Source organism: Tachyglossus aculeatus, unplaced genomic scaffold (genome assembly GCF_015852505.1).
Source record: "Tachyglossus aculeatus isolate mTacAcu1 unplaced genomic scaffold, mTacAcu1.pri SUPER_34, whole genome shotgun sequence".
NCBI classification, from domain to species: domain Eukaryota; kingdom Metazoa; phylum Chordata; class Mammalia; order Monotremata; family Tachyglossidae; genus Tachyglossus; species Tachyglossus aculeatus.
The window spans coordinates 773126-824688 of record NW_024044839.1 but is presented as its reverse complement, the minus strand read 5'-3'; the positions used below and the strand labels follow the sequence as shown (position 1 = coordinate 824688).

Below are 51563 nucleotides of genomic sequence, written 5' to 3'. Positions count from 1 at the left end.
TGACGTGGGCCGGGGGTCGATGGCGGGACAGGCGAGAGCGAGGTACAGTGAGGAGATTAGTGGTGGAGGAGCGGAGGGTGCGGGCTGGGCTGGAGAAGGAGAGAAGGGAGGTGAGGTAGGAGGGGGCGAGGTGATGGAGAGCCTTGAAGCCCAGGGTGAGGAGTTTCTGCCTGATGCGCAGATTGATCGGTAGCCATTGGAGGTTTTTGAGGAGGGGAGTGGTATGTCCAGAGCGTTTCTGGACAAAGATAATCCGGGCAGCAGCATGAAGTATGGATTGAAGTGGAGAGAGACACGAGGATGGGAGATCAGAGAGAAGGCTAGTGCAGTAGTCCAGACGGGATAGGATGAGAGCTTAAATTAGCAGGGTAGCGGTTTGGATGGAGAGGAAAGGGCGGATCTTGGCAATGTTGCGGAGCGACATTGTTAAGCGCTTACTATGTGCCAAGCACTGTTCTAAGCGCTGGGGGGGCAATACAAAGAAATCAGGTTGTCCCACGTGGGGCTCACATCTTCATCCCCATTTTCTAGATGAGATAATAATAATAGTTATTATTATTATGGTATTTGTTAAGCGCTTACTATGTGCCAAGCACTGTTCTAAGCGCTGGGGGGGGGGGGGCAATGCAAAGAAGTCAGATTGCCCTACGTGGGGCTCACAGTCTTCATCCCCATTTTCTAGATGAGATAATAATAATAGTTATTATTACTCTGTCTCCCCCTTCTAGACTGTGAGCCCGTTGTTGGGTAGGGACCGTCTCTCTTTGTTGCCAACTTGTACCTCCCAAGCGCTTAATACAGTGCTCTGCACACAGTAAACGCTCAATAAATGCGATTGATTGATTGATTGATTGATTGATTGATTCCAGGCCAGGGGGAGGACGTGGGCCGGGGGTCGATGGCGGGACAGGCGAGAACGAGGCCCAGTGAGGAGGTTAGAGGCGGCAGAGGAGCGGAGGGTGCGGGCTGGGCTGGAGAAGGAGAGAAGGGCAGCGTGGCTCAGTGGAAAGAGCAGGGGCTTGGGAGTCAAAGGTCATGGGTTCTAATTCCAGCTCCGCCACATGTCTGATGTGTGACCTCGGGCAAGTCACTTCACCTCTCTGAGCCTCAGTGACCTCATCTGTCAAATGGGGATTAATCAATCAATCAATCAATTGTATTTATTGAGCGCTTACTGTGTGCAGAGCACTGCACTAGGCGCTTGGGAAGTCCAAGTTGGCAACACAGAGAGACGGTCCCTACCCAACAGCAGGCTCACAGTCTAGAAGGGGGAGACAGAGAGTGTGTGAGACAGAGAGATTAATCAATCAATCAATCAATCGTATTTATTGAGCGCTTACTGTGTGCAGAGCACTGTACTAAGCGCTTGGGAAGTACAAGTTGGCAACATATAGAGACAGTCTCTACCCAACAGTGGGCTCACAGTCTAAAAGGGGGAGACAGAGAACAAAACCAAACATACTAACAAAATAAAATAAATAGAATAGATATGTACAAGTAAAATAAATAAATAAATAGAGTAATAAATATGTACAAACATATATACATATATACAGGTGCTGTGGGGAAGGGAAGGAGGTAAGATGGAGGGGATGGAGAGGGGGACGAGGGGGAGAGGAAGGAAGGGCCTCAGTCTGGGAAGGCCTCCTGGAGGAGGTGATTAAGAGTGTGAGCCCCACGTGGGACAACCTGATCACCTTGTATCCCCCCCACCGCTTGGAACAGTGCTTGGCACATAGTAAGCGCTTAGCAAATCAATCAATCAATCGTATTTATTGAGCACTTACTGTGTGCAGAGCACTGTACTAAGCCCTTGGGAAGTACAAGTCGGCAACACAGAGACAGTCCCTACCCAACAGGGGGCTCACGGTCTAAAAGGGGGAGACAGAGAACAAAACCAAACATACTAACAAAATAAAATAAATAGAATAGATAGGTACAAGTAAAATAAATAGAGTAATAAATATGTACAAACATATATACAGGTGCTGTGGGGAAGGGAAGGAGGTAAGATGGGGGGATGGAGAGGGGGACGAGGGGGAGAGGAAGGAAGGGGCTCAGTCTGGGAAGGCCTCCTGGAGGAGGTGATTAAGACGTGGGACAACCTGATCACCTTGTATCCCCACCAGCACTTGGAACAGTGCTTGGCACATAGTAAGCGCTTAACAAATGCCATCATCATCATGATTATTATTATTAGAAGGGAGGTGAGGTAGGAGGGGGCGAGGGGATGGCGAGCCTTGAAGCCCAGGGTGAGGAGTTTTTGCCTGATGCGTAGGCAGCGTGACTCAGTAGGAAAAAGCCCGGGCTTTGGAGTCAGAGGTCATGGGTTCAAATCCCGCCTCCGCCAATTGTCACCTGGGTGACTTTGGGCAAGTCACTTCACTTCTCTGGGCCTCAGTTCCCTCATCTGGAAAATGGGGATTAAATCTGTGAGCCCCACGAGGGACAACCTGATCACCTTGTAACCTCCCCAGCGCACATAGTAAGCGCCTAATAAATGCCATCATTATTACTATTATGATGATGATCGGTAGCCACTGGAGATTTTTGAGGAGGGGAGGCTGAGTGGCGGGCGGGGCGGGGCGGGCTCCCGGCTTCCCAATCCGGCGGGATTGATGGGGGGAAGGGCGGGATTTCCTGCGGGAGGCTCCAGCCCGTCCCATCTCGTCCCGGCCCGTCCCCACCCCCTAGGCAGAGCCGAAGGACACCCACTGGGAGGGAGGAGGAGGAGGCGGGAGCCGGACGAGGTGAGGTGCGGGGCGGTGCGGGGCTGGGATGGGGGGCCACAAGCTAACTTTGTTTGCGGGATCCCTCTCCCCCTTTTCCCCCTTTTCCCCCTTCCCTTTCCCTCCCCTTTCCCTTCCCTTCCCGCCGGTCCGGTCCTTGTTTCCCGCGGCTCTGCCCTGGGCCCCGGGCGGCCCGCTTTGTTCCCCGGGCCGGGGAACTGGGGAACTGTACTTCCCAAGCGCTTAGTACAGTGCCCTGCACACAGTAAGCGCTCAATAAATACGATTGATTGATTGATTGATTGGCAGGGAGTGGTGGGCCGTCCGGGGTCCGGGTCCCTCCCTCCTCCGTCCCCGCGCTTCGTTGGGGGGCGAGGTGGGCCAAGCACGGGGAGGGCGAGCTGGGGCTCCAATCAATCAATCAATCGTATTTATTGAGCGCTCACCGTGTGTACTGAGCGCTTGGGAAGTCCAAGTTGGCAGCGTCTAGAAACGGTCCCTACCCAACAGCGGGCTCACAGTCTAGAAGGGGGAGACAGAGAACAAAACCAAACATAGTAACAAAATAAAATAAATAGAGTAGCTATGTACCAGTAAAATAAATAGAGGAAATCAATCAATCGAATTTACTGAGCGCTTACCGTGTGCAGAGCACTGGACTAAGCGCTTGGGAAGTCCAAGTTGGCAACGTCTAGGGACGGTCCCTACCCAACAGTGGGCTCACAGTCTAGAAGGGGAGACAGACGACAAAACATATAAACCAAATAAAATAAATAGAATAGTTATGTACAAGTAAAATAGAGGAAATTAATCAATCGTATTTATTGAGCGCTTACCGTGTGCAGAGCACTGGACTAAGCGCTTGGGAAGTCCAAGTTGGCAACATAGAGAGACGGTCCCTACCCAACAGTGGGCTCACAGTCTAGAAGGGGGAGACAGAGAACAAAACCAAACATATTCACAAAATAAAATAAATAGAATAGCTCTGTACAAGTAAAATAAATAGAATATTAAAAACGTACTCTCTTGCCAGGGGAGGAGGAGGTTGAGGGGGGCAGAGTCCAGTCCAGCGACAGGTGTCCACCGCTCGCCAAGTCCCGGGGCTTCCGCGGGCCGGGGGCGGACAGGCCCCCGCCGTGCCCCCCGTCCGTCCGTGGGTGCCCGTGGGCCGCTGCCAGCAGGGCCAACCCCTGACCCCGTCCGTGGCGCCGCCAGATGCCCCGTGGGCACGCGTGACTCAACCTCCCCTTCCCAGAACAACACCGCCCCGTGCCTCCTCCTGCAGGCCCCAAAGCCTCCGGACCGGCCTCCATCCCCCACCCCCCAATTCCCGCAGGCCCCCCCGGACCCTTCCAGCAGACCCCCATCCTCCAATTCCCCCTTCAAGACTGTGAGCCCCTTGTTGGGCTCTGTAGGTTGCCAACTTGTACTACCCAAGTCCGTAATACAGTGCTCTGCACTCAGTAAGCGGTCAATAATAAGAATAATAATTATGGCATTTATTAAGCGCTTACTACGTGCAATGCACTGTTCTGATCAATCAATCAATCGTATTTATTGAGCGCTTACTGTGTGCAGAGCACTGAACTAAGCGCCTGAGCACTGGGGAGGTTACAAGGTGATCGGGTTGTCCCATGGCGGGCTCACAGTCTTAATCCCCATTTTACAGATGAGATCACTGGGGCATAGAGAAGTTAAGTGCCCAGAGTCACACTGCTGACAATTGGCAGAGCCGGGATTTGAACCCATGACCTCTGACTCCAAAGCCCGGGCTCTTTCCACCGAGCCACGCTGCTTCTCTTCAATAAGTACAATTGAATGAATCATCAATTGTATTTATTGAGCGCTTACTATGTGCAGAGCACTGTACTAAGCGCTTGAATGAATGAATGAATGAATGAACTCCCTCACGGGCCAGAGCCGGATGGCTGGGCCTCCAACCGCCGCCCCCGGCTGTCCCTCCATGCCCCCCGGCCGTGCCCACCTCCACCCCCCAATTCCCACAGGTCCCGCACCCCCAGACCCGGCCGGCCGGACCTCCTTGGCCTCTCATCCCTCTGTCCCACTGTGACCTTGCAGGGGCTGCAGCTGCTGCGGCGACCCCGGCCTCCGCTGGCCTCCGGAGGAGCTGAGGACCGGGATTGCTCCCTGCGCCCATGTGAAGGGGAATTGCCTGGCCTGCCCGGCAGGAGCCAGCGAGACCTCTCCTCCCCCCAACCACCACCACACGCCTGTGGCCTGGGCAGCGTCCAGCGCGGAGCAGGGTGGGCGTCCCAACCCGGAGCCGTTTAATACTTCCAAACTGATTCCCACCCCGGCGTCCCGCCACCTCTGAGAGGTTGGTGCCACGGCGGCCGAACCCCGGGCACCCGGGCCGAGAGCCGGGCCGCCTACGGGAGTCAGGCCCCTTCCTCATCATCATCAATCGTATTTATTGAGCGCTTACTGTGTGCAGAGCACTGTACTAAGCGCTTGGGAAGTACAAGTTGGCAACATATAGAGACCCTTCCTCCTCGCCGGCCTGCCCCGGGCCCAGGCTCTCTGTGGCCTCCGGACCGACGCCTCGAGGCTGACCCGACGATCATGGCTCCGTGACACCTGGGACTCCCTGGCCGCCCCCACCCCTGTTCTCCACCCACCAGTCCACTGACTTCCGACTCCGCGGCCGGGATGGGGCGGGAGCAGGATCTGATCCTGGCTGTGAAGAACGGGGATGTAGCCGGCGTGCAGAAACTGGTGGCCAAGATCAAGGCGGCCAAAAGCAGTGAGTGTGACTACCTGTCCTGGGAAGAGGTGGCCCTCGGAGGGCTGAGGGAGGGAGGGTGGGAAGGTGAGCTGGGGGCAGGAGCAGCAGTGGCATTTACTAAGTGCAGGGCACTGTACTAAGCCCCTGGGAAAATACAAGGGAAGCAGCATTCATTCATTCAATCGTATTTATTGAGTGCTTACTCTGTGCAGAGCACTGAACTAAGCGCTTGGGAAGTACAAGTTGGCAACATTCAGAGACGGTCCCTACCCAACAACGGGCTCACAGTCTAGAAGACTGGTGGATAGAGCCCGGGCCTGTGAGTCAGAAGGACTTGGGTTCTAATCCCAGCTCCGCCACTTGTCTGCTGTGTGACCTTGGGCAAATCACTTCACTTCCCTGTGTCTCAGTTTCCTCACCTGCAAATTGGGGATTGAGACTGTGAGCCCCGTGCAGGGTAGGGACTGCGCCCAACCCGATTTGCTAAGTGCTAAGCGCTTAGTACAGTGCTCTGCACATAGTAAGCGCTCAATAAATACGATTGATTGATTTGCTTGTATCCACCCAAGCGTTTAGTACAGTGCCTGCCACACAGTAAGTACCTTACAGATGCCAGAATTATTATTATCATCGCCATTACAACAGAAGCACACAGAGCTACTTAAATAGCCTTTCACGTGGGGAAGGATATGTGTCTTGCCTTTCTCCCCTCAAACCGGGATGTTCTTATTCTTTAGTCACGCTGTAGGCTATCCTTAAAGGGGGCTCCCTGACTGGGCAGGGAAACTGAGGCCTTATGGGAGGTTGAAGCTAGTCTGTGTCTGGGCCTCGCACTCAGATCCCCCTACCTCGTTTTATGGGGGCCAAAAGCTCTGAGCCCCGCCACCCCTCCACTTCATTGTGTCCTTGGCTCCCTTCAATACTCTGAGGTCACTTCCCACCTGAGCTGTGAGGTCATTTCCTATCTGAGTTGTGAGGTTCCTTCTGGTCAGGATGTGAGGGCACTTCCTAAGAGGATGGGTGGGGGAGGGAAGGACTGAGTGTTCCTCGGCTTGCACGCGTGTGCACATGCCCATCCGTTCCCGCGCTCCTTGGGTGACTTGGGGTGGTGGGTGAGGAGCCCCCCTGGGTCCAGGTTGGGCTGTGATGGGCGGGACCCCCGGGGAGGTAGGGGGGTGTGAGTGTGTGTGCATCGGGCCTGGCCCAGGACCCCCTCCCCATCCGTCCGTCTGTCCTTCCCCTCCCTGCTTCCCCCTGGGGTGGTTCTCGGCCCCGTGCCTGGCCCCGCTTGGCTGGCCGCTGCCACCTGCCCTCTGCCCGAATCCCCCGGGGGCAAGAATTGGGACACCCCCCGGGGAAGCAGGAGGTGGAGAGCTGAGGTCCTCACCTCATCCCCATCATCGCTCAGCCCCGGGGCCGGTGGATCTGAGCATCCCGGGACAAGGGGCCTTTTAGACTGTGAGCCCACTGTTGGGTAGGGACCGTCTCTATATGTTGCCAACTTGTACTTCCCAAGCGCTTAGTACAGTGCTCTGCACACGGTAAGCGCTCAATAAATACGATTGATGATTGATGATGATGATGAAGGGGCCGTTAGGCGGGGAGAAGGCTGACCGCCCCGACCACTCTGGGTGGCCGGAGTGGTGTTCCTTCTTAGCCACCCCGCCCAGCGTGGCTCCCTCCTTGATGGGAGCGGGCAAGGCTGGCTGCCTGTGCCCCGTTCCTTTTCCCGGCCCACACTGAACCACCCTTCCGCCGTCCCAGCCGTGCGCGGTGGGGTCAGTCCGGGAGCAAGTGGCCTCCGTCTCCCTCCCTGGCCCGCAGCCTTTCCTGCCATTGTTCTGGCCCCGGCCGGGCCCTCCCTGGTCCCCCGCCCCCCCACCGCCACTTCCACCCTTCCCCAGAGTAAACCGCTTTTGAACATGGCTGGAGCCCGGGGCAGACCCTTTCTCCCCATCAGATGTGCGGCAAGGAGCCCCGTCTTATGCCTGGCCGGAACGGCAGAGAAACCGAGGCCTGGAGTAATAATAATAATCATAATGATGGCATTTGTTACATATCTATCCTATTTATTTACATATCTATCCTATTTATTTTATTTTGTTAGTATGTTTGGTTTTGTTCTCTGTCTCCCCCTTTTAGACTGTGAGCCCACTGTTGGGTAGGGACTGTCTCTATATGTTGCCAACTTGTACTTCCCAAGCGCTTAGTACAGTGCTCTGCACATAGTAAGCGCTCAATAAGTACGATTGATGATGATGCTTACTATGTGCAAAGCACCGTTCTAAGCGCTGGGGAGGATACAAGTTGATCAGGTTGTCCCACGGGGGGCTCACAGTTTTAGTCCCCATTTTACAGATGGGATAGCTGAGGCCCAGAGAGGTTAAGTGACTTGCCCAGAGTCACACAGCAGACAAGTGTCGGAGCCAGGATTTGAACCCGTGACCTCTGACTCCAAAGCCCAGGCTCCTTCCAGTGAGCCACGCTGCTTCTCTAAGTAGTGACCTTGATGTCCAGCCCAGACCGGTCCCTGGCCTCCCCGCCCGGGCTTACTCTGGTGGTTCCTTAATTCCGACTTCAAGGGTCAGATCTCTCTCTGGGAAGGGAGGAGGCGGGTGTAAGTGGTAAGAGCCCCCCCTTTCCCCCCCGCCCTTCAGTGTCCCCGTAGCGTACACCCTGCCCGCCCAGCATGTTCTGTGGGCCGGGGAGAGGAACGCCTCTTGAGGGGAGGGAGCCAAGTGGTCTTGCCCCTTCCCAGGATACCATCTTGGCTGTGCTTGGGCCCGGGCCCAGCCTGGTCCTGTCAGAATTGCCAAGCATTTGGTGTGTGTGTGAGCGGGGGCGGGGAGCGTTCGGGGCTGTGGGCAGGCCTGGGCCAACTAGCCTGGCACCCTGCCCAGCCTGGAGCGGGCCGGGCCTCCTTCCCAGCAGAGGCGGGCCCAGAGCGAGGAAAGAAGCCTGGCGTTGGACACCCCCTACGGGCCCCACGCTCATTCCCTTGGGTCGTCCCCCCTTCCCGTCCCCTCAACTGCACTCAGGCCAAGGCCGGGGGTCGGCCCTCTCTTGGGTACTCACACTGAGCCACTGTCCGGCCGCCATCAGCGAGCTGGCACAGGCCCTGCCCCTTGCGTATGTCGAGTTGCCCGGTGACCAGCTCTCTGCCCTCCCTGTTGCCATGCCTGGCTTTGAACGGGAGGTATTCTGAGGGTTGGGGTGTGTCCTTTGACACCCACCCGCCCCCCATGGTTTCTGGTCTCTTCTGAGGCTGTGGACCGAGGGGGCTTTGGGTCTCTGGAGGTGGGCTTGGGAATGCCATCCATGTGCTCCGTCTGCCCTGTGGGCAGCGGTTCCCTGACCCTAGAAACCGAAGCCAAGCCGGGCGGCAGTGAGGAAGCCAGATGGAAGGGAGGGGTTCTCTGCTCCCGGGAGTGGGCTGCGGGCCCCAGGTGGGCTTGCAGGCAGGGGATGAAGCTGATGCCGTCTGGCACCGAGGGTGGTCGGGGACAGGCTCTTGGGGACAAGGTTCTGACCCTCAGCTCCTCAACCAACCCACCCACCCACCCCGTCTCTTCCCAGAACTGCTCGGCTCCTCCAAGAGGCTCAACGTGAACTACCAGGATGCCGACGGGTGAGCGGCACCTCTTGGACCCCCGGCCTCCTCCCCTGTCCCTGGCATCCCGATGGCTGAGACGGGGAGACTGAGGGGTTCAGCTGCAATGGGCAGAGCCAGGCCCCCTCCCCCAGGCTCCTGCCCTGGGCTGACACTCAGTCTGTCCCCTGGGCGGGTCTTGGAATAGGGGAGACGTGGGGTCCCGTCTTCAGTGCTGAGGGCAGGGCAGGGTGTCTGCTGCTTAGTGGGAGAATGTTGCTCTCTGTACCGTTCCCCCCCGCCCCACCAACCCCAGAGGCAGCGCCCTGATTCTGTCGCGCCCGAGACCCACGGGGTAAGGGATGGCAAACAAAAGGGTCTCTGATCGCAGACACTGGGCACTTTCATGGCCACAGCCCACATCATGCTCCCATGGGGCGGCGGTGGGGTGGGGAGGAGGCAGAAGGAGGGGTGAGGGGAAGGGGCCGGGGGCGGGGGGGGGCACTCGGTCAGGGCAGGGGTCCTGAGACCAGGCCGCCCCGCCCCAGGTTCTCGGCCCTGCACCACGCGGCCCTGGGGGGCAGCCTGGACTTGCTGGCGCTGCTGCTAGAAGCACAGGCCACTGTTGACATCAAGGACAGCAACGGTGAGTGTCTCCATCGGATCGAGGGGTTCACCCTCTTCTCCCCTTACACTTGACCTAGGGGGTCATGCTCCCCTCCCCCACTGGACCTAGGAGCTCACTCTCCTCCCTGGACCTAGAGGTCGCAGGGGCTCACCTCCCCCCCCCCACCACCCAGTGGGCCCGCCTCGTGCCCCCCGAGCGGACCGGCCGCTCACCATCCCCTGCGCTCCCAGGGATGCGGCCCCTGCACTACGCGGCCTGGCAGGGCCGGCTGGAGCCGGTGCGGCTGCTGCTGCGGGCGGCCGCGGCCGTGAACGCCGCCTCGCTGGACGGGCAGATCCCCCTGCACCTGGCCGCCCAGTACGGGCACTACGAGGTGGTGAGTGGGCGGGGCCTCGGAGGGAGCAGGCCGCCGGGGGCGGGTCCGGGGCCACCGGAACGGGCGGCCAAGGGGGCCCTCGCTGCCCCCCCGGCGGGTCTGAGACCCCTCCTCTCGGCCCTGCCCGCCCTCCAGTCCGAGATGCTGCTGCAACACCAGTCCAATCCCTGCCTGCTGAACAAGGCCAAGAAGACCCCTCTGGACCTGGCCTGTGAGTTTGGGAGGCTCCAGGTGAGGCTGCCCACCGCCTCCACGGACTCCCGGATCCCTCCCAAGTCTTCCCCTGAGGCTGGGGGGGCCTTCCGGGCACTAGGAAGCAAGGGGATCCCCAGTCCCCCCGGCACTGGGGAGCTAGCCAGCCCAGGTGTCCATTAAATTGTCGCGTCGTACTCTTTCAAGCGCTCAGTACGGTGTTCTGCGCGCAGTAAGTGTTTGATAAATATGATTGACGGGTCCGGGCCCACACCCCCAGGTGGCCCAGCTGCTCCTGAACAGCCACCTGTGCGTGGCCCTGTTGGAGGGAGAGGCCAAGGACGCCAACGACCCCAGCTACACAACCCCCCTGCACCTGGCCGCCAAGAACGGCCATAAGGAGGTCATCAGGTACACGCTGCCCGCTCCCTCCTCCGCGTCGGCATTCTCCCACACCAGCCCCTTCTCCCCCGCGCCCCAGCCCAGTCCCGCCTGCCCCCACCCCGGGGTCACAGGCCCTGCCCCTGCAGGCAGCTGCTGAGAGCCGGGATTGAGGTCAACCGCCAGTCCAAGACGGGCACGGCCCTGCACGAGGCGGCGCTGTACGGGAAGACCGAGGTGGTGCGACTGCTGCTGCAGGTGGGCGTGGGGTGGGTGGGGGTCCCTGCCCGAGCTGGCGCTGTACGGGGAGACCGAGGGAGTGCGGGGCGGGAGCGGGCGTCTAGCCACCCGGGCCGGGCGGGGCGGCGCTGACCTGCAGGTGCCCACAGAGCGGAGTGGACGTGGCCATCCGGAACACGTACAACCAGACGGCCCTGGACATCGTGAACCAGTTCACCACGTCTCAGGCCAGCCGTGAGATTAAACAGATGCTGCGGGGTGAGCGGTCGGGGCCGGGGATTGGGGGGTGGGGCGCGGGATGGCCGGGGTGGGGGCCGGCTGCCAGCTACCTCTGCTCTTGCTCTCTTCCCCTGCCAGAAGCCTCAGGGATCCTGCAGGTGCGAGCGCTGAAGGATTTCTGGAACCTCCACGACCCCACGGCCCTAAATGTCCGGGCCGGGGCCGTCATCACGGTGAGGAGCCACGGGGCTGGGCACCGCGGGTGGGTGAGGGGCCTCGGGGCTGAGCACCGCGGGCTGCTGGGGGGCGTGGAGTGGACCTCCTCCGTCCCGCCGGACTCCCCACAGCTGGCCCCGCTCCCTCCCGTCTCTCCACCTGGTTCCCTAGACTGTGAGCCCACTGTTGGGTAGGGACCGTCTCTATATGTTGCCGACTTGGACTTCCCAAGCGCTTAGTACGGTGCTCTGCACACAGTAAGCGCTCAATAAATACGATTGATTGCCCCTCCACCCTGCCCCGCCCCCTGAGCTAGCCGGCACCGCCCACAGGTGCTGGAGCAGCACCCTGACGGGCGCTGGAAAGGGCACATACACGAGGGCCAGCGGGGCACGGACCGGGTGGGCTACTTCCCACCGGGAATCGTCGAGGTGGTCAGCAAGCGGGCGGCGGGGGCTTCCCCTCTGCCCCGCCCACCAGCCGGACCCTCCCCCCTGGCCCCGGGCCTCCCTCGGACCCTGCAGCTCCCGGCCGACGACCCCCAGCGCCCGCGGGTGGGCGTCGGTCCTGACAGCCCAGGTGAGCCACCCCCCCACCCCTGCCTGCCCTCCTTCCTCTCTTCCTCCTGAAATGCCCCCCTCCCGCAGCATAAGGGTCAACAGGACCCACCATCCCGTCCCCCCCCGCCCCTCGCCCGTCCCCCCACTGCACCGTCCTTCGCCCCCCCACAAACCCACACTTCCGCATCCCTTGTCCCCTTGCAGCCGGTGACAGGAACAGCGTGGGCAGCGAGGGCAGCTTGGGCAGCGTCCGGAGCGCGGGCAGCGGCCAGAGCTCAGAGGGCACCAATGGGCACATCCCGGGTCTCCTAATTGAGAACGCCCAGGTACCGCGGCCGGCATAGGCGGGTGGGCAGGGGGCTACAGCCCCCAACCGTAGGTACCTTCCCCTCCATACCCGCCTATGAACTCTGCCTCTCCCCGCAGCCGCTGTCCCCCGCCGGAGAGGATCCGCAACCCTCAGGGCTTCACTCCTCACCCCTGCCAGGTGAATGGAAGCGGGCAGGGTGATGCCAGGGTCGGGGGTGCGAAGGCGGGAGCGAGCATGCCCCCCTCACCCCACCTCCCCGCCCCCTGTGCCCCCCGCAGTGAGCTCGAGCCCCGCCCCCTCGGCCGTCGGCCGCCTCGGGGAGCCCGTCTTCATCCGGGACGTGAGGCCCGAGCAGCTGCTGGAGGGGAAGGTGGGTCCGGCCGGGGGCGGGGGTCTCCGGGGGCCGGGCTGGTGTGGGGGGCGGGGTATGTCTGGTTTTGTTCTCTGTCTCCCCCTTTTAGACTGTGAGCCCACTGTTGGGTAGGGACCTTCTCTATACGTTGCCAATTTGTAATTCCCAAGCGCTTAGTACAGTGCTCTGCACATAGTAAGCGCTCAGTAAATACGATTGATGATGATGATGATGAGGCTGCCTTCTCAGGACGCTCAGGCCATCTACAACTGGCTGAGGGAGTTCCAGCTGGAGAGCTACACGGCCCACTTCCTGCAGGCCGGCTACGACGTGCCGACCATCAGCCGGATGACGCCCGAGGTGGGGGCCGGGTGGGGCACGGGGGCCGGGGACCTGGGCCGGGTGGGGCCGGGGCCGTGGGACCCGACGGGCACCGCCCTGTGTGCCCAGGACCTGACGGCCATCGGAGTGACCAAGCCCGGGCACCGGAAGAAGATCGCCATGGAGATCGCCCAGCTCCACATTGCCGAGTGGCTCCCCGGCTACATTCCGGTGAGGGCTCCCCTGGTCTCCCCCGGCCTCCACGGGGCCGTGCTGGGCTCCTGCCACGGGCGAGGCGCTTACAGTCCACCCGGGGTGGTCGGGGTACCGTACTGAGGTTGGGAGAGCACGGTGCGGTTGGTAGCCACGATCCCTGCCCTCCCAGAGTCTGGAGCCTAACCATCAGTCTTGCCCTTGGCACCCCGGGCCTCACCGCCGGTGGCCCAGTCTGGACACCGGATCCCTTCCCCTCCAGGTCTCAGAGCTGGGGTCCCGCCCGGGGAGGGGATGGGCGGGGAGGTGACGCATCCGCGACACCCCATCCCGCAGGCCGACCTCCTGGAGTGGCTGGGTGCCCTGGGCCTGCCGCAGTACCACAAGCAGCTGGTGAACAGCGGCTACGACTCGATGGGGCTGGTGGCCAACCTCACCTGGGAGGAGCTGCAGGAGATCGGGGTCAACAAGCTCGGTGAGGGGCCGGCCCGGGGCCGCCGCCGCCGCGGGGGCCGGGCCGGGCCGGGGGCGGCCCCCTGCCCCGGACCACCCCCAGCCCACGCCCCCTCCTTCCCTCCGTCCCCGCAGGCCACCAGAAGAAGCTGATGCTGGGCGTCCGGCGGTTGGTGGAGCTGAACCGGAGCCTGCTGCAGGCCGAGGGGCCCGCGGGGGGCGGCCGGCGCCCAGCGGGGCGACCGGAGCTGATGGCCATCGAGGCCCTGGAGAACGGGGACGGCCCGGCCGGACCGCGGCTCGTCACCTTCCGGGCCAGCGAGCTGAGCCCCGAGCTGCAGGCGGCCTTGGTAGGGGGCCCGGCCCCCCTGCTGCTGCCGCCGCCGCCCCCGACCCGCTCGCCCAGCCTCGAGAGCATCGGTGCCCGCTCCCGGGGCTCCGGACGCTCCCAGGAGGCGCTGCCGGTCCGGCCCAGCGGCGGGCCCGGGAGGCAGCCCAGCCCCCCGCGGGAGCGAAACCTGCCCGAGGGCACCGAGCGCCCCCCCGGCTCGCCCCCCACCCCCTCCCCGGCCTCCTCCTACGGGCCCGGCCCTGCGCCCCCCGACCCCCCGCGCCCCAAGCGACGCTCCCACAGCCTGAGCCGGCCGGGCCCCGCCGAGGGGGAGGCCGAGGCGCCGGTGGCCAGCGCCCTGGGCAGCTACGCCACCCTGACCCGGCGGCCGGGCCGCAGCGCCCTGCCTCGGCCCGCCCCCGTCCGGGGGACCCCCCGCAGCCAGTCCTTCGCCCTGCGGACCCGGCGCAAGGGACCGCCCCCGCCGCCCCCCAAGCGCCTCAGCTCCGTCCCCGGCCCTGAGGGGTCCCTCCCCTCCCCCGAGCCCCCAGCCCCCGGGGCGGGAGCCGGGGGGCCCCGGAGACGCACGCTGAGTGAGCCCGCCGGCCCGTCCGGGCCCCCGAGCCCCCCCCGCCCCCCTGGGCCCTTCCTCCGACACGGAGGGGGAGGAGGAGCCGGGGCGAGGGGTGGAGGGCACGGCCCCCTCCCGGGGCAGCTCCGGAGAGGGCCTGCCCTTCGCCGAGGAGGGGAACCTGACCATCAAGCAGCGGCCCAAGCCGGCCGCTCCCCCGGCCCCCGTTCTCGACTTCAACCTGACCGAGTCGGACACGGTCAAGCGACGGCCCCGGTGGCGGGAGCGGGAGCCTCTGCAGACGGCGCTGCTGGCGTTCGGGGCTGCCGGCGCGCCCCCGGAGCCCCACGGGCCCCCGGCCTCTCCCCCGCAGAGTCCCGCCCACGGCCCACCTGGCTCGGAGGAGCGGGGAGCGGGTCGGTGGGCCACGGAGACGGGCGGCCCCGGGACCACCCTCAAGGTGCCGGCGGCAGGTATGAGGCGCTGGGGTGGAGTGGGGGGCGTGGGGCCGGGTGTAGGGGGCCTGCCCGCGATCGCTGACGCCCCCCATTCCCGGCCTCTCAGGCGCAGCCCCCCAGCCCGTGTCGGTGGCCTGCACCCAGCTGGTGTTCTCGGGCCCCCGCCCCACCCCGGCCCCCAAGCCCCAGGGCCTCTCGAAGCCCGCTAACGCCCAGGCCCGGCCCAGGCCCGAACCGGGGCCGAGGCCGGAGCGGAGGCCGGGATCGGGACCGGAGCCAAGCCTGGAGCAGAGGCTGGAGCTGACCAGTTCGGCCCTGGTGGCCACCCTGAAGGCGGCTGAGCAGAGCGTCGGCACCGCCCGGGGAGACGGGTGAGGGGGCCGCCGGGCTGTCCTGGACAGCGAGGAAGGAGCGGGCAGGGGCAGGACTCCGGGTGGCCTGGGGGACACGGGGGGTGGGCGGAGAGAGGGATGGGGGTGAAGCCCTGCTTTCCTACATCTTCTCCTGGTAGGGTCCCCGAGACAGGAAACAGGCAGGAAAGCCACCTCGCCCCATCCTGTTGCTGCAGGCCGAGTGGGGCTGAAGGAACCGAGCGCCGCTTCCTGGCCCGTCCCCCGCCCCCTCCCCCTCAGCCCCGGCCGGGCCTCCTCTCCTTGACCTCCCCCTTCCCTCCCGCCAGCTCCGGCCCGCCCGCCGCCTCCGCCACGCACATCCTGGCCGACATCAGCACCATGTTCGACGCGCTGGCCGATCAGCTGGATGCCATGCTGGACTGAGCCCTGGTACCCACCTGACCACCAGCATCATCGTCCCGACAGCAGAGGGGTCCGACCCCGCCCCGCCCCCAGCACGGCCTGGCCCTGAGAGAGCGGCTGGAGGAGCTGGGCCCTGGCCCTGGTAGAACCGGGCCGGGCTCCCATGCTAGCGGGGGGCATGCTCTTTCCCCAGCTCTCCCCATCCCCCGGGCACTGCCAACAGCTGCCCCGGAGCTGCTGTGGGGAGGAGACCGAGGGGCTTGGTATCCCTTTACCCTCCCCCCCAACCCTTCCACCTCCGAGTCCAGTTCCTTTCAACTGTAAATGTTATTTTTTAAGCAGAGAGAATTGTATATATTTTAAATGGAATTTATTCTATATTAACTAACCTGGGGGGGCAGGGGGAGCAGCCCCGCCCCCGCCCCCCCATAAACCCTCCCCCACCGAGGCCCATCTGGGCCGCCTCCCACCTATGAGACCGTTCATGCCAGCGTCAGTTGCGTCTGTCCGCCTGGGCAGGGGTCACTGGCACTTCCCCCGCCCCCCAACCCTTAACTTCCTCACAGCAGCCACTGCCAATAGGCAACTTTAAGGAGATTTAATACAAATCAGTCTTTACATTCTGCCCTGAGAGGCTTGTGTCTGGTATAAAATCTAGAGTGGTAAAAACCCCGCTGAACCCTGCTCTCCTGCCGCGTGCGTGCACTCTTGTGTGTCGGGGGGGGGGGGGGGGTGTTGGGGTTCGTGGGCAGTGGGGTGGGCAAGGCCAGGGTTGTGGCGTTTGCCCAGCCAGGCTGAAGTTTACCGCTCCGGTCCCAGCCCGAAGCCTGCGGAGGAGGCAGGGGTCGGGGCTGGAGGCCACACAACAGACCAGGGGTAGGGCCCACGCCCAGGGCCCCGCTCGGGTAACTGGACGGAAAGGCCAGGGCCGTGCCCCTCAGCGGGGCCAGCGCGGCGGCTCAGAAAGGAGAGTTCATGCCCAGCTTGGTTTCAAACTGCAGCTTCTGCCTCTTCTGATAGCGGACGCGCACTCTGTGGGAGGGGGGAGGGCGGGGGTCAGGACGGCCAGCGCGCAAGGGAGGGGATGAGGCTGGGCCCAGGGGCCCCCCCGCTCACCGAATCTCGTGCAGCTTGACGATCTCGTTGGCGACGACCACGAGGAGGAGGGAGAGGGAGCCCAGCAGCCAGGTGAGGGGCGGCACGTCGCCCAGGCCGAAGGTGGCCCCGCCGTCCTGCCCTCTGTGTGTCCACAGCTGCAGGTCCACGGCCGTCTGGGCCACCTGTCCCAGCAGACTGGCCGCCCCAACCGGGCCGGGCCCGTGAGGCGGGACTCGGCCGGGACCCTCCCGGCTCTGACCCCGACGGCCCCCCGCCTCCGCCCAGACCCCGGCTCTCCCCCTTACACCACGGGCAGGGTCAGGGTCCACCACACGTTGGAGAAGGGGCTCTTCCTCCACAGGGGCTGGGTGCGGTGCACGTGGGTGATGGAGATGAACACTGGGGGGGGGGGCAGAAGGGGAGCCTGTCAGCGGAGGAGGGGAGGAGTGAAGATCCCCCAGGGGTCAGGGTCTAGGGGGGCTTACAAGCTTACCCGTGTGCAGGACGATGAGGGCTGCTGTGAGCTTCTGTGCCAGGAGCAGCCCGTTGGGGAAGCCACGAACCCAGTCGGGGGCACCGGATGCGTTACTGTGGGCGGATGGGAGAGGGAACGGGATTAGCGGGCCAGGCCGGGCCGAGGAGGGGGCAGCCTCATCGGTGGGGATCGGCGCACCTGGGCAGCAGGATGGAGGTGCAGTTGGAGGCGCCGCGGCTGTGAGCGACGTCACAGAAATTCTGCAGCGTGAAGCCGAAGCAGATGAGGACGGAGCCGATGGTCAGGCTGAACTTGAGCAGGAAGCAGAGCAGGAAGTAGTGCTGGGTCTGGGGAGGAGGAACAGGAGGGCACAGGGCACTCCGGAGGACGCCCCGGCCCTCACCCGGCTGCTCTACGGGGTCTGTCCCCATCCCTCGTCCGCTGGGGCTGGACACCTGTGCTGCCGGCAGGCGTTGTTTGGGGTCCCCGCCCCCACCACGGGCCCTATTCTTACCTTCTTGGGGATGGACAAGAGGTTCTTGCCCGTGGCCACAGACATGATGGAGCTGTGGGGGGGCTTCCCAAGCAGAGAGATGCTGGAAGGCAGAGGAAGAGGGGGGCGGTGGCAGCCACCGAGGCAGTAGAGAAGCGGGGGGACACGGCCGGAGTGGGATGCTCACCTCAGCAAGGGGTAGCAGAAGCAGGAGAGCCACAGGATGTCAGTGGTGCTCAGGACTGCAGGCAACTGTACTAGGCAAGACAAGAACTGCACCCACGGGGCGGGGAAAGGTTGGGGTTGGCCGGGGGCAGGACGCCCACGAGGTGCCCGAGGGCTCCCCTCCTCTCCCGGTGCCCACGGGGCTCCTTCCCGGGGGCAGAGACCCAGCCGGGCCTCTGCCCATCCCCACCGTCTCCTACCCACCCCACAACTCGGCTTCCCCATCGGGGAAGCCCGCGTTTCCCCCGACCTGTATGACCACGAGAGCCAGCTGGCACTGCAACAGGAACAGGAAGCATTTCCGGATGCCATAGGTGGCGTGGCGAGCCTGGGGAGACGAGGTCGGCGTGAGGGAGACCCAGAGGCCCAGCCCATAGCCCGGCCCCCGGTCCGGTGCCCGTCCGCCTCCCACCTGCTCGATGAGCCGGATGATGCTACAGCTCTCCTCCTGGCTGAGGGCCATGGAGCAGGCCAGGCTGTTGAGCTGCCCAGACAGCTGCAGGGGCGAGAGGCCGTCGGAGGCCTGGGCCATGCTGGTGCTGGTGGCGTAGCCAAAAGTCTCCCAGGAGCAGCGGGACGGGTACAGGGGGTCCAGGGCGATGCTGCGGAGGAGGGGAGAGACGCCGCCTCAGGGCCACTTCCCTTCTGGCCGCGCTCCCTTCCCCGAAGGCCCTCGCCCCCAGCGAGTCTGACCGCCCCCAAAGGAACCTGATTCCGGGCCACCCCACCCAATTCGTCTCCCCGGCCTGTCGAGGCCGGGACCTTCACCCCCACCTGATGTCGCTCTGCAGGAAGAGGCAGCTGTTGTGCAGGCTGGCCGAGCTGCCCAGGCAGCACGTCACCTCGCCGAACTCCTGCATGATCTTGATCATCTCACACATGGCTGGCCAAGGCGGGGCGGGGGAAGAGACGAAAAATAAGAAAAGGGGGGGAAGGGGGCACGCCGAGGGGGCAGAGGTTCCAGGGACGCTGTCCCTCCCACGGCGCCCATCCCCGCGGGACTCACTCGCGGGGGTGCAGTCGGTGAAGAGGGGCACCAGCAGGGGCACGTTGTCAATGTTCTGCAGGTGTGGCCGGACCTGGTGGATGCCCCGGGGTAGTTTGGCCTGCAGGGATGGGGCGGGGGCAGCGAGATGAGCCCCCACCTCGGCTCGAGCCCCAGCCCGGATCCCCCGCCCCCCAGCCCCGCTGCCCCGCACCCGGTTGCAGTCCTCCAGGAAGCTGGGGATGTCGCTGTCGGTGGGCTGGAAGCTGACGAGGTCCGAGTGTCCCTCCTCCTCGGCGAGCAGCAGCCCCTCGGCGTCGTCCCGGGACACTGCGCGGCGTGAGGGGGAGACGCCCCGTGGGGTCGGCCCCTGCTCCTGCGGCTCGGGGCCCCTCCTCCCCACCCCCCGAGATCCGTCCGCACCCCCGGCTCCCGGCCCACCTCTCCCCGCCGCCCCCCTGGGGTGGGCCTGACCCTGGTTGAGGTCATCGTGCAGGGAGCCCGCCTGGCTGGGGCTGGAGGGGGGGACGTCAGAGCCGGGGAGCGCCCCGTTGGGCGTCAGCGAGATGTGGCAATTCCAGCCCGTCTCCAGGCCCATCTTCTCCGCGAACACCTGCAAGAGGGAGGGCGGGCGGGCCCCCTGAGCGCAGGGGGTCTCCGGGGAGCGGGGTGGGAGCAGGGCCTGGAGCCCGGGGCGGGGGTATGCGGTGAGGGGGTGGAGCTGAGGCCGCTGAGCACGGTTGCCCTGGCCCCGGACGGAGCAGGGAGTGGGAGTGGGGGTCTGGGGCCTGGAGGTGGGAAGCGCAGGCAGGGACGGGGATCCCGGAGGCGGGGAGCGGGGGCCGGGATGCGGGGAGTGGGGCCTGGCGGCACGGCCACCTTGCTCTTGAGCTCGTCCTCCAGGGAGAAGTAGACGAAGCGGATGCAGGCGTTGACGAGCGCATCGATGAGACGCACGATGTCCAGCCTGGCCTGGTACTGGGACGACACCAGCCCCATGAAGATCTGGCCGCTCAGCGCCTGCACGCAGTCCTCCGGCTCCAGAGTCTCCCCGATCCCTTCTTCACGCCGCAACGCACGTAGCCCCAGCGCACGCGGGCCCAGATGTACACAAGCACACAGAGATCCCGAATGGATGGCGGGGGGTGCACACGCACACACACAAACACACCCCAGTCACCCGTGTGGGAGGACAGAGTCACACAAAAACCCCACACATGCGCAGGCCAGACCGGACAGGCGGATGGACAGACATACAGGAGAGAAGAAACAAGGCCAGCATCAGCTGGGAACGGGTCATGCAGGAATAAAGTGAGGACGGGCAGGTCGGGCACCTGATTCCTTGGAGACGGCCCCCTGGAGCTGGGGGACAGGCCGGGTCCAAGCCCGGAGGCCCGCCCCACTGGGCGGGCAGGACCCCATCCCCTCTCCCGGCCCACGGCCTGACCCGCCCGGCGGCCCCCCGGCGTACCATCTGAGCTGCAGCTGCTGCGGCGGGAGCTGTGCTTGATGGGGGTGGTGCCGGGCAGCTCACAGGAAGTGAAGATGGCACTGTGCCCGGGCACCTGGGTCAGCTCGACGCATTTGCCATTCAGCTGGGTGGACAGAGCACAGTGCATGGGCTTGTAGGCGAAGGCGGAGCAGTAGCCGGACAGGCAGGTCCGCTGGTAGAAGTCCAGAACCTTCTTCCTACCGGGTGGGGGGCGGGGGGCAGGCTGAGCAGGTCCGAGGGAGCCGCCCGTCCCACCGTCCACGCCCGCCTCGCATCCCTCTCCCCCCCCCCGACCCACCTGTCTGAGCCGGAGAGCGGATAGATGTCGGTGCCGTCCCAGAAGTCCGTGCAGGCCTCCAGGACCACGTCAGCCGTGCCGTGAGACAGCATCTGCTCTGTGCCTGGCGTGCAACGGGGGAAGGGCGGGTGGATCCCCGGGCCTGTGACCCCCGCAAACCCGCTCTGCACCATGGGCTGGGGGATCTGGGGCTCTGGGCCTAGCTGGGGCCAAGTGAGCCACCCCGGGGGCCAGGTCCGAGGAGAGAATACACGGGCCGGCTGCAGCCTGGTCTGGCCCCGTAACTGAACCCCGGGGACCGCCGAGCCTGGGGAGGGTGAAGGAGGTCGGGAAATGGGGGGGCTCACTGGTGCCGGTATCCTTGATGAAGAGGCTGATCATGTGACTGAGCGGGGGGCGCCGCTTGGTGACACAGGTCAGCTTCCCCAGAGCCGTCTCCTTGACCATCTCGGCACTGGGCAGCCGGTACAGGGCCAGATGCTTCTCCTGCCGGAACAGCTCCTTGGCCCCAGGGGTGAACCCTGCGGCAAGACCGGGGGGAAAGGGGGATGTCACGGGGTCAGGGACCACCCACCCCCCTTCCCACTCCCGAGACCCAAGACCATCAGACTAAGAGGTTGCTCCCACCCCCCTGGCCGCCGCTGCTCCAGGTCTGACACGGCCCCAGAGGGGCGGTGGCCCGGGATGCCGAAGTCGGGGAGGGCCCCTGGCGTTTATGACAAAAGTACAATTAGGCCAGCTGGCGTCTCATTCAGAGCCGAGGGGCAAGTGCCTCTTTTGTCCTTCTTTTTTTTAAAGATACAGGTTGGCACCGGCGGTGTGACCCTCCCATCCCGCCGGAGACGGACCGGTCCCAGGCGTACCGATGAGGCGGGCCAGCTCGCAGAGCCCCCAGGGCACGTGGACGGGCAGCACGGCGCCGTGGCTGTCCTGGAGCGCGATGCCGCAGAGGTGATCGGAGAAGCGGCACAGGCGGTCGGTGCCGCTGGCGTCGCACAGGGTGAGCAGCACGCTGAGCCCCAGGGGTTTGAGCGAGGCCAGGTGCAGCTGCCAGTTGGAGTCGTCGAACTGGATGCAGGAGGGGTTCTGCTGGTCCTGCGACAGGCTGAGCATCTCCAGGTGGTAGTCGCACACCAGGTCCTCGGCCTCCACCTCCACGGCGCCGCTCTCCCCGGGACCGACGGCCTGGCCGCAGTGGTGGTGGGGGGGTTGCCGGGGAGAGGTCACCGGGGGCCACTGAGGACCAGACACTGAGGTCCCGCCCGCCCCCCGAGCTGGCCCCGTTCCGGTCCGGGGCGGGGAGCGGGCGGAGGTCTGGCCCTGCTCTCCCCGCCGCCGGACTCACCTTTCTAGACTCCTCATCCTCGCCGTCCCTGCCGAAGCTCACATTGGAGCCGGAGGGGTGCTTGCTGCGCCCCGGGGGCCTGCGGTGGCTGGGAGGCTCGGGGGGCTTGGGCCCGTCCCCCAGCCAGCCGCCACGCTCCTGCTCGCTGACCAGCTGCAGGGTGTCGCCAAGGGGGCCGGAGAGCAGGGCGTCGCGCTCGTGGGGCTGGGGAGGCCGGGGGAGGGTGCCGTCAGGCCGGGGGCTGGGGCCGGGGTGGGGTCCCGCTCCCGGCTCCCAGGCCCCTCCCGGGCCGAGCCGTGGGAGCCGGCCGTACCTCCTCCTCCTCCTCCTCTACCTCAGGGTGGCCGAAGGGGCGGGCGGACAGGGCCTCGTCGTCCTCCTCGGCCAGGTCTTCGTGGCTCCCTGCCGGCAGCTCCACCTTCCCGCTGAAGAAGAGGACGGTCTCAGGGCTGGGGTTGGGCCAGGATAGAACTCCCTGCTTGTCCACGCAGCACAGCACCTGGGTGGAGGCAGGGGCCGGAGCGAGAGGTGAGGGCCGGCCTGTCCCCCGAGGGTCACCTAAATCCGGTCGGGAGAGGGGCTGGGCGCCTCGCCGACGGAGAGCGGGCGGTCTGTCTGCTGGATCCCAGCACCGGAAGCTTCTGCCACCCAGAAAGTGGAAGGGGCCCCCGGGGCCCACCCGTCATCATCATCATCATCATCAATCGTATTTATTGAGCGCTTACTATGTGCAGAGCACTGTACTAGCGCTTGGGAAGTACAAATTGGCAACATGTAGAGACAGTCCCGACCCAACAGTGGGCTCACAGTCTAAAAGAGTCCGTCCCGGGGAGTCGGCCAGGTTCTCTCCCCGCCGTGGGTGGGAGTTCTCCCTCTCTCCCAGGGAGGCGGCGGGGCCGGGCTCTCACCGTGACGGAGCCCAGGCTATGCAGCAGGCTGGAGGTGTAACTCAGGGTGGGCGACTTGCCCTGGATGACCAGCAGGAAGTGACCCCAGATGCAGCGCAGCATTTCCTGTGGGGCGAGGGGAGAGAGAGAGGGTGGGGTAGAGGACCCTCCCTCCCCCTCCCTCCCCATCACCCCTGGAAGTTGTTCGGCCCAGGAGCTGTGCCACCTCACCACGCTGCTGGCCCTCGGCGACCCCGTCGGCGCTCCGTAAACAGCGCTGATGGCAGGAGGGCCGGGAGGCGGGGAGAGAGAGTGAGCGTCCCCAAGAGGGACCTGACCCCGACTACGACTGGAGGCGGGGGGGCGCAGGGAGTGGAAGGAAGCAGCAGGGAAGGCGGCATGAGAGAGGAGCCGCAGACAAACGCTACCTGAGGGGAGACGGCGTCAGTGTAGCTGCTGAGTGTATCCTCTGAGAATTTGGCCAGCTGCAGCAAGGGAGAAGCAGCACTGTCCCCGGCAGCCCTGGGCCCGGGTCGCTGGGCACCGCTCCCCCAAGGTAGGAGCCTCCGGGATGGAAGACCCTCCCAACCCGCCCCCCCCTACCCCGGATGAGCAGGGGCCCCGCCCACCTCCCTGGGGTCTCCCCCCTTCGCCCCCCAAACCGGGGCCGGGGTGCCCACCAGGGAGCTGGGCGGGGCCTTGCTCCGCTGGGCCAGGACGCGGGCCTCGCCGCAGGCTGTGGCCAGAACCCACAGGACAGGGAAGAGCAGCGGGAGGATGGGGAGGACGCCGTTCACCTGCGGGCAGAGGTGGAAGGGATGGCAGGGGGCACAGGGGAATCCAGAAGGCCGCTCCAGAGGCCCCTGTCAGCCCAGCTTCGGGCCTCTGACGGTGGGGCTGAGAGGGGGAATGGGATGGGGGAGGAGGGGGTGCAGGGGAAAGAACCACCCCTAAACCCCTCCACTTGGAGCGGGGGAGATGGAAGGGAGCCGAGGGGGTCGCGTACCTGCAGCTGGAGCAAGGTGTGCTGCCAGGAAGTGACGCCGGGGGCCGAGAAGATGAAGCGCAAGGCGTTGGTGACCAGGAAGCCGGCCTGCGGGCACAGCGGCCGAGGCCCCCGGTTCAGCAGCCCAGCCAGTCCGACCTCCGCCCCACCCCTGGGCCCAGGGCTCCCCGTCCCCAGCACCAACCAGGAGCACGGGCACCGCGTAACGCAGCATCACGGCCTGCACCGTGAACCTCTCGTTGTCCAGCGCCGTCACTGGCCGCGACAGGGCCATGTCCAGGCACCACCTGGGGAAGGAGGGCAGGTCCGTCCCAGCAGGACGGGGTTGAGCTGCCCTACCCCTCGATGTCAATCACAGAGGGAGGGGCGGAAAGGGGAGGAGGAAGGTTCTCCCTACCTAACGTTGTCAATCACTGGCGTCTTGAGGACGCGGAAGAGCCGATGCTGCTGGGGGTCCTGGGGCCCTTTCTTCTCCTCTCCTCGCGGGGATGGGGGTGGGGAGAAGGGCGGGAACAGGTCCCCAGGCTCCAGGACAATATGCTCGTCATCCTGACGGTAATTGGGGAGTGCGGGGAAGGGACGGGGGCGAAGACAGGCTTGGTCAGCCAACCCACTCGCCCCTTCTCAGTGGTCACACGTGCCCAGGCCAGGCCACTCGGCCTGGGGGCACCCCCAAAGGTGCATTTGGTACCTTGATGCCCCTCAGAGAGGCGAAGGACTCTTGGCCAGGCCGCAGGGCGATCACGTCCCCCTCCACCAACAGGCTGACGGGCAAGTTGACCAGGTGTCCGTCGCGGTATGCCCAGTGTAAGGACCAGGATGGGGCAAAGGGCATGTGCAGGTCAGGATACATGGCATCAGACCACTTGAGCTCTTGGCCGTCCCTGAGAGCGTCTGGGGGGTGCGAAGCGTGGGGAACGGGTGACTCGCACGGGTCCCGGGTCCAAGGCGGTCCCCTGGCCCCTTCAGGGTAAGTGTGGGATCATCGGATCGGGCCCAGTCACTCATCCCACCCAGGGTTCACAGGTTCGGAGGGAAGGCGAGTGGGGAATCTCATCCTCATTTTTGCAGGAGGGGAAATGGAGGCCCAAAGAGGTGTAGACTGTGAGCCCACTGTTGGGTAGGGACTGTCTCTATATGTTGCCAACTTGTACTTCCCAAGCGCTTAGTACAGTGCTCTGCACACAGTAAGCGCTCAATAAATACGATTGACTGATTGATTGATAGTGACCTGCCCGAGGTCACAGGGCAGCGGGCCGGTGGCAGAGCCGGGACTAGAACCTGGGTCTCCTGTCTTCTCCCCAGGCCACACCGGCCTCCTGCGTGGTCCGGGATGCCCACGACCCAGGGAGCCGCCACCACCTGAGCCAGCGGTGCCCGGCCCAGCTGTATCTGGCCTCGGGGCGGGGCCTCACCCTGGATGCCGTCGATGATGCCCTGCAGCCGCCTCGCCACCTCACAGCGCTTCAGCCGCTCCTGCCGCCCGACCACCAGGAGGTTGAGGAGCAGCAGCAGGACTATGGCCGCCGCGTTCACCACCTCCACGCCCTCGCTGACGGGAAACACACGGGACGGCCGGTGAGGGGACCGGTGCCGACTCCCTCGTGCCCCCTGCCCACAGCCCGCCCCACCTCCCCAGGCCTTCTGGGCTCTGGTGGGCCCTCACTATCCACGCGAGGGAAGGGCCTCGCGTCAGTCCCCGCGGAGCCTGGTGGGAGGGATTTAGGTGGGGCGGGGGGTAGGGCAGGACGGGCTATGGGGCGAACACCCCCGGGTACCTCCCCAGTGGCTGGCTCCGGCGACAGCAAAGCAGCAGCAGCGCGGCTAGCAGCATGAGCAGCGCTCCCGGCCAGTGGAAGCAGGAGCGCCGGTTCCCGTGGTACAGGAAACTGCTCGTCCACGCCTCCTGTTCCAGGACGACACGCCGGGGGATCAGCAGGACTTCCGCAGCCCTCCCGGACGGGGCAGAGCCGGGCCTGAAACCGAGGGCCGCCAGGGTCTCTCCTTGCGCCCTCCCCCTCCCTTCCCCAGGTGAGGGTCCCGGGGGATGAGACTGTCAGCCCCTTGACGGCAAGGGACAGAAGCCTGGTTTTTGTTGGGGGTGGGGAGGGGGAAGGGGAACTGACCTTCCAGGTGACAGCGTTGTTGCGTTCTTTCAGGTGGGCCTGGAGCACGGCGCTCAGCTGCTCTTTCAGGATGGTCAGGGCTCTCCTCGTGGACAGGCCCAGGGCCAAAGGGGGCTCGGGCTGGAGGGGTGGGGAGGACGGGGCTCGAAGTCTCTCAGCAGCTGTCCCCGTAAGCTCATCCCTCCCTGGTTATCCCTCCTCTTTCTTCTCGTCCTCCTCCTCCTCCTCCTGCAGAGGAGGGGGATTCCCCAGCCCTTGAGCCCAAGCCTCCCTAAGTAAAGGGAGTAAACCCCCCTACCAAATCCCACAGTCTGGGGGGCCATCCGGGGGCCTTGCAGGGAGATCCTGGAGAGAGCCTCCACCTTTGGGGAAGACCCTGGGGACCAGTAGGGTATGTCCCACCCTCTGCCCTGGCAAGCAGGGCTGCATTCCACCTTGGCCTCCCCAGATCTGCTCCTCTCTGTGGTAGGGGGGCTCCCCAGAGTCAGTGGGACCAGACTGGGGCTAGAGGCATTCAGCTCAGCCAAAACCTTTCCCTCCTGATTTTTTGGGGGGAAGATGTGGGTAGTGTTGGGTGGAGGCAATGAAGGAAGGAGAGGGCAAGAGAGCAGGGAGCAGGGGGGCAGTAAGGGCACTCAATGGGGCATGGCCGCCTCTAGTCACGGGGGGCTGGGCCCCGGAAACCCCCTCCCTCCTTCTCAGTCTGGGGTCACAGCAAGGGGCCCGGAGCCCAGTGTGAGCAGACACTGCCACCTCCACCTGCCACCACCTGGGTGGGCGGTCTGCGTTCTGCCCAGGCTGGGGCTCTCCGGGCTAGTGTGGGCGGGGGAGACAGTGGGGCTGACCAGTGGCCGCCCCCTCACCCCCAGTGTTGTGTCTGGCCACTCCTGGCTAGACTCTCCAGACTAGCAATTACAGAATCACCAGCCTGGGGGGGAGGCACAGCCCTCAGCACCGACCCCTCCCCCAGGAGAACCAGCTGGCGTGTGGGAACACACTGCCTGCCCGGCTTTCCCCTACCCCAACCTGGACAGCTTAGTCGCCCACCGCCACCCACCCACTTGGGTCCTTGTCGTCCCAGGGACCCAAGAAAACCTGATTTCTCCTGTCGATAGCCAGCACCGGGGCCTGGGTCCAAGTCAGGCTGCCCAGTGACCCCCATGGATCCCACCGTGGGGCTGACCCGGGGGCCGGGATGAGGGAGGCGGCAGGCTCTGCCGGGGTTTCTAAGCGCCAACAGCAAGGCCGGGCTCCCGGGAACAGTTGGTGGCCCCCAGGGACGCGGTTTGTTTTGGCAATCAGAACCCGGTCTTGATCTCGGTCCGACAAGCTTCCGGGACCTTCCTTCTCTATGGAAGCAGTGAGGCCCTTGGCAAACCCACCCAGGTCTCTCCCCTGTTCTGAGCCTCCCACCCCGAACTGGGCCCTGCAAACCCTCTGGCTTGAGGGGGGACACATCCGGGGGGTGGGGAGGGGACAGGGGGCGAATGAGGTCTTAGAGGGAGGTGTCCAGGGGTGCCCCAGCTGGAGCCCCCAGAGACCGGGATCCAAGTCTAATTCCCACCTGTATACTCTTCCCAGCACTCAGTACAGTGCTCTGCACAGAATAGGTGCTTAATAAATATTATTACTATACTACTACACCTTGCCAAGGCTCGGCCTGGGCCTTACTGGGAACGGGAGGCAGGCAGGAGCAGGCTCAGAGGGCTCAGCTGAACCCCGGGCATCAGGCTGCTGCCTTGGTTTCTCCCCTCCTTCCCTCCCTGCCCCACTGTTGTTGACCCCCAGATCCGGGCCAGGCCCAGGCCGGCTCTGCCGTCAATCCCCTTTCTCCCCCATCTTCCAGGGCCCCCTCATTCCTCTCAGCTCTGGGGCCCCCTCCCCACCAAATCCCTAGGGCTCCATCCCCGGCTATTCCTGCCCCTCACCTCACTCAGCCCTGGGGCCCCAGATTCCCAACCCCAGGCATTCACTCCATCTCCCCGGATCCCAGCTGCCAACTTGACATCAGGAGTCTCACTCAGGTACCCTGGACCCTTCCTCCTCCTTCTCCTTCTCCCGGGGGGAGCCCCTGCGGGTACAGACACGAGCTCCCCGCCAGGTGCCTCCGGTGACCAGGCCCCCCAGTCTCTCTGACTCCAGACCCGGGCCCTCCCTCCGCCGGCACTCGCCTCTCTGGGCCCCTGCCCGGGCCCCAGGACCCCCTGAATCAAGCCCGGTGGCTCCGGGGGTCCCCGGGGGCGGGGAGAGCAGGTTTGGCATACTCACTCTGGTGCCCTTGCCCTGTGGGGGCAGCCACAGCTCGGCCCACTTAATGCCCATCGGGGAGAACCGCTGAGCCCCACGAGTCCCCTAGACCAACTGCCGAACCTGCCCGCAGACACGGGGTCAGAGACACGGAGACAGAGCAGAGACAGACTCAGGGAGATAGAGAGTAAGAAGGGAGGAAGAAGGGGAGAACGAGGAGGAGGACAGAGAGAACAGGAGAGCGCCAGTCTGGGACTGCAGAGGGAGGGAGGGAGGGAGGAGCGTTGGAGTGAGACTCTGCTCTGCTGATGAATTCAGCCTATTTCCAGTCATGCTGCAGATTTGCTGAGGGAGGAGGCGGGGATGGCAACGGGCAGGGAGGGAGGAGGGAAGCGGTGGCAGGGAGCAGGGAGGGAGGGAGAGAGGCAGAGAGAAGGGAGACAGAGGCTCTCCCTGCCAGCCGATGGATTCATCGATCCAGCGCCCCGAGAAAGATCCTGTTAGATGGAGCAATGCAGCCACCTTGAGCCCCACAGCAGTTCGGGACTCTGGGCCTCCTTGGGAGTTTCCGGGAGCACTGAGTGGTCAGCGAGGGAGCAGAGGCTCTGGGAGCACTGAGCGGTCAGTGAGGGAGCAAAGCCAGCAGGACTGGGAATGGAAGGGATAGAGGGGATGGGGAGCAGGGAGGGGGCAAGGAGGAGGGATCAGAGAGGAAGAAGACCTGTTTCTCCAGGACCAAGTTCGGAAGTCCAAGCCCCTCTTCCTCCCTATGAATGCAGAGGGAGCAGAGAGGTGAGGGCCGACCCGCGGGAAGGCCGGACAGAGGGCCAGGGGATGAATGGGGGGCCCGCCACTGTTTCCCAGATGACCCCATCTGGTGTGGCGGGAGTTCAGGCGGGAGCAGCAGCGGAGCAGCAGCCTCAGACTCTCCCCACCCACTCCGGTAGCTCAGCTCCCAGTGGGGTCCCAGCCGAGCCAAGGGAAGCAACACGGCAGTACGTGACAAACGGGCAGGAGTCCATGCATTTCCAAAGTCGAGGCCAGGGTGTTTCTGGCACTGGCCCCCTCCTCCCTCTACCTCCCACTCCCAAGCCTGACACCTGCCCTCCTGCCATCCTCCGCACCCCCGACCGCCTGCCCGGCCTGGTTAAACACGGAACTGAGCCTGCTGGTGGCCCCCTGGGGTTCTCCAGCATAGCAGGGCAGCCAGCCTGGGCCCCGAGGAGGTCTAACACACATGCCCACAGGCCCCTTCCACGGGATCAGTTAGAGACCTTGCCACCAACTTCCCGACATCTCCTCCAGAACAAAACCTTCCAGGGATGCCTGCCCCAGGTTACCCGCTGCCACACCGGGCACCAGAGGAAGGCAGCAGTCTGAGAAGGGGCCGGGGCCGGCTGGCATCTGGGCAAGCGGCCTCTGGGTCTCCTGGGCACAGACGTACCCAGTAGGAGAGGGATGAGGGCCGGGACCCCGGGGACCTTACCTGACGCTTCTCTACGCGGTCCATGGCCCCAGCGCGTAGCGGGCATTGCTCGGCGGGACCCAATCACCCCCAGGGGGACGGCTCCTCCCTGACCCGGACGGGCTCCGACGGCCTGATCATGGCAGCAGCCGCCACACCTACGGAGGCACGGGGTAGAAGTCATGAATAGGGGAGGGTCACTGACGTCTGGCATTCTCCACCGGGCCCCGGGTCAGCTTGGCTGCTCCATCCTGGGTCGAGGTCCCGGGAGGATGGGCAGGACCCCATCTCTCGTGCCCCCACCCCTGCTCCCGCTGGCCGACTCACAGTCTTTCATCTGAGATGCCCCCCGGGCTGCTGGCCCTCAGGAGCCAGAGGGCCACCCCCCGAGGCCCCCAAGGAGCCGGTGACCTGGATGAAAACTGCTCAGGAGTCCCAACGCCCTGCTCTCTGAGCCCCAACCCGGAGCAGGGGAAGGAGGGAGTCGCTCCCCGGGTCGACCGAAGGGGTTGGGGGCAGGTGAAGGGGGCAGTCCGAGACTGGATCAGAGGCTGGAGCTAGTCAGCCCATCGGGAGACACAAAAGCCATATCCACAAGCCCTAGCCAGGGGCGTTCTGGAGTCCGGGACGGGGACCAGGAGCGGCCAGTCCCTTTCAGAATCCTCCCAAGCCTGGCTGGGGGCCCAGGCAATTCAGTCCAGGTCTGAGAGCTCCAGAGCCCATCACGCCCTGCCATCCTGCCCCTCTCCTAGCCAGCCAGTCCTCGCCCCTCGCCTCTCCCCACCTCACACAGGCTGGGCTCCTGGGGTTGGGGGTGGTTCCCGCCCCTCCCTCTGGTGATGGCAGAAGCTGCTTGGGGGTGGGGTGGGGCTTCCATTCATTCAATCATATTTATTGAGCGCTTACTGTGTGCAGAACACTGTACTAAGCGCTTGGGAAGTACAAGTTGGCAACATATAGAGACGGTCCCTACCCAACAGTGGGCTCACAGTCTAGAAAGTCTTCCAGTCTTCCAGTGCCAGGTGCCTCCTCTGTCTCCTCTCCTCTCACCCTGTAAGTGACTCTCCCCCTTCGCCCAGCCCCTGTGGGACAGGATGTCATGGGGACGTTGCGGCCCCTGCGGCCCCGCTCGCAAGCATTCCATTTCCCCCCACCGCCGCCGGTCTTCTTCATCCATCCCCCAGCCAACCACGGACACAGCTAAGAGGGGAGCCGGGGAAGGAGTGGCTTTAACTTCCCCCCAGGATTCTCCAGCTCCAGATGGGATGGCTCGTGGAGATGGGCGTTTGTCCTTCGGGGGAAGGGATGAAGAGGTCACCCTGGAAAGCTGTGCAGCCTCGCCTTGTGCTCTGACAGAGTGGAGGTCCTCTCAGATGGACTCAGTACAGTGCTCGGCACACGGTAAGCGCTCAATAAATACGACTGAATGAATGAATGAACTTGTGCTCTCGCTGACTCAGAGACACTTCCCCATCACAGCAGACCCTCCTTGGAGGCGGGGAGCACAGCCATGGTACTCCCCACCAGGGCTGACCACAGGGAAGCATTCCTGAGGGGAGGAGGGAATGCAGCCACGGTATTCCCAACAGCACTGACCACAGGACAGCATGGCCAAGGGGAGGCAGAGAGCCGCTCATAAAGCCCCATTCCTGCTCCCACCCTGGCTACTACTGTAGGCCCAGTGGTCACTCAGGGGTCCAAGTCCAGAACCAGAGTAGCAGTAGTATGGGATGGACAGATGTGTCAGCAATCAGATTTCTGCCAGGACATCAACCTAGGAATATGCTCGCTGATGGCTGCCCTCCTAGCCCCCTGGCATGCATGCATCCATCCACACACACACGAAAAACTTGCATAGTCACAAACTCAGTTACATTCACACACTCACATAGACAATGGTTAAGCACACATACACTCAAAGAGTCTACACAACACACACAAATAAGTGTAGTCACATGCACTTACACCCTCACACACATACAGACACACACTTAAATAGACACACAGTCAAAGGAGACACACACAAACATACACATACAGTTCCCTCATCTGTAAAATGGGGACTGAGACTGGGAGCCCCATGTGGGACAACCTGATCACCTTGTATCTACCCCAGCGCTTGGAACAGTGCTTTGCACATAGTAAGCGCTTAATAAATGCCATCATTATTATTTCAGACTGAGCCCCCTCCTTCCTCTCCCCCTCCTCCCCCTCCCCATCCCCCGCGCTTTACCTCCTTCTCCTCCCCACAGCACCTGTAGATATGTTTGTCCAGATTTATTACTCTATTTATTTTATTTGTACATATTTACTATTCTATTCCTTTTATTTTGTTAATATGTTTCGTTTTGCTGTCTGTCTCCCCCTTCTAGACTGTGAGCCCACTGTTGGGTAGGGACCGTCTCTAGATGTTGCCAACTTGTACTTCCCAAGCGCTTAGTACAGTGCTCTGCACACGGTAAGCGCTCAATAAATACGATTGAATGAATGAACGAATGAATACACACAGTCTGTCAGTAACAGGGGACCACAGCGATGGAAGAATCATTATTCCATTCGCCACTGGCTTGGCTCTCAGGATGGGAATCTCAAGGATCTGAGCTGGCACTCCCCCGCCCTCACCCCGCTCCCCCGGCAAGTCCTCAGAATAGAACTGAAAAGTATTTTCTTCCCTCTCCTCTTCCGCTGCCTGCCCACCCCCATCCCCCTCGCCCCAGCTCTTTTTCCTCCCCCTTGTCCCAAAGTCCTGGTCATCCCGGGCCCAGAGAAAGCCAAAGGCTGGAACTGCAGCTCTCAGTGATCTTTCTCTGGGCTGGTTGCCTTCGCTCCCTGAATGCTCTCCTTTCCAGGCCCCCTCTCCGTGCCAGAGGCCTTTGGGAAAGGGATGGTCAGGAAACAAAGTCTGCCGATTTGCTCCCTGCTCAAGTCGAGAGATTAAGGGGAAGGAACTAAAGGGGCTGGCCAAAGTGGGCTCGGATTATGTGCCTACTGCAGGTGTCCGGTTTAGATCGCCTGTGAGTTTCAGGCATCCACGCCACTGGCAGTCTTGGGTTGGCCACTGCTCTAACTTCCAAAGAGGTTTAGCCTAGCAGACAAAATGGCAGTTAGGAGGACCCAAGCTGGACCAAATTCTCTTGGCCTTCCTAGGCCTGGGTTTCCTAGCCCCCTGGACCAATATCTCCTGGTCTTTCTGGGCCTCGGTTTCCCTGAGCAGTAAAATGGGAAAGCAGTCCATCTTAAGGAGCTAAAGTAGTTGAAAACTCAAGACTTCTTCTCCTCTGAGTGTCTACCTGGGACTGGGAATCATGTGCACCCAGTAATTGGCTCATAACGGTGATGATGATAATAATACACATAATAATAATAATGATGATGGAGCAAAGAGGCAGCCCCAGAATCATACAAGGACCAAGAAGTGGCCCGGGTTTTTCTGGAGAGACCACTTTGGGGTGAGGAGGGTTAACTTCCGATATCTCCTGTTTGAATTTCTTTCCCAATGCTTAGTACTGTATGTTGCACACAGATCTAAATCAACCCTATTACTACTAGTGTCCCCATCCAGGAGAAAGAGGAAGGCTAAAGCCGAGGGCACAGTGTGGCTATGAAAAGGGAGGTAGAGGGAGTGGAAAGGAACAGGAAATAGGGAAATTGGGTGGGGCCCGGGGCCTTGTCTGACCTACTGTCTTTGTCTCCTTTCTCCAGCCCTGGGAAAGGTGTTTGGAGCCCACGGGCCGGACGACTTCCGAGTAAGGAAGAGGAAGAGGATAACGATAAGATGAGCTTGGGCAACAAGGGGGCACAGCGAGATCAAGGGTGGGGAGGGACTACAAGTGCAGATGACCACATCAGAGTGATAATAATGGTATTCCTTAAGCGTTCACTATGTGCAAGGCACTGTACTAAGAGTAGAAACCTACCAGATCAGATAGAGCCCATGCTGGGGATGGGGGGAAGTATGCGAAGGACCTGTGCCTGGGAGTCAGAGGATCAGGGTTCTAATCCTGGCTCTGCCACTTGCCTGCTGCGTGACCTTGGGTGAGTAATTTCACTTCTCCAGCTCTCCACCTGCAAGATGGGGATTGGATACCCAATCTCCCTCTTACTTAGACTGTAAGCCTCATGTGGGACAGGGACCGTGTCTGACCTGATTAGCTTGCATCTACCCCAGCGGCTGGGACAGTGCTTGATGCATAGTGAGTGCTCAAAGGATGACACGATAATTATAACTATTATTATTTATTGAACACTCACTTGGTGTACACTGTATTCTGAGCAGTACAAAACAAAGAAGTGTCTTGTTCCCTGACCACGAGGAGTTTGTATTCTGAGGGTGGGGGAGACAGGTACAAGTGTGGTCAAAATAAATGATGAATATATATATATATATATATATATAAGTGTGCTGAGTTGGGTATAGCTAGGTACATAAATAAGTGGTAATGATGAATGGTGGGTTTATTCCACTTAGGGTGCTGGGAATCAATTGAGGAAGGCTGGTTGGAGGAGGTGGGATTCCAGTAGGGACGTGGATATGGGGAAGGTTGTCATCTGAAGGGATTTGCAGGGCGAGGGGAGCATTCTAGGCTGGGAGGAAACAATAGCAGTTTCCTTGGTAGTTGTGGGGGCGGGCAGGAGAGTGAGGAATGGTTGGATGGCTGGCTTGGGAGCATCGCCCACAGAGAGTTGGGGGATAGGAGGTGAAAATCAACCAATCAATCAATCAATCGTATTTATTGAGTGCTTACTGCGTGCAGAGCACTGTACTAAGCGCTTGGGAAGTACAAGTTGGCAACATAAGATTAGATATGTGAGGTGGGGCCCGATGGCAGAGAGCCTCAAAGCTGATTGTGAGGTTTTGTGTGATGCGTAGAGGCACAAAAAGCCGGAGGACATCTATGAGGAGAGATGAGTGGCGGATGATGCTTTGGGGAGGAGAGAAGGGCAAGGAGAGGAGAATGGAAGGGAAGGGAAGGTAGCAGTGTGGCTCAGTGGAAAGAACACAGCCTTGGGAGTCAGTGGACGTGAGTTGTAATCCTGGGTCCACCGCTTGTCTGCTGTGTGACCTTGGGAAAGCCACTTAACTTTTCATTCATTCATTCAATCATATTTACTGAGCGCTTACTGTGTGCAGAGCACCGTACTAAGCGCTTGGGAAGTACAAGTTGACAACATATAGAGCCGGTCCCTACCCAACAGTGGGCTCACAATCTAGAAGAAGAAGCAGCAGCGTGGCTCAATGGAAAGAGCCCGGGCTTTGGAGTCGGAGGTCAGTGGTTCAAATCCCGGCTCTTGTCAGCTGTGTGACTTTGGGCAAGTCACTTAACTTCTCTGGGCCTCAGTTACCTCATCTGTAAAATGGGGATTAAGACTGTGCGCCCCTTGGGACAACCTGATCACCTTGTAACCTCCCCAGCGCTTAGAACAGTGCTTTGCACATAGTAAGCGCTTAATAAATGCCATTATTATTATTAGAAGACTTCTCTGGGCCTCAGGCACCTCATCTGAAAAATGGGGATGAAGACTGTGAGCCCCATGTGGGACAACCTGATTACCTAGTATCTACCCCAGGGCTTGGAACAATGCTTGGCACATAGTAAGCGCTTAACCAATACCAACATTATGATGATTAATGGAAGGAAAGGAGGAGGAGGGAAGGACAGGAAGGAAAAGAGAGAGTGAAGGAGGAAAGGATAAGGGACAAGAGGGCCTTCCCGTACTCACCGGGCTTCACTTGAGCGGCGCCCGGCCGAGGGCCGCCGCCATTTCCAGTGCTGGCAGCCTGAGGGCCACCTCCCCGCCCGGCCAACGAGGAGAAGGGCGTGCCCCGGGATCCCGGGCTCCTATTGGCCAGAGAGCAGAATCCCGAGTTGCCATTGGCTCCTGCGGCCTAGGGGCTGAAGCTGCATCCGCCCTTCCTCGGCCCTACACCTGAGGGGGCAGGATTTGGCGCGGGAGACGGAGCCTGCTGATGGAGGGAGCGGCTTGGGCCTTGCCTGGCTTGGCATCAATCAATCAATCAATCAGTCAATCAATCAATCAATCAGTCGTCTTTATTGAGAGCTTACTGTGTGCAGAGCACTGTACTAAGCGCTTGGGAAGTACAAGTTGGAAACACATAGAGACGGTCCCTACCCAACAACGAGCTCACGGTCTAGACAGCAAAGACCACCGCGGCGACCCTGGCAAAGGCCCGCCCGGTCACGGCACTCTGACACAGTGGAGGCAGAGTGCTTCGGTCACTTCAGCCATATAACGGGTCCGGCAAGGAAAATGCCACCGTGGGCACTTGGCAATATGCTGCCTGCCTACTTAATAAGCCAATGGCATTTATTGAGCACTTATTGCGTGCAGAGCACTTGACTAAGCCCCTGAGCGAGACTATACAACAGGACTGTGCTCTTTGTGCTTCGTAACCTGGCGGTCAGGGACGAGAGAGTGCAAGTGGCACTGCACATAATAATAATGGATAATAATGGCATTTATTAAGCACTTATTATGTGCAAAGCACTGTTCTAAGCGCTGGGGAGGTTACAAGGTGATCAGGTTGTCCCTCGGGGGGCTCACAGTCTTAATCCCCATTTTACAGATGAGGGAACTGAGGCACAGAGAAGTTAAGTGACTAGCCCAATGTCATACAGCTGGCAATTGGCAGAGCCGGAATTTGAACCCATGACCTCTGACTCCAGAGCCCGGGCTCTTTCCACTGAGCCATGCTGCTTCCCCGACACAACCATTAATGTCACCAACACAACCATGTCACCATGTCACCAACACAACCGTCATCATCATCATCATCAATCGTATTTATTGAGCGCTTACTGTGTGCAGAGCACGGTACTAAGCGCTTGGGAAGTACAAGTTGGCAACATATAGAGATGGTCCCTACCCAACAGTGGGCTCACAGTCTAAAAGGGGGAGACAGAGAACAAAACCAAACATACTAACAAAATAAAATAAATAGAATAGATATGTCCAAGTAAAATAAATAGAGTAACAAATATGTACAACCACAACACAGCACAGCACATGTCACCAACACAACCATTAATTTCTCCACACAGGTTCCGGATCCTGCCCGTGACCTCTCCAGGACAGCCAGGAACCCGGTTCCCTCCGCCTCCTCCCAAATCCCAGAAGATTTCTGGACCGTTCTGGAGTGTAGCGGCCAAGATAACCCCTGGAGAGGAGACAGGGCCTTGGTCCTTGAGGAGATTGTCTCCAGAGAAAAACCGCACAGGTTGGGTTTTGTTTAGATTTCGGTTTGAGGCGTGGTATGTGGCAGCAATTATTTCAGGTTCATGAACTTTGTCACACCCAGGATGGATTTATTAGCCTGTAGCTCAGTTCGGCAGTCAGCCACTCTGGTGAACCTTGGATCTGGAAAACATTTGCAGCCCATCACCTCTTACCCCCTTCATTCGCACAATATTCCCCGGAGATAAGTGGGCAGATAAAGAATGGTTTTCTCCTACTGTTCTGGATGGGGAAATTGAAATAAAAGGCTGCGAAGGAGTGGGGAGGTTTGGCGATGAGCCAGCTAATCACTCAATCAATCAATCGTATTTATTGAGCACCTTCTGTGTGCAGAGCACTGTACTAAGCGCTTGGGAAGTACAAGTTGGCAACATATAGAGACAGTCCCTACCCAACAGTGGGCTCACAGTCTAGAAATGCATCAAGAGAACCAAAAATATCACGCCTGGCCCAAAGTTGTTTTTGTGGCTGGAATAATCAGTTTAATTTGGTGGCTTCCATTCTGGCAATCAGTGGTATGTAATTGAGAGCTTTTTGTGTGCAGAGCCCTGTGCTAAGTGCTTGGGAGACTACAACAGAGGCGGGAGCTTACAGTCTGTTGAATAAATTGCTCAGATACTTGGACATTTCCACTTGACTTTGGGCTGTGGGAGCGAGGCGCAGCGCAACCCCCTCCCTGATTGTGCGTCAGATCAGGGAAAATTGGGATCTTCCTCTTCCTCCCTTCAAGGCCCTACTGAGAGCTCACCTCCTCCAGGAGGCCTTCCCAGACTGAGCCCCTTCCTTCCTCTCCCCCTCGTCCCCATCTCCACCCCCCATCTTACCTCCTTCCCTTCCCCACAGCACCTGTATATCTGTATATATGTTTGTACATATTTATTACTCTATTTATTTATTTATCTTACTTGTACATATCTATTCTATTTATTTTATTTTGTTAGTATGTTTGGTTTTGTTCTCTGTCTCCCCCTTCTAGACTGTGAGCCCACTGTTGGGTAGGGACCGTCTCTAGATGTTGTCAACTTGTACTTCCCAAGCGCTTAGTACAGTGCTCTGCACACAGTAAGCGTTCAATAAATACAATTGATTGATTGATTGATTTTTATAAATGTCTGTCTCCCCCTCTGGACTGTAAGCTGTTGCAGACTGTGGAATGTATCTGTTTATTGTTATATTGTACTCTCCCAAGAGCTTAGTACAGTGCTTGGCACATGGTAAGCGCTCAATAAATACAACCAAATGAATGAATGACTTATGGTATTTATTAAGCCCTTACCATGGGCTAGGCACTGGACTTAGTGCAGAGGTAGATGGAGTATAAACAGATCAAACACGGTTTCTGTCCCACCTGGGACTCACAGTCGAAGTGGGAACAAGTAGACTCGTGTATCCATTATTTTTCTGCAGGCAGAGGTATTATCTGGGCTTTTCAATATGAGAGCATAATCGATCGGTCGTATTTAATGAGCACTGTACCAGGCGTTTGGGAGAGTACAATATAACTGAGTTGGTAGAAGCATTCCCTGCCCACAATGAATTCACGGTCTAGAGGGGAGTAATCGATCTATCCATTGTATTCATTAAGCACCTACTATGTGCAGAGCACTGCACTAAACAATTGAAAGATTTACTAATAATAGTAATAATAATAATGGCATTTATTAAGCACTTATTATTTGCAAAGCACTGTTCTAAGCCCTGGGGAGGTTACAAGGTGCTCAGGTTGTCCCACGTGGGGCTCACAGTCGGCACAGAGAAGTTAAGTGACTTGCCCAAAGTCACACAGCTGACAAGTGGCAGAGCTGGGATTTGAACCCATGACCCCGACGCCAAAGCCCGGGCTCTTTCCACTGAGCCATGCTGCTTCTCAATAGGGTTCTAGACATGAACCCTAGCTTAGTACAGTGCTCTGCACATAGTAAGCGCTCAATAAATACGATTGATGATGAACCCTATTCTCCAGGAGCTTACAGTGGAACTGGGGAGACAGACACTGAAGTAAATTACAGGTAGGAGGAAGAGGGAAAAGAAGATAATAAGGGTATTTATTAAGTGCTTACTGTGTGCCAGATGTTGGGGTAGATATAAGATAATCAGATCGGACTCCGTCCCAGTCTCCCCAAGGTGCACTATCTAGGAGAGAGGGAAAGAAGGCATCTCTGCATTTTACAAGTGAGGACACTGAAGCCCTGCAAGGTTAAGCAACTTGCCAGAAGGCACACAGCGGGCCGGTGATGCCTCCCGGTTGCCATTTCCATAATAATAATAATAATAATGATGGCATTTATTAAGCACTTACTATGTGCAAAGCACTGTGCTAAGCGCTGGGGAGGTGACAAGGTGATGAGGCGGTCCCACGGGGGGCTCACAGTCTTCATCCCCATTTTACCGATGAGGGAATTGAGGCACAGAGAAGTGAAGTGACTTGCCCAAAGTCACACAGCTGACAATTGGCAGAGCCGGAATTTGAACCCATGACCTCTGACTCCAAAGCCCGGGCTCTTTCCACTGAGCTACGCTGCTTCTCTCATAATAATAAAAATAATAATAATAACGATGATGGTTTTTGCTAAGTGCTTGCTATGTGTTGACCGCTGTTCTAAGTGCTGGGGTAGATACAAGCTAATCAGGTTGGATACAGTCCCTGTCCCACATGGGGTTCACAGTCACCATTTTACAGATGAAGTAACTCAGGCCCAGAGAAGTGAAGTGACTTGCCCAAGGTCACACAGCAGACAAGTGGCGGAGCGGGATTAGAATCCACGTCCTCTGACTCCCAAGCCTGTGCTCCTTCTACTAAGCCACGCTGCTTCTCAAATAATAATAATAATGATGGCATTTATTAAGCGCTTACTATGTGCAAAACACTGTTCTAAGCGCTGGGGAGGTTACAAGGTGATCAGCTTGTCCCACGGGGGGCTCACAGTCTTAATCCCCATTTTACAGATGAGGTAAATGAGGCACAGAGAATAATAATAATGTTATTTGTTAAGTGCTTACTATGTGCAAAGCACTGTTCTAAGCGCCGGGGAGCTTACAAGGTGATCAGGTTGTCCCACGGGGGAGCTCACAGTCAATCCCCATTTTACAGATGAGGTAACTGAGGCACAGAGAAGTGACGTGACTTGCCCAAAGTCAGGTTGGACACAGTCCCTGTCCCACATGGGGCTCACAGTCTTAATCCCCATTTTACAGATGAGGGAAGGGAGGCACAGAGAAGTGACGTGACTTGCCCAAAGTCAGGTTGGACACAGTCCCTGTCCCACATGGGGCTCACAGTCAATCCCCATTTTACAGATGAGGTAACTGAGGCACAGAGAAGTGACGTGACTTGCCCAAAGTCAGGTTGGACACAGTCCCTGTCCCACATGGGGCTCACGGTCTTAATCCCCATTTGACAGATAAGGGAAGGGAGGCACAGAGAAGTGAAGTGACTTGCCCACGGCCCCGCAGCAGAGCTGGACTAGAACCCAGGGCCTCCGCGTCCCCGGTCCTCGTGCTTTCCACTGGGCCCCGCTGCTTCTGGATGCCCGAGGCGGTGCTGGGCAGTTGGCTCTTCCCGTTGGCGATCCCGGCCTTCCCGCAGTGGCCATGGGAATGGGCAGGAATGTGGGGTCACCTGTCCCTCCCCGGGGGGGGCGTCCACTATTTGGGGGCATCCACTCCGTCCACAGCCCCGTGGCGCCCCCTGCGGGACAACCGGGCCTGCTGCTGCTGCTGCTGGCAAGAGTCCGGCCTGGGGACCAACAGGGCCTGGGTTCTAATCCCCTCCCCGCCGCTTGTCAGCTGGGTGACCTGATCACCTCGTATCCCTCCCAGCGCTTAGAACAGTGCTTGGCACATAGTAAGCGCTTAACACAAATGCCATCATTATTCTTATTATGTGCCAAGCACTGTTCTAAGCGCTGGGGAATAATAATAATAATGATGGCGTTTGTTAAGCGCTTACTATGTGCAAAGCACTGTTCTAAGCGCTGGGGGGGATACAAGGTGATCAGGTTGTCCCACGTGGGGCTCACACTCTTCATCCCCATTTGGCAGATGAGGTAACTGAGGCTCAGAGAAGTTAAGTGACTTGCCTGAGGTCACACAGCAGACAGGTGGCGGAGCCGGGATTTGAACTTCCCAAGCGCTTAGTACAGTGCTCTGCACATAGTAAGTGCTCAATAAATACGATTGATTGATTGATTGATTGATTGAACCCAAGACCTCTTTCTACTGAGCCACGCTGCTCAGGTTCTAATCCCCTCTCCGCCACTTGTCAGCTGGGTGACTTTGAGAAACCCACTTCACCTCTCTGGGCCTCAGTTACCTCATCTGGAAAATGGGGATGAAGACTGTGAGCCCCGCCTGGGACAACCTGCTTACCTGATATCTTCCCCAGCGCTTAGAACAGTGCTTGGCACATAATAAGAATAATGATGGCGTTTGTGTTAAGCGCTTACTATGTGCCAAGCACTGTTCTAAGCGCTGGGAGGGATACAAGGTGATCGGGTTGTCCCAAGTGGGGCCTGCAGTCTTCATCCCCATTTTACAGATGAGGTAACTGAGGCCCAGAGAAGTTAAGAAGCAGAGGGAGAAGCAGCGTGGCTCAGTGGAAAGAGTCGGAGGTCGTGGGTTCTAATCCCGGCTCTGCCACTTGTCAGCTGTGTGACTTTGGGGAAGTCACTTCACTTCTCTGTGCCTCAGTTACCCCATCTGTAAAATGGGGATTAAGACTGTGAGCCCCACGTGGGACAATCGGATTACTTTGTAGCTACCCAAGTGCTTAACAAATGCCATCATTAAGTGTCCTGCCCAAAGTCACACAGCTGTCTCCCCCTTCTAGACTGTGAGCCCGCTGTCGGGTAGGGAACGTCTCTATACGTTGCCAACTTGTACTTCCCAAGCACTTAGTCCAGTGCTCTGCACACAGTAAGCGCTCAATAAATACAATTGAATGAATGAATGAATGACAAGTGGAGGGGCTGGGATTAGAACCCACGACCTGACTCCCAAACCCATGCTCTTTCCACTGAGCCACGCTGCTTCTCTAAAGCAGCTACTTCACATAGTAAGCGCTTAACAAATACCTTCATTATTATTATTATTATTATCGATCGATCAACAGATCGGGGGTCAGCTGACCAGGCTTTTTTGTCCAGGGGGTCCCCCGGCCTTCAAGGGAAGAGCACGCTCCCGGGAAAGGTAACCAGGCCGGGGACCTGCCAGCTCATCCTAACCCTAGTCAAAAATAAAAAATTTAAAAAATCGTATTTGTTAAGTAATAATGATGGCATTTGTTAAGTACTTACTATGTGCCAAGCACTGTTCTAAGCGCTGGGGGGGGATAAAAGGTAATCAGGCTGTCCCACATGGGGCTCACAGTCTTAATCCCCATTTTACAGATGAGGGAACTGAGGCACAGAGAAGTGGAGTGACTTGCCCAAAGTCACACAGCTGACAAGTGGCGGAGCCGGGATTAGAACCCATGACCGCTGACTCCCAAATCCGTGCTCTTTCCACTGAGCCAACGCTGCATGCCATATGTTAAGGGCTGTATTAAGCACTGGGATCCAATCAGATATATATGTTTGTACACATTTATTACTCTATTTTACTTGTACATATCTATTCTATTTATTTTATTTTGTTAATATGTTTGGTTTTGTTCTCTGCCTCCCCCTTCTAGACTGTGAGCCCACTGTTGGGTAGGGACCGTCTCTATATGTTGCCAACTTGTACTTCCCAAGCACTTAGTACAGTGCTCTGCACACAGTAAGCGCTCAATAAATTCAATTGACTGATTGATTGGACACAGTCCTCGACTTTGGGCAAGTCACTTAACTTCTTTGGGCCTCAGTTACCTCATCCGTAGTCCTCTAGACTGAAAGCTTATTGTGGGCAGGGAATGTGTCTGCTTATTTTTATATCGTACTCTCCCAAGCGCTTCGTACAGTGCTCTGCACACAGTAAGTGCTCAATAAACACGATGGAGTGAATTGAATGAGTGAACGAATGAACCTGTAAAATGAGGATTAAGACCCTGAGCCCCATGTAGGACATGGACTGTGTCCAACTTCATTCATTCATTCAGCTGTATTTATTGCGTGCTTACTATGTGCAGAGCAATCAATCAATCAATCGTATTTATTGAGCGCTTACTGTGTGCAGAGCACTGTACTAAGTGCTTGGAAAGTACAATTCAGCAACAAATAAGCGCTTAGTACAGTGCTCTGCACACAGTAGGCGCTCAATAAATACGATTGATTGAAATAGAGACAATCCCTGCCCAGCAACGGGCTCACAGTCTAGAACTGTGATTGATTAGCTTAGTTTATCTCAACTTGATTAATTTAGTGCTTAGTACAGTGCCTGGCACACAGTAAGCACAAACCGAGGCACGCAACTGGCCCCAGGTCATCCAGCAGCCGGGTGGCAGAGCCAGGATTAGAACCCAGGACTTCTGACACCCAGGCCTGTGCTCTTTCTACTAGGTCACCCTGCTTCTCAACTTAGGTTATTTCCCACTAGGGAAGGGGGCGGAGGGGGCAGCGCCAACGTCCCAGCCTCATTCCAACATTCTCCACTTGCCAAGCCCACATTCCCAGCATTCCCACAGGGACCAGCCCCCTTGGCTGCCGGGGAAGGAGGCACCAGGAGGGCCGGGGAAGGGGCCTGGGGTTGTCACAGAGCTGCACCTTCAGCTGATTCGGCATCAGGGAGACAGATTGGGAGAGAAAACTGACAAGAGGCTAAAAGCGGGGAATCCCACATCCTCCTGGGGGGTGGGGTGGGGAATCGCCTCCGTGTTTTCCAGGAATCCATGGTTATCCAGGGCTGAAAGGGTCCTGTCCCTAAACACACCTGTTCAGTGGATTATTCCAGATGGCTGTCTCCAGGCTGTGAATAGCATGTCTGTACATGTGTATGAGTATATATATATATATATAGATAGATAGATAGATATAGATATAGATAGATATAGATATAGATAGATATAGATATAGATATATATAGATATATAGATATCTATCTATCTATATATATGTGTATTATATATAGAGAGAGAGAGATAAGGCAGGAGAAAGAGAGAGTTAGGGGGTTGGGGGAGGTCCAGATCATCATCAATCGTATTTATTGAGCGCTTACTGTGTGCAGAGCACTGTACAGGTCCAGATCCAGCCTTCTGGCCTCCCTCGACACATACCTGTTTCAGAGAAATGAATATTTCTCAAAGGATGGAACTCGCTCCCACTCTCGCCTTTCCCGTTTCCAGGTCGTGACCCTCCTTACTGCCCAAAAGTCCTCCCTGGAATCTAACATCATCCTCTCCTGCTTCAAACTCCTTTTCTCTCTGGTCAATCCTCAGTCGTAATCAGGGCATGCGCTCAGTGCCAGGGATGATACAAGGGTGGGAAATCTGGCACCGACCCTCACGATCTGTCTTCTCCCCGTTCGACGGATGAGCACGGGCCAGAGAGGTGAAGTGACTTGCCCAAGGTCGCACAGCAGGCAGGTGTGGACCTGGGACTCGAACCCAGTTCTCTCAGTCCCACTCACTTTTCACTGGGCCTCGTCGAGTTGAGAAACAATTGGTCACTGTCTTCCAGGGAATTAAGTAACCCCTTGTAGACACGAAGACACTCTCCCTTCCACCCTTCAAGCTTCAGGAAACAAATTCCAAATCCTATATTGCTAATAATAATAATCATTACTGTGGCATTTAGTAAGCGCTGACTATGTGCCAGCCCTAGGGCACATAGCCCACAAGCACATCGGGTTGGTTACAGTTCCTGTCCCACATGGGGCTTACAGTCTCAGTCCCCATTTTACAGCTGAGGTAGCCGAGGCCCAGAGAAGTGAAGTTACTTGCCCAAGGTCACACAGCAGACAAGAGGCAGAGTCAGGGTTAGAACCCAGGTCCTTCTGAATCCCAAGCCTGTCCTCTATCCACTAGGACACAGTGCTTCTCCTCCTGGTAGCATTTCCCACATTTGTTTCCTTCCCCCCATTGCTCTCCTCCAGATCCATTTCCTCACATTCTCCCTCAGCTGTTGGGCCTCTTATTAATAATAATTATTATTAATAATAATAATAATTGTATCTACCTGGCGCTTAGAACAGTGCTTTGCACATAGTAAGCGCTTAATAAATGCCATTATTGTTATTATTGTTATTATTGTATCTACCCCAAGCACTTAGAACAGTGATTTGCACATAGTAAGTGCTTAATAAATGCCGTCATTATTATTATTATTGTATCTACCCCAGCGCTTAGAACAGTACTTTGCGCATAGTAAGCGCTTAAGTGCCATCATTATTATTATTATTGTATCTACCCCCAGCGCTTAGAACAGTGCTTTGCACATAGTAAGCGCTTAATAAATGCCATCATTATTATGACTGTATCTACCCCAGCGCTTAGAACAGTGCTTGGCATATAGTAAGAGCTTAACAAATGCCGTCAGTATTATTATTATTATTATTAAGAAATACGATTATTATGATTATGATTATTAGCACCACAGGGAGGAAAGGCTCTGGGTCCGCGGGGGTTAATCATTCTGTGGGGGGGGGTCCCCTGCGCGGTGGAGGGGAGGCGCATGCGCAGACGCGAGGAGGCGGGGGCTGGGCGCCTGCGCAGACGCGAGGAGGGAGACGGTGAGAAGGGGAGGGCTTGGCGCCTGCGCAGACGCGAAGAGGGGGGCGGTGGGGGGGCTGGGCGCCTGCGCAGACTCGAGGAGGGGGCGGAGGGAGGGGGAGGGCTTGGCGCCTGCGCAGACGCGAGGAGGGGGGTGGAGGGAGGGAGGGCTGAGCGCCTGCGCAGACGCGAGGAGGGGGGTGGGGGAGAGGGAGTGCTGGGCGCCTGCGCAGTGGAGGGGCGGTGCCAGCGCAGACGCGAGGAGGGGGACGGTGGGAGGGGGAGGGCTTGGCGCCTGCGCAGACGCGAGGAGGGGGGTGGGGGAGAGGGAGTGCTGGGCGCCTGCGCAGACTCGAGGAGGGGGCGGGGGGAGGGCTGGGCGCCTGCGCAGACGCGACGAGGGGGCGGTAGGAGGGGGGAGGGCTGGGCGCCTGCGCAGTGGAGGGGCGGTGCCAGCGCAGACGCGAGGAGGGGGGTGGGTGGGAGGGAGGGAGGGAGGGAGGGAGGGAGGGCTGGGCGCCTGCGCAGACGCGAGGAGGGGGCGGGGGGGGAGAGCTGGGCGCCTGCGCAGACGCGAGGGGGGGGGGATTTGGGCGCCTGCGCGCTGCGCCCCGTCTCCTCCGGCGAGATCTGGCGGAGCGGGGCGGAGGTCTCGCGGGAGTTCGGCCGAGGGGCGGAAGGAAGAGAGACGGCAGTGCTGTGGAGAGCGGGGCGGCGGCGGCCTCGGCGGCGAGCGCTGCCCGGGGTCCGGGGCGGACGGGCCGACTGACCGACCGACCGACCGACGGACCGACCGACCGACCGACCGACTGACGGACCGACCGACCGACGGACCCCGCAGCCCGATCGGCCGCCGCTCGCAGCGTGGTTCGGGGGTCCGGCCGGCCGGCCGGCAGCACGGACGCCCGGGGAACGGAGCCTCGGCCCCACGGTGAGTCGGGGCCGGCGCCAGGCGGGGCCCGGATCGGCCCCCTCAGCCGGGGAGGGGGACGGGGTGGGGGAAGGGTCTCCCGGGAGGAGGAGGATCAATCCATCCATCCATCAATCAATCAATCGTATTTATTGAGCGCTTACCGTGTGCAGTGCACTGTCCATCTGGAGACATGTACAGCATGTCTCATACATCCACAGCACCTGTATATAGGTATATATATTTGTACATATTTATTACTCTATTTATTTTACTTGTACATATCATCAATCGTATTTATTGAGCGCTTACTAAGTGCAGAGCGCTGTACTAAGCGCTTGGGAAGTCCAGGTTGGCAACATATAGAGACAGTCCCTACCCACCAGTGGGCTCACAGTCTAAGAGGGGGAGACAGAGAACAAAACCAAACATATTCATTACTCATTTATTTATTTATTTTACTTGTACCTATCTATTCTATTTATTTTATTTTGTTAGTTTGTTTCGTTTTGTTCTCTGTCTCCCCCTTCTAGACTGTGAGCCCACTGTTGGGTAGGGACTGTCTCTATGTGTTGCCAACTTGGACTTCCCAAGCGCTTAGTGCGGTGCTCCGCACCACAGTAAGCGCTCAATAAATACGATTGATTGATTGATTGATTGGAGACGGTCCCTGCCCAACAGCGGGCTCACAGTCTGGAAGGGGGAGACAGACAACAAAACATATTAGCAAGATAAAATAAATAGAATAAATATGTACGAATAAAATTAAATGTTTACTCCGCACACAGTAAGCGCTCGATAAATACGATTGAATGAATGGATGAATTTGTTGAGCGCTTACTGTGTGCAGGGCACTGGACTAAGCGCTTGGGAAGTCCAAGTTGGCAACATAGAGAGATGGTCCCTACCCAACAGCGGGCTCACAGTCTAGAAGGGGGAGACAGAGAATAAAATAAAACATATTAACAGAATAAAATAAATAGAGTAAATATGTACAAGTAAAATAAATAGAGTAATAAGTACGTACAGACATATATATTCATTCATCCAATCGTATTTATTGAGCGCTTACTGTGTGCCGGAGCAAATTTATTTAATTTTATTTGTACATATTTATTCTATTTACTTTATTTTGTTAATATGTTTTGTTTTGCTGTCTGTCTCCCCCTTCCAGACTGTGAGCCCACTGTTGGGTAGGGACCGTCTCTATATGTTGCCAACTTATACTTCCCAAGCGCTTAGTACAATGCTCTACACACAGTTAGCACTCAATAAATTCATTCATTCATTCAATCGTATTTATTGAGCGCTTACTGTGTGTGGAGTAAATTTATTTAATTTTATTTGTACATATTCTATTCATTTTATTTTGTTAATATGTTTTGTTTTGTTGTCTGTCTCCCCCTTCCAGACTGTGAGCCCGCTGTTGAGTAGGGACTGTCTCTATGTGTTGCCAACTTATACTTCCCAAGCGCTTAGTACAGTGCTCTGCACACAGTAAGCGCTCAATAAATACGATTGAATGAATGAATGCGGAGCACTGGACTGTGACTTTGGGCAAGCCACTTAACTTCTCCATGCCTCAGTTCCCTCATCTGTAAAATGGAGATGAAGACTGTGAGCCCCACATGGGACAACCTGATCACCTTGTATCCCCCCGGCACTTAGAACAGTGCTTTGCACATAGTAAGCGCTTGACAAGTAGCATTAAAACAAACTAAGCGCTTGGGAAGTCCAAGTTGGCAACATATAGAGATGGTCCCCACCCAACAGCGGGCTCACAGTCTAGAAGGGGGAGACAAGACAAAAAAAAAACCATATTAACAAAATAAAATAAATAGAATAAATATGTACAAACATATATACATATATACAGGTCTAACGATGATGATGGCATTTATTACTCATTCAATCGTATTTATTGAGCGCTTACTGTCTGCAGAGCACTGGACTAAGTGCTTCGGAAGTCGAAGTTGGCAACATATAGAGACGGTCCCTACCCAACAGCGGGCTCATAGTCTAGAAGGGGGAGACGGAGAACAAAACCAAACATACTAACAAAATAAAATAAATAGAATAAATATGTACCAATAAAATAGAGTAATAAATATGTACAAACATACATACATGCAAGTCTAATGATGATGGCATTTATTATGCGCTTACTATGTGCAAAGCACTGTTCTAAGCACTGGGGAGGTTACAAGGTGATCAGGTTGTCCCACCTGGGGCCCGCAGTCTTCATTCCCATTTTACAGATTAGGGAAGTGAGGCCCAGAGAAGCTAAGCGACTTGCCCAAAGTCACCCAGCTGACAACTGGCGGAGCCAGGATTTGAACCCATGACCTCTGACTCCAAAGTCTGGGCTCTTTTCCACTGAGCCACGCTGCTTCTCATCTTCTCACACAAATGAGGTCTACTCTCCTGAGCGCCCAGTACAGTGCTCCGCACGCAGTAAGCACGATTGGTCGATTGGTGACTTGACACCCGTCCACGTGTTTTGTTGTCTGTCTCCCCCTTCTAGACCGTGAGCCCATTGTTGGGTGGGGACCGTCTCCATACGTTGCCGAATTGTACTTCCCAAGCACTTAGTACAGTGCCCTGCACATGGGGGGCAAGCAGCATGGCTCAGTGGAAAGAGCCCGGGCTTTGGAGTCAGAGTTCATGGGTTCGAATCCCGGCTCCGCCAGTTGTCAGCTGGGTGACTTTGGGCAAGTCACTTCACTTCTCTGGGCCTCAGTTACCTCATCTGTAAAATGGGGATTAAGATTGTGAGCCCCCCCCCGTGGGATAACCTGATCACCTTGTAACCTCCCCAGCGCTTAGAACAGTGCTTTGCAAATAGTAAGCGCTTAATAAATGCCATTATTATTATTATTGAGAAGCAGCGTGGCTCAGTGGCAAGAGCACGGGCTTTGGAATCAGAGGTCATGGGTTCGAATCCCAACTCCACCACATGTCTGCTGTGTGACCTTGGGCAAATCACTTAACTTCTCAGAGCCTCAGTTCCCTCATCTGTAAAATGGGGATGAAGACTGGAGCCCCATGTGGGACAACTTGATCACCTTCTATCCCCCCAGCGCTTAGAACAGTGCTTTGCACATAGTAAGCGCTTAACAAATACCATTATTATTATTATTATTATTATTAATAAATATGATTGAATGAATGATTGAAGGCGGGTAGCCTCTTCCCTGGCCGGTCCTTTTCCAGCAGCCGGTGCTCGGACCGGCCGGGAAGGAAGAATAATAATAGTAATGTTGGTATTTGTTAATAATAATAATAATAATAATAATAAAGCTGGCATTTGTTAAGTGCTTACTATGTGCAAAGCACTGTTCTAAGCGCTGGGGGGATACAAGGTGATCAGATTGTCCCATGTGGGGCTCACAGTCTTAATCCCCATTTTACAGATGAGGTAACTGAGGCTCAGAGAAGTTAAGTGACTTGCCCAAGGTCACCCAGCTGACATGTGGCAGAGCGTTAAGCACTTACTATGTGGCAAGCACTGTTCTAAGCGCTGGGTTGGATACAAGGTATACAAGGATACGTAGCGCTCAGTCTTATTCCCCATTTTCCAGATGAGGTAACCTAGGCACAGAGAAGTTAAATGACTTGCCCAAGGTCACACAGCAGACAAGTGTGAGCCGGGGTTAGAACCCACGCCCTCTAACTCCCAAGTCGGGGCTCCACGCGTCCACATGCCCCCCAGCCCCGGACACCCACTTATTCCTGACCGTTCATTCATTCGATCGTATTTATTGAACGCTTTCAGCGTGCAGAGCACTGTACTAAGCGTTTGGAAAGTACACTTTGGCAACAGATAGAGAGACAATCCCTAGCCAACAACGGTCTCGGACCGAGGAAATGCTCAGCGTAGAAACGAGTGGCTTTAATGGGAATTTCGTGGTTGTGCGTGGAAAGGCCGGACCCGTTTCCCGCTGGTGGCAGGCAAAGGGAGGCCGATATCGGCTGTGAGGAGAGCCGGGCTTCGGCCTTCTTCCCGCGGGGAGCGGGCTGGAAGCGCTGCCCCAACGCTTTGAGTTGCCCATTTCCGGCCCGGAACAGATTAACGAGGTTAAGGAGGAAATCTAATTTCTGAATTCTCGGTTTTGGGGAAAGTTCCATTACCGTTCGGAGACGGAGGGAAGCTTGGGGTAAGAAGCTAGGACGAAGGAAACATCTTTCCCAAATCGCTGCGGTTTCCTCTCCCATCTTCTGTCCGACTGCCCCCAGGACCTCATCGTTTCTGCTTGGGCGGGGATGTTCTTGCGTCTCCTCGGCCTCTCTCGCCTCACTCTTCCTCTCCCCCCTCCTCAGAGCGTCGAGTATTTGATGGTCCAGCGATTGTCCCTGCTCCTAGGCCCAATGGGCTGCTCTCCATGAGCCTTTCCCTCGCCCCAAGACGTTGCTGTGTCCGGTAGACCCCTCCCCACCCCATCTCTCTGTGTGGAGCTTCTGTGACCCCCTAGGGACTGTTGTTTTATGGCATTTCTTCCATCCTATGTGCCAGACCCTGTGCCGAGTCCTGGGGTAGATTCACAAGGTAATCAGGTTGGTCACAGTCCATGCCCCACGTGGGGCTCACAGTCTGAATCCCATTTCCCAGCTGAAGGAACTGAGGCCCATTCATTCGGCGGGATTTATTGAGCGCTTACTATGTGTAGAGCGCTGTACTAAGTCCTTGGGAAAGTACAATACAACAATAAACAGTGACATTTCCTGCCCACAACGACCCCATAGCCTAGAGTGCGGGAGACAGATAGCAATACAAATAAATAAAATGACAGATAATGTATATAAGTGCTGTGGGGAAGGGAGGGTGGAAGAGCAAATGGATAAATAAAATGACAGGTCTGGGCATAAGTGCCTTGGGGCTGGGAGGGGGAAGAGCAAAGGGAGCAAGTCAGGGCAATGCAGAAGTGAGTGGAAGATGAGGAAAAGTGGGGCTTATCATCATCATCAATCGTATTTATTGAGCGCTTACTGTGTGC

General features: G+C 58.6%; 2 protein-coding genes across 4 annotated transcripts; one reads left to right on the top strand and one right to left on the bottom strand.

Moving 5' to 3' along the window:
• Nucleotides 1–2709: 2709 nt before the first annotated feature.
• CASKIN2 (CASK interacting protein 2) lies at nt 2710–15980 on the top strand. Its single transcript, XM_038741938.1, is given in 21 exon segments — nt 2710–2750; nt 4809–5493; nt 9052–9103; nt 9613–9710; nt 9923–10068; nt 10204–10299; nt 10541–10671; nt 10791–10899; nt 11031–11139; nt 11239–11333; nt 11649–11895; nt 12081–12202; nt 12303–12363; nt 12465–12556; nt 12788–12898; nt 12989–13090; nt 13409–13547; nt 13661–14478; nt 14480–14900; nt 14992–15256; nt 15565–15980. Coding segments are annotated over 20 exon segments (3405 nt in total). The 5' UTR covers nt 2710–2750; nt 4809–5399; the 3' UTR covers nt 15662–15980.
• Nucleotides 15981–16223: 243 nt separating this feature from the next.
• On the bottom strand, nt 16224–29946 carry TMEM94 (transmembrane protein 94). Of its 3 annotated transcripts, none has more exons than XM_038741937.1 (31): nt 29804–29946; nt 26071–26190; nt 25723–25850; nt 25360–25496; nt 24636–24838; nt 24342–24493; nt 24129–24231; nt 23945–24031; nt 23619–23735; nt 23367–23423; nt 22960–23064; nt 22365–22550; nt 22052–22255; nt 21570–21891; nt 21054–21227; nt 20707–20809; nt 20388–20605; nt 19796–19977; nt 19391–19529; nt 19131–19246; nt 18938–19037; nt 18706–18814; nt 18344–18533; nt 18182–18259; nt 17894–17979; nt 17728–17809; nt 17412–17560; nt 17232–17326; nt 17044–17137; nt 16757–16933; nt 16224–16672 (listed from the first exon to the last, which is right to left on the bottom strand). In XM_038741937.1, the coding sequence occupies exons 1-31, from the start codon at nt 29825–29827 to the stop codon at nt 16600–16602; spliced, it is 4110 nt and encodes a 1369-aa protein (XP_038597865.1). In that variant the 5' UTR covers nt 29828–29946; the 3' UTR covers nt 16224–16599. The 3 variants fall into 3 exon arrangements, with proteins under 3 accessions (XP_038597865.1, XP_038597863.1, XP_038597864.1); XM_038741935.1 differs by lacking the exon at nt 29804–29946 and adding an exon at nt 28339–28519; XM_038741936.1 differs by lacking the exon at nt 29804–29946 and adding an exon at nt 28339–28519 and having other exon boundaries at nt 22386–22550.
• Nucleotides 29947–51563: the final 21617 nt, after the last annotated feature.

Excerpts from the sequence above, each read along its gene's own strand:
- TMEM94 (XM_038741935.1), bottom strand. The coding sequence starts at position 28,392 with ATGGGCATTAAGTGGGCCGAGCTGTGGCTGCCCCCACAGGGCAAGGGC. Across the intron at positions 24,839-25,359 it reads CATCATCGACGGCATCCAGG|ACGCTCTCAGGGACGGCCAA; the intron begins GTGAGGCCCCGC and ends CGCACCCCCCAG. Across the intron at positions 23,065-23,366 it reads CTGACGCCGTCTCCCCTCAG|GAAATGCTGCGCTGCATCTG; the intron begins GTAGCGTTTGTC and ends CTCGCCCCACAG.